At 36.0% G+C, this 72,089-nt stretch overlaps 2 protein-coding genes across 3 annotated transcripts; both read right to left on the reverse strand.

The window, feature by feature from the left end:
- Nucleotides 1-17,737: 17,737 nt before the first annotated feature.
- Nucleotides 17,738-28,600, reverse strand: LOC121992513 (probable NAD kinase 2, chloroplastic). 2 transcript variants are annotated; one of them, XR_006114927.1, is made up of 8 exons: nt 28,193-28,600; nt 25,420-27,351; nt 21,475-21,596; nt 21,265-21,414; nt 20,958-21,179; nt 20,519-20,593; nt 18,769-18,870; nt 17,738-18,245 (listed from the first exon to the last, which is right to left on the reverse strand). XR_006114927.1 is itself a non-coding variant. In XM_042546958.1 (8 exons), exons 1-8 carry the CDS (start codon nt 28,406-28,408, stop codon nt 18,042-18,044), a joined length of 3,015 nt encoding a protein of 1,004 aa, XP_042402892.1. In that variant the 5' UTR covers nt 28,409-28,600; the 3' UTR covers nt 17,738-18,041. The 2 variants fall into 2 exon arrangements, 1 of the variants encoding a protein (XP_042402892.1); XM_042546958.1 differs by having other exon boundaries at nt 21,265-21,406.
- A 3,458-nt stretch (nt 28,601-32,058) lies between these two features.
- On the reverse strand, nt 32,059-40,827 carry LOC121992515 (tetratricopeptide repeat protein 33-like). Its single transcript, XM_042546960.1, has 5 exons — nt 40,463-40,827; nt 39,642-39,780; nt 33,359-33,390; nt 32,592-32,678; nt 32,059-32,416 (listed from the first exon to the last, which is right to left on the reverse strand). The coding sequence occupies exons 1-5, from the start codon at nt 40,718-40,720 to the stop codon at nt 32,282-32,284; spliced, it is 651 nt and encodes a 216-aa protein (XP_042402894.1). The 5' UTR covers nt 40,721-40,827; the 3' UTR covers nt 32,059-32,281.
- Nucleotides 40,828-72,089: the final 31,262 nt, after the last annotated feature.

Raw genomic sequence — 72,089 nt, forward strand, 5'->3', positions numbered from 1 at the left:
AAGGTGAGTTGGGTTGTGTAGGATCTGTGATTTCCACTGATTGATCCTTTTTTTGATTAGTCTGATTTCAGCAGTGATCCCAGCTTTGAGGTGAAGTTTTATGCTGTGGTTGGACAGTCACTCCATACAGTGGCTATTGGTTCTTGTAACGACGGTGAATTTGAGGTAAGGTTTAGGATATTGAACTTCGAGTAGGTTGATTATGTTTATGTTTGGAATAGGTAGATTTGATTCGCTTTAGACTTTTAATCTAATGTTATGATTAGGGTTAAAGGAAATTAACCCTAGTTAATTGTTGGATTTAATTTAGGAAGGTCGAGATTATGGTTTAGGGTTTTTCCCTAAAACTGTTCTTAAGGATTTTTATTTAGTTATTCGTTTAATTTGTAGCTAAATAAAAATGTATGTTTGGTATCACAGGACTTTGACGCGAGACGAGTATCTCGGAGTCAGATTTGGACTATTTTATTGGAGGCGGGTACTTTTGACTTTTTGTCTTTGATATGCTTAGTAATGAAATTAACATGTTGCATTAATTGTGTTTCTTATCTGTTTCGGTTAATCACTACCCAAATCTTGGTACATGCTTGATTGATTGATTGGTTTGCATCTCATGTATATTTTACCTGTTTATACATGCTTATAGGGGGTAGTGATATACCATGCTTCACCATGTTCAGGACCTAGGTTTTTATACCTTCTGTGTACCTTTGATTCGATATGATTCTTTGACCTAGGGTGCACTTTTCTATATATATGGATTAGGTCAGGATGTTTATATGGTTATTGCCATGCATCATTTGCATGATTGCATGCTGTGCGATAGTCCGCTCCATTATTGTTGAGCACATCGCCAGTTACATGGATCTGCACACACCACCACTCATGGGTTAGTGGTCGATTCAGGCAAAGTGTGTTGCAACAGGGACTCTGTTAGGCACCGTTGGTCCGCTCATGGGTAGTGTGACACAACGTGTTATCCGGCAGGGATTCCTCCCCGTCATCGTGTACCGGGAGTTGAGAGCATTGCGCTCCCCCATCTATGATTTGGGGTAGGAGGATAGGTGTACTCCGACAGCATCCCGTCCACTCGGTCACTCATCAGGAGTAGTGACGACAGAGTGCACGGTTGTCACAGCCCTACCCACTCGGCCTCACTTTTGTATGAGATGATCGACTGGCGTCAGGGGTGACCAGGACGCATCATTAGCATCATATGCATGATGCATTTATTGCTTGTGTTTGTGTTTGCTGCATTTATATGCTGCATATTGTTTGGATACCTATGTTTGACATGCATACAGGATTTCCTTATCCCTCGAACTGTTTGATCTTGTACTTAGGACCTGGTTAGTACAGTATTCTTCTGTTTACTTCAGATGCATTTTTATCTTTCTTATCAGGAGACTGTACGCATGATTAGTGCTAGGTGTTGTTTCTTTACTTTGCATATCAACTGTACCTGCTGAGTGTTGGACTCACCCCGCCTCCATTGTTGTTATTTTCAGGTTGATGCTGTCAGGAGGGAGTTCCAGTCGCTAGTCCCCAAAGCACGTAGTGCTAGATCTCTGCAGACCTCGATGGTTTATATATCGTTTAGTTTTGTTTTGCATTTATCGATTATGTGTGGACTTGGTTTGTTTGGATACTTGGTTGTTGTATGGATTTTTGGTGATGATGATGATGGATTTTTATTCGATGTGTTTTTTTTTTTTACTACGTGCCTGCCTGGACGGCAGAAGAGGTGAGTTCGTCGGTTTTGAGCTTTACGAGTGTAGTTGAGTAGGGTGGTTTTTGAGTCAGAGTATTACTACTTTGTTTGATTATATATAACTGCGTGGTGATGTTTTATTTTGTTGTTATTATTCCAGCCGCCTGTGCCTGAGGTATTTGTGAGATGTAGAAAAGTTTCAGATTGTCCACCGTACAGGGGAGATGCTGTCGAAATTTTCTCGGACAGGGACTCCTCTGGGGCGTGACATTTGTTTTGTCTATTAAACTTTGCCTCCGGGAAATAATCTCGTCATCTAGTGATTCGGCTGAGTTAGTAGATGGAGTCTATAGCATGTTGATTGGAATTATGAGCATGTTTTGTATATAAAGATATTTTCCTAGGAACAAAGCATATATCAAATTCCTTGTCTATTTTCAACATTTGTCTACACAAGTTCTTGTCATTTTGTCAATCCTGCCTATAACTCAGCAAGTCCGCATCCTAAACCGATATTTGAATATCTGATTTGTTATGACCTCCTGCAGGCTCTAGATTTAGATGCATTTTTCGCAGGTTTAGATGTTTCTTATTTCCGCTACGAGTATCTTTTAAGAATGTTCTTAACTGATTATTTATAAATTCAATGGCAAGGTCAATGAAATTCATTGATCAAATAGACAGACACTGGCAGAGTATACTTATTCTGCGAATTTAAAGCTACATGCATAAGTTTCCCAATAGAAGTTACCAAGACAACTTTAAGTTGGTTAAATTACTTGTATTGCATAAGTTTTATTTCTTAGACTATAAGTTGGTTATATTGCTTGTATTTTATGTAGATTTATATGAATAAATCTAAATCTCTATCTTTGTTTGCATTCCTTGTGAACATGGTTTAAATGAGCGACTTGTCATGAGTAGCTGCCCATCCATTGGAATTTTGTTTAAAAAGGCTAGTAAATGCCTGAGGCATACATACTCTTTTAACTACATTTGGTTTTATGTAATTGAAGAAAGATGGTTGATTTTAATCATGACCTTATGGGTATATATCTGAGAGATTTTTTTCTTTTCCATTTTGCAGACATTGAGGGTTGTCCTGGAATTCTGGAAATCCTTCTCTCATGTCCAGATATTAGAGCTATGCGAAATATTTATTCTCTGATTACAGTTCATGCAGTACTTACTACAATTCTCATTTTTCTTATATTTTATATTTTTTTTTGATAAATTTTGTTTAATTTTTCTCTTACAGGTACGTAACTCGGGCAATTCGTGAGGCTTGAGATTTTTGATGTAAGGAGTGAGCTTTGTTAGGTTCTAAATTGCCTTTCTAATGTATACAAGCCATATGGAGAACAGTAATGGAAAACATGTGATTTATGGTTTGATACTACTAAGTTTGATGAGTATAACTCATTTTGTATATTTTAGCTGACATATTTTGGATTGAATGTAGTAAATATTTAGTTTTCTATTGGTGGTTTGCTTATATTAAAAAAATATTAGTTGTTTGTTATTATCATGTTACAACATGAACATTAAAGTCAACGATTAGAAACGTTGTAAAAAAGTATGTAACCACAATGAAATTTTTTTATGAAAAGTGATAAAAGACAACAGTTTTATCCGTTGTAAAACATATTAAAATTATATACCACAACAGTTTATAACTGTTGTTAAATTTAAAACGAGTAAATATTATCTACCACAACGGTTCATATCCATTGTAAAAAGAGTCTACTACAATGGTTTATATATGTTGTTGAAATTATTTATCACAACGGTTTTAAAATGTTGTCGTATAGGGTAAAAATATTTTTGAGCATATAAACAACAATGGATAAAAACCGTTGTCGAATGTCTACAAAGACAATGGATTCAAAACTATTGTCGTAGGGCAATGTATTTTACAACACTGTCAGTTATAATGATTTTTTGACCCTACGACAACGGATAATATCCGTTGTCACAGGCCATTTTTGTTGTAGTGCATGTTGGAAGCGCTTTCCACCAAGATGCGTGAGAGTGCCTCCAAGCACCTTGAGGGCGCCTTCTACCAGCCGGTTTGACCAATTAACTTGCAAAATGGTTAATTCTTCCTTGCTCTTCTTTGGGTGATACTTCGGTCGTCCGGAGTTGAGCTCACCTGTAAAATAAGGTACCCCAAATAAAGATTTAATAATAAGGTTTAATAGGCAAATAACCATAAGAAAATTTTTAGGAATTTTTCGGAGCTCGTATGATGAGTTTAAGGGGATGAATTATTGGGCTAGGGAAAAGCCTGTCTAGAATACCCAAAAGTGAGAGTTAATTGAGAAATTCAACCTAGGGTTTAATTAAAATACCTAAGGTAATAATATTTTCTTTATTTTTCTTATTTTCTTTCTTTTTCCTTCTTTTCTCTCCCGAGCCGATCCCTCTCCTCTCCACTCGCAGCGCTGAACCCTCCTCTTCCTTCTTCTCTCATCGCGACCGATCTCCTCTTCCCTCACGAGCCGCACATCACCATCCTTGCCAATCGCCACCCTCTCCCTTCTTTCTGTGTCACTTCTACCCTCCATCGCTGAATACCTCTCGATGTCGCGCTACCCGACGAACACCACCTGAGGCTGTGCCGCCCGACGGACGCCGCACCACCGCCGTTGATCGTTGCTATCGCCGATCTCTCCACCACCCTCTCGATCCCGACGTCGTTGCTGTGTCGGCACAGATTCTGCATTGCCGGGCAAATTCGACGTCGACATGCCCTAGCCCTGGCCGTTATCTCCTGCAGCGGCTACCTTGCTGTTTGCTGCCATCTTAGAGGTATTTTTTAGCCCTAGCAGATGTTTAAGTGATTCATCTATGACCAATGTTGATTTAGGGATTATTTGATGTGGAGGGCAGCACCCTTTTTACCTTGCTTCGATCGACACTGTGCATGGATGATCCATAGCTCCAGCCACAAATTTTTCCATCAACAAGATCTCTGGCAAATTAAAGTAAGTTGGATTTGGATATCAGATTTTCATAGCATGGATTTCATATCTGCATTGGATTGAGTTATAGATATGAATTAATGGAGGTCTTATCTGGATTTGGGTGAGTGGTTGACAATGGTCTATGTTAGTTTTAACTATTGGATTATGGCTTGGTCTGGCCATCAATTTCTTTGCTTTGATCGGCGGTTAGTCATTCTAAAATATCCTTGCTCTGATACTAATTGTTGGTCTCCTGGCGATCAGCAAGAGGAGGGTAAATTGCCTGAAATTGAAAATCAAAACTTTCTCTAACTTTGGACTAAGTTAGAAAAACATTTTTATTTAAATAGAAAGTGAATGCATAAAATAAAGACATAGGCAAGAAATGTTTATTTGGTTTGCAATAAGAAGATTACTAATTCAAGACAAATAAAGCTCACTAAGATCTCTTTTGGGAGGAGTAACCTCTTACAATGTTAACAACTCACAAAAGTAGTAGAACAGAAAGAGAATTCGTTTACAAGTATTGTGTTTTTACTACTGAGATCAAGGCTGCATTTATAACCAAATTTCGGGTGCCTGGAAGGGCACATGGCTCAGGGCTCCGGACACCTGACCATGGATAAAACTTTATCCACGTCGCAACGGATTGCAACAGCTCAATCCGAATAAACTTCTCTAGTACAAGCGCCTAGAACAGCTCCGGACGCATGGACCCTTGTTGACTTTTATCAGTAGCGAGGCTGAGTCGTGGCACCCCCGGGTTGTCTCGGGGGTCCGAGCCCTCGAACCCCATTCAACTTCGAGTTGTCTTTTATGTCTGAGATTCGGCTCCGTTTGTTTGGGTGATTTCTGTAATTCGAAATTGGGCTCACCCGAACCCATCTTCCGACCTTCTCCTCGAGCAATCTTCCACTCCGGCTTCTCGTCCCTCGAAAATGTAGCGTGCTCCCTTCTTGTCTGCCAGCGTACTCTTCCACAGCATCTCGTCCCTCAGACGCACCGAGCCCATCGACTCTCTCCTGTGTTGTTCTTCTCGTTAGTTGCGTCTTTCGCTCGACTTTCTATTTTCCTAAGTTCTTGCATACTTAGACACAATATATCAAAAGATAATAAAACCTAACTTGACTTGGTTGATCATATCAAAACCTCCACAAGGTACTTACAGTCTAGGACGCCTCCAAGAGGATAGTGTTTATCCTTTACATGATAGAGTTTTAATCCTCTCCTAATGGTAGCTTAATGATTGCTGGAGGCAACTCTAAGGGAGGTGCGAGGGCACCTCCAAGGGAGGCTCGAGGAGGCATCTCCATCAAGAGGCGTGAGGGTGCCTCCAAGAACCTTGAGGGTACCTTCTACCAATCAGCTCAACCACCTTCAAAAATGGTTAACTCTTCCTCGCTCTTCTTTGGGTAATGTTCTGGTCATCCGGAATTGAGCTCACCAAACCTAACTCTGACCTTCTCGAGTAGGCTTCCTCCTAGGCTTCTCATCCCTCGAACATCGTATGCGTCCTTCTCATCCACCGGTGTACTCTTCCACAGCACCTCATCTCATGGATACATCGAGCATGTCAACTCACTTCTCATGTTATCATTCTCGCTAACTGTGTCTTCCACTCAACTTCTTGTATTCCAAAGTTCCTGCACACTGCACAAGACATTAAAACCGTAGGATCTAACTTAACTCGGTTGACCACATCAAAACTAACTCAGGATACTTACAGTTTGTAACACATGTATTTACAATCAATCACTCAATCGTATCACTATCAAATATAGATTCCCATACCGATAATTGATGAGATGTTTGATATGTTACTTGGTGCACAAGTGTTCTCTAAACTTTATTTTCGCAGTGGTTTCCATCAAATTAGAATCAAACCTGAATGGAAAACAACATTCAAAACAAGGGATGACGTGTACGAATGGATCGTCATGCCTTTCAGGCTTTCTAATGCTCCAAGCACCTTCATAAGGTAATGTATTAGGTTCTTCAGCCTTTCATTGGAAAATATATTGTTGTTTACTTTAATGATATTCTTGTTTATAGCCAAAATGTGTGTGACCATATGGAGCATCTAAGAACTGTGTTGGCTATTTTGAGGTAGGCAGAACTGTGTGTAAAATTTACAAAGTGTAACTTTGTGATTAGCCGCCTAGTTTTTCTAGGCTGTCTTGACTCCTTCAAGTGTGATGGTTGATGACGAAAAGATTAAAGTTGTACCGGAGTGGTCTGTTCCTAAGAACCTGCATTAAGTGTTGTGATATGATTACGCTAACACAGTAATCTATAATTGCACCAATAAATGACAAGCATGCAATAAATGATAATAAGAGTAAGGTTAAGAATTTGTGTATTTCCGGTTGAAGCGTCGGGCTTGCCGACTGTCTTTAGAGAATTTATTGCCGCCCACGGTGCAGAGGCTCTCCGGCAAAATCCTCCCAAGATCCGAAACCGCTCGCGTCGTTCGTAGATGCAGTCCAAGATGAACGCCACACTCGGACTCAACCTCAGATCGCAGAACCAAGCCTTAGAACTTGGAAAGAAGAAGAAGAAGAAGAAGAAAGCAGAGGAATGCTTTGCTTTTTTCGGTGTGTTTTGAGAAGGAACAGAGAACAGAGGAAGTGTATTTATACACCCCGAAGCAGCGCACGCACCAAAGCGTACGTCGCTTCTCTTCCTCACGCGGACAGAACCGCGTGTTCACTTCCTTACGAGTCGCGTTGCTTCCTCACGCGGACAGCACCGTGTCGGTTCTGGGCCGCCTGCAAGTGCGAGGCCCACGAGCCGGGGATTTGCACCCCCCCCTGCGCGCGATAATCGCGTGCGTCACGCCGGGTTTATGGATTTCCGGTTCGAACCCTCCGAAACCACTTGATTTGGGCTTGGACCGCGCATGCGTGTAGGCCCCCTTCACATTGCTAAGCAAGGATGGAAGGGCTCCATATATAAGGTCTTCCAACCTTCTTTGCTTAGCAATGTGGGACTAAAATGCATGCACATATACATTGTCAAAACAACAAATAGTTTGAATTAAAACACCAAATTCGACATTAAGCACATAGTTTCCATGGATTGACTTCATTTTATCATCATTTCATAAGGAATTCCAATACCATTGTAGCACCATTATCAGGTTGTGATGCATCCCACGTGGGAATCAGAGTACTTAGTCAAGAGGGACATCCAGTAGCATTCTTTAGTGAAAACCTAAAGGAGACAAGGAGAATATTTTACTTATGATGTGGAACTCTATGTAATTGTTCAAGCACTTCAACATTGGCAACCTATCTCATTTAAAGGGAATTCATTCTTAATCATAAAGCTCTCAAACATTTAATAGCCAACTTGAATAGAAGACATGCTGGTTGGGTCTCATTCCTACAAGAATACAGTTTCATGTTGAGACGCGAGTGGAAAGCTTAACAAAGTGGTTGATCCACTTAGTCGAAGAATTGAATTGATTAATTCGATGATTGTGCTAGTAGAGGAGGTTGGTATCTTCAGAGATATGTATGAAAATGATATTGTTTTCTAGATCATACCAAAAGTGCAAGGAGGGAGTACACGAAGATTGCTTAGTATATAACTTTCTTTTTAAGGGAGCACATTTATGCATTCGTAAATATTCTCTCGGAGATCATATCATCAGATAACTTCATGGTGGAGGGTCCGATGAACATTTTGGACGAGATAAAACTTGGTTGCTAATTAAGGAGAAGTATTTTCAGCTGACACTTTATCGAGACATTGCAAAATTTGTGAAAAGGTGCCAAGCATGGTAAATTTCAAGGTGTTGGTGCGGTTAGCACTAACGATCTAACTCAGGTTTTGATGGATGATAAGTCACTGGAAGGGAGTGACTGTGAGGATGCGTTCCCGGGAAGGGAACATTAGGCGTCGATCCGGCTTAGATCCATTTCAGATATCTAAGTCGAGATCGTGACTAGATTCCGGTCTCGGAAAGACGAAATCTAAGTCATACTTTTTATATTGAACTTATAAACTGTGCTAATACTTTGTTTTGCAGGATATACATTATCTATTTGCCTCGGACTAACCTTGTCTTGCAGGAAGGATGTTCCCTGGAGAAAGGTGGTCCGGGCGCCCGGAGGTAAATTCTATCCTGATCGCGGCGTCGACACGTGGAGCTCGCTGGTTGGACCTGCTACGTCACACTAGGGCGCCCGGAAGGGATCCGGGGTGCCCCGAGCCTCATATCAACTCTGAATTGAAGAACTCACTCTCCTGTGCTCCTGCGACGCTGCAAAGCTCCGACAAACGCGCTGCTTCTCTTTTTAAGTCTCTTATTTTGTCGGTATTGCTTTAACTCTTTCATTAGCATTTTCTGTACTTAGTTTGTAATATCTTTCGAACTGCTAGTGAATTGCCCATCAAAAGCACCCTCGTGTGCGGGCATTCGAGTAGGAGTCGCCAAAGGCTCCGAACTAAGTAAAATTGGTTCCTGTGTTAGCATTGCATTGTTTTACTTTTTCGCTGCGCTTACTCTTATCGACGAATTTTTTATAATCGATATTCACCCCCTCTCTATCGAACGTCTACGATTCAACAAGTGGTATTAGAGCAGGTACCGCTCTGATTTGGTGCAACCACCAATCAGGCAAGGGGGTGATTTGTTTTTAAAATTTTTTTCTATTTTCGGATTTCAGTTTTTTGTAAAATTCCAAACTGGTACAATTATCTTTTTGGAAATCTCCTTCCGTCGTAATTACATCTAAATTGGTGCAACATCAATTTAGTTATTTTTATTTAATTCTTCCCGCACTACTAATCCAAGACCAAGTCTTGGAACCTCTCTATTTGTTTTTTTTTTGTGCAGATTAAAAATGTCGCAGATTGAGGGCTTCAGCACAGTGCGACCTCCCCTTTTCAACGGGGATGATTTCCCGTACTGGAAGAACCGAATGGAAGTATATCTCAAGACAAATTTCGACCAGTGGCTGAGCGTCACAAGAGCCTACAAAATACCAGTAGACAGTTCCGGGAATCTACTGGATCCTGAAGAATGGACAAAAGACTTAAAGAAGAAGGCACCAACAGAGAACAAGGAAATCAACACCTTACAGTGCGGATTAACTAGAGAAGAACTGAACCGGGTCGGACCACATAAAAACGCTAAAGAGCTGTGGGATAAACTAATCGAGCTGCACGAAGGAACGAGCGACGCTAAGGTAACAAAACGAGACCTGCTTCTAAATAGAATATTTAACATAAAAATGTAGGAAGGAGAAACGGTCAGCCAACTCCACGCAAGAATCAAAGATATTCTCAACGGACTCCATGCAATAGGACACCAAATGGAGAACCGGGACTTAATAAGGTATGCCTTAAACGCTTTTCCACGCAACAGCTTGTGGGCATCTATCGTAGATGCCTACAAGATCTCTAAAAATTTATCAAAATTAAAACTAGATGAGTTTTCCTGTGAATTAGAACTGCATGAGCAAACTAACGCCGGGGTCGAGAAAGGTGTAGCTTTATTTGCAGGTTCCTCAAAAGAAAAGAAGAACAAGTCTGAACCGGAAGAAGATTCTGACCAAAACTCTGAAGATGAAGAACACCTGGTGAACCTGGTAAGGAAGATGTTCACCAGGAGGAAAAGAAGCTTCAGCAAGAAGGACCTTCAAAAGATCAATTCTCCAACCGAATCGAGGAGTGTGACGTGCTTCAGATGCAACAAGAAGGGCCACTACAAGAACGAGTGCCCGAGATTGAAGATCAACAAACCGAAGCCGACCAAAAAGAAGACCCTCAAAGTGACGTGGGATGACTCCTCCTCCTCGAACGATTCAGAAGCAGAAGATCAGAAGCACCAGAGCCACCTCGCGCTGATGGCCTGCGAAGCAGAGTCAGAAGAAGAATCGGAAGACGGGTCCGAACCCGAATCGAGTCACGAGTCCATACTCGTTTCCGAAGGTTCTGAAGAGGAAACTAAGTGGATTTTAGATAGTGGTTGCTCCCAATATATGACTGGAGATCACACAAAATTCACTCAACTCACCTACAAAAGCCTAGGAACAGTTGTCTTTGGGAACAACGACAAACTCAAGGTAATTGGTATAGGTAATATCGAACTAAAAATTGACTTTATTATTACAAATATTTTACTTGTTAAAAATTTCAAGTATAATCTTTTAAGTATCAGTCAACTGTGTGATACTAGGTATAAGGTTAGGTTTTTATCTACAGAATGCTTAATCAAACACCTAGACAACCCTAACATAAGCCTAAAAGGGTTTAGAAAAGACAACATCTATGCAATCAACTTAACTACTTCTTCAATTAAGTGTCACTTAACACAAAAAGAAGAAACCTGGTTATGGCATAGAAGGATGTCACACACAAATTTTAGAAATATAAGCAAACTAAATGGATTAGTTAGAGGTCTACCAAAATTACCTAACTTAGATTCAACCATATGTAATGCCTGTCAACAAGGTAAACAGACAAAATCCACCCACAAACCAACTCAATATTAGACCTGTTACACTTAGACTTATTTGACTCACATGGAGTCAAATCAATAAATGGAAGTCTATACTGTCTAGTAATAATAGATGACTATTCTAGGTTCACTTGGGTAAAATTTTTAAAAAATAAGGATGAAACTTTTAAAATTTTACAAACTTTTGTAAACAAGTTGAAAATGAAAAGGACCTTAAAATTAAAAGAATTAGAAGTGATAATGGGGGAGAATTTAAAAATCATAACTTTAACAAATTCTGTCATGAAAATGACTACAATCATGAATTTTCGTGCCCTAAAACCCCCCAACAAAATGGGATTGTAGAAAGAAAAAATAGAACCTTACTTGAAGCCTCTAGAACAATGTTAAATGAATACAACTTACCTAAATATTTTTGGGCAGAACCTGTTAGTACAGCTTGCTATGTACAAAATAGAACAACACTAAATAAAACTCATAACAAAATATTTTTCGAAGTTTATTATAATAAAGAACCCAATATAAAATACTTTAAAGTATTTGGGTGCCCAGCTTTCATCTTAAACACAAGAGAACACTTAGGAAAATTCACCTCTAAAGTTGAAAATGGAATTTTCTTAGGCTACTCACTAAATAGTAGAGGCTACAGGGTTTATAATAAGGTTATCTTAAGAATTGAAGAAACTACTAATGTGAAATTTGAAGAATCCAAACAAAACCTAGAACAAACACAACTTCAACCAATTGAATTTGTTCAAGAAAATAATAACTCTGAAGGAACCAACCAAATTCTAAGTCATGAAGAAGGAGAACAACCTCAGGAGAGTCAACTCCCTAGAACTATAAGAGTCAACCCAAATCACCCAACTGATCAAATAATTGGTGACCCAGATCTTAGGGTTCAAACTAGATCATCCTTTAGAAATCTAAGTCAAATATCTTTAATCTCAAAAATTGAACCCAAAACCATAGCTAAATCACTACTTGACCCAGACTGGCTCATAGCTATGCAAGAAGAATTAGCTCAATTTGAGCGTAATGAAGTTTGGGACTTGGTACCACCACCCAAGAATAAGAAAATAATAGAAACAAAATGGGTATTTAGAACAAATTAAGTGAAACTGGAGAAATTACTAGAAATAAGGTCAGGCTAGTTGCTAAGGGGTTTAGTCAAGTAGAAGAACTTGACTATGATGAAACATATGCCCCAGTGGCTAGACTAGAGTCCATTAGGATGTTACTAAGTTATGCAGCACACAAAGGGTTTAGACTATACCAAATGGATGTTAAGTCAGCATTACTAAATGGACTAATAAAAGAAGAAGCCTACGTAGGACAACCACCTGGGTTTGAGAATCTAGATCACCCTGATTATGTCTATAAATTGAAGAAAGCCTTATATGGACTTAAGCAAGCACCAAGAGCATGGTATGAAAGACTAACCTCTTACCTAATCTCTAAAGGGTTTAACCAAGGTCAAATTGACCCAACCTTATTTGTCAAATTAATAAAAGAAGATATTTTTATAGCACAAATTTACGTAGATGATATAATCTTTGGTTCAACAAACTCAGAATTTTTAGATGAATTTACAAGTTTAATGGAACACGAGTTTGAAATGAGTCTGGTAGGCAAACTAACATATTTTTTAGGATTACAAATCAAACATACAAATGAAGGTAACTACATTTATCAACAAAAATATACTAAGGAATTACTTAAAAGATTTGGAATGGAAAACACCAAAGAGATAAAAACACCTATGGCAGTAAACACAATCCTAGATGATGACCCCAATGGAAAACCAATTGATTTAAAATACTATAGCAGTGTCATAGGTAGCCTACTATACTTAATTGCAAGTCGACCAGATATCTTATTTGCAGTTAGTATGTGTACTAGATATCAAACCTGTGCTAAAGAATCTCATTTGACTCAAGTCAAAAGAATCTTTAAATACCTTAAAGGAACAACAAATGTAGGTATTTGATATCCTAAGACTAATAATTTTGAATTAATAGGGTACTCTGACTCAGATCATGTTGGATGCAAATTAGACCGCAAAAGCACAAGTGGCGGATGTCAATTACTGGGTCCATCACTTGTCAGTTGGTTTAGTAGAAAGTAACCTTGTGTTGCCCTATCCACAACTGACTCAGAATATATAGCAATAGGAGAGTGCGTTGCACAATTATTATGGATGATGCACACCCTAAAAGATTTTAACTTGAACCTTACAAATGTCAAAGTCTTAATTGATAACATTAGCTCAATTAACCTAACAAAAAATCCAATGCATCATTCGAGAACTAAACACATTGAAATTAGGCATCACTTTATCAAGGATTATGTTACTAAAGGTGACATTGAACTCAAATACATTGAGTCCAAGTCCAATTTAGCTGACATATTCACAAAATCACTCCCTAAAAGTGAATTTAGTAATCTGCGTAGAAAATTAGGGATGTGTTTAATAGATTAGGATTTTCAAAATTCAAAACTGTTTTAAAATTAACTGTTTCAAATTCTAGGTTAAAATTGTTTTATTTTTTCAAAATTTTCCTACTTTTAGAATTTCAAAACAATTTTAGCCTTAGACTAGAAAAATCCCTTTAGAAATCATGTTCCCCTAGACTAGTATTTGAGCATCTCACCAACACTCTAGGCTTACTTTGCTTGTGATTGACAAACATAGAAAGGGGTGAGATGTATAGGCCAATTGTCTGGACTTAAGATGCTTATGTCAGTGCATCAATATAAGTCTGGGCGTTAAATACAAAACATACATTGATCAAGCTAAGTTATTCAGTTTAGTCAAACACTGACTGATTACAATGAATTTAACTTGACTAACCAAGTGAAAACTACTATCTTCTGATAGTTAGTAAGTACTCAATTGGTTAGACAGCTATTTTGAATGTCAGGTTTAGGGGGAGGATTAATTATTTTCATATTTATTTTTCCTTTACTAAAAATATTTTAAAATTAGTTTTTGAAAAATGTTTAAAAATAAATCTGATAGTTGGAAATCTAATTTGATAAATCCATTTTTGAAAATTAACTTTTTTCTTCAATTAGATTTTATAAACTAAGATTTTGAAAATTGAATCTTTGTAAACTTAGTTTTAACCAGTTTTGAAAAGTAAATATCTTTTAAAACTCAGCTTTGAAATTTTTTTGATTTTTCATGTTTGAAAAGTGTTTCAAAATTAAAACTTATGTTTGAAAATTTTCTTGATAAATCTAGTTTTGAAAACTTAACCTTAAAACTTTGATTTTGAAAACTTATGTTTGACAAATGTTTCAAAATTGAAACGTATTTTGAAAATTTAAAACTTGATCTTAAAATTTGAAACTTATACACTTATACTTGAAAATTAGCTTTTCAAATTTCTGATTGAAAAAATTCTTTCTAAGTTTGCAAATTCATTTTGAAAATTAATTTTGCAAAAATTATTTCAAAATGTCCTAACTCATTACTAAGCTAGTTTGCTACAATTAGCCACTTTTCAAAAACCTTAGTTATATTACAAAAGTTAAGTTACTATATAGTGAAATTAAAAAAACTCCCCCAAATTAGCTTGACATTTTTCTTACAACTTTTATTCTGCTTGAATCCTGTATTGGTTACTTGCTTATGTCCTTATTTGATAAATGTCAAAGGGGGAGGGATAGGTGGTTAAGTTAGAGTAACTAAATGCAAAATTGAGAAACTAACTTAAAACCTTAAAAAATCTCAAAAATCATGCTTGATTTTTTTCATATATTTTCACTAACTTAACTAGGTTGTCATTCCATCAAAAAGGGGGAGATTGTTGGTGCGGTTAGCACTAATGATCTAACTTAGGTTTTGATGAATGACAAATCAGGTTAAGTTAGGTTTGTCGTTATCTAACACTCTGATCGACTGTACAGGCTAAGTCCAGACAGGTCGACAGACTGACCGGATGTCTGACACGAAGTCCAAATGGGTCGAAGGGCTGACCGGACATTTGGCACGAAGTCCAGCTAGGTCGACGGGCTGACCGGATAGCTGGCGAGAAGTCCAGACGGGTCGAAGAGCTGACCGGACGTCTGGCAAGTGAGTAAAGGTAAGTCACTGGAAGGGAGTGACTGTGAGGACGCGTTCTCGGGAAGGGAACATTAGACGTCGATCCGGCTTAGATCCATTCGGATATCTAAGTCGAGATCATGACTAGATTCCGGTCTCGGAAAGACGGAATCTAAGTCATACTTTTTATATTGAACTTATAAACTGTGCTAACACTTTGTTTTGCAGGATATACATTATCTATTTGCCTCGGACTAACCTTGTCTTGCAAGAAGGATGTTCCCTGGATAAAGGTAGTCCGGGCGCCCGGAGGTTCGGGCGCTCGGAAGGGATCTGGGCGCCCGGAGGTGTATTCTATCCTGATCGCAGCATCGACACGTGGAGCTTGCTGGTTGGACCTGCTACGTCACACCAGGGCGCCCCAAGCCTCATATAAAAGAAGAGGCAGGGGTGGAGCCTCAACAACAACTCTGAATTGAAGAACTCGCTCTCCTGTGCTCCTGCGACGCTGCAAAGCTCTGACAAACGAGCTGCTTCTCTTTTTAAGTCTCTTATTTTGTCGGTATTGCTTTAATTCTTTCATTAACATTTTCTGTACTTAGTTTGTAATATCTTTCGAACTGCTAGTGAATTGCCCATCAAAAACACCCTCGTGTGCGGGCCTTGGAGTAGAAGTCGCCAAAGGCTCCGAACCAAGTAAAGTTGGTTCTTGTGTTAGCATTGCATTGTTTTACTTTTCCGCTACGCTTACTCTTATCGACGAATTTTTTATAATCGATATTCACCCCCCCTCCCCTCTATCGAACGTCTACTATCCAACACAAGGGACAAGGTCAAAACTCGAGCGCTTATACTTAGATCTCTTACCAAATACTATCTAGGAGGCTATTAGCATGGAATTTGTTGGTGGATTGCCAAAAACACAACAAGATATTTATTCTATCTTTGTGGTGGTGGATCACTTCTAAAAATGCCACATTTTATTTCTCGCAAAAATGCCATAGATGCTTCATATATTATTGATTTGTATTTTAAAGAAGTCATCAAATTTCATGGATTCCCCAAGACTATTACATTAGATCGCGACTCAAAATTCCTTAATAATTTTTGTGACAGAAATTGGGTAACTAAACTATTTTATAGTAACGCATACCACCCTAAAATGGATGGACAAACTGTGGTTGTCAATTGCACATTGGGAAACTTACATCGAAGCTTTGCTTCGAAAAGGAAGGAAGAGCAATGGGACATCCTCCTTTCTAGAGATGAATTTCCTTATAATTCTGATTGTGATTCGCTCTATGGGAAAAACTCCTTTTGAAGTAGTGTATGGGAGAAATCCTCATCACTTTGTTCTAGTTTCGACCCTTAGTAAGGCGGTTGAAGATTTTGCAACAACAATGGCAAGGGTCCAAGAGGAGGTTAAAAAGAAGCGGTAACAAAGTAATAAATCCTATGAAGAAGCTGCCCATGGATGAATTCAAATTTTCAATGAAAATGATTTTGTTTGGATTTCTTTGAAGAGAGAGAGATTTCCTATGAGAACGTACAACAAGCTCAAGGAAAAGAAGATTGGACCATGTCAGATTTTTAAGAAAATAAATAATAATGCCTTCAAGGTCAAGCTCCCATCACATATACATACTCATCCAACATTCAATGTTCATGATTTGACTCCTTACATGAAGAAAACAAGCTAAACACTGAGTCAACTTCTTTCTCGCCTATGGACGATGATGCAGGGTAGAACACCAAAGGCTAAGGGAGTTAGAGTCAAAGGTTGGAGAGTTGAAAGAGCTGCTAGTAAATTATAAAGGCTTGGGAGTTGAAGGCTTAGGAGTTGAAGTCAAAAGTTAGGGAATGAAAGGATTATAGATAAAGTTGTGCCAACATTTAGAAAAATTAAAGCATTTTATTATTACATTTAATTTAAATCTTTAAATAGTTTGTGAGCAATGGAATTGAGAAGGATTTTTGGATTAAGAATAATATTGAGAATAAAATTGTCTCTTTTTTTTTTGGGTAAGTCAAATTAGCATATCTCTAAAGTATCTTTCTATTTGTCTCACTTCCCCACCATATAACTCCACAATCAAATAGTAAACAAGATTATGATGTAAGCTTTAGACAGAGGTTTTTTTTTTTTTTTTAACTAATCCACATTATCTAGTTTGTTGAACTGACTAATCCTAAAGGTGACCAATTCGACCCCACAATAATTTCCCACATACCATCAAAATAAATTAGGAAATACAAATAAATCCTGACAGACGACTCAGCAGCACGAGTAGTTCGAGCACCACAGACGTTCAAAAATGTTCAATGTGAAAATCGAACACTCATTGCATCAGTATACCACCCTATCGCTATCTTTAGACAGTTTTGGATCAACATGTCTGGTATCAAGTTTTAACTTCTTCATGGTTTCTTTATTACATGGTCCTTTATTCTATCAGGGATCAAATTAAGAGAATTAATCAGTGTGTTAACCAAAAAAGTAAAGAATTATAAGCAATTATCAACTGACTCAAGAAAGATACCTTCTCCACTATGGAGTAGTACTTAGTTGGCTTCGTATTTGGTATCATCTTCCCAGACATCGAGTTCCACCAATAACTGCTTTAGAAATTGAACAAAGTCTTCTGGTGTCCTCAACTTTGAGCATTACACTCTTTAAGCAACACCCTATCGTTGAAAGGTATGGAACAGCGAGATTTATGTATCATAATGGCATTGAAAGCAGTCATGGATGTCTTGGAGAGCTTCCTCGAGTTTGTAACTGAGGTATGGTATGTACGGATACGTAAAACTACTTGGGGTTAAATAGGGGATGAGCTCTGGATGTCATAGTGCCTTCTGATCCTTCCGTTCATTCCAGTTCAAGCATCGAATCAAACTACGGAACCAATCCCCAGTCTGATCAGATTTATTTACAGTTGGAAGTGGGTGTTGGCTCATTGCTATACGAACAGAATCTCCTCTAGAGAGCTGCTGTCGTCTTTTGCCATCAAAGGAAACCCATGCGTTGTTTCTTGCATCATCAGGAATCTGGTTAGACATCACAGGTTAGTAGGCTAAAGATTGAATCACTAAAAGCATAAAATCTTCATCCGGATGATATTCGATGGAATTTTATCAATGCAAATAATGCAATAGGCAAATTTAGGGTTTAATTTTAGGGTGAGTTTTAATTCCATGTTTCAATTGCTTAGTTATTTTTAAGTTTTAAAAAGTTTGTTATATTTTTATTTAAGTAAATTAGATCTAGTTTTTAGAAGATTTACTTAAAAGAAGCTCAGTCATTGTTCCACACAATGTTTTAAACCTCCCCTTGTAAGTCATCTTTCAGTATAATGATTCTCTTCATGAGTTTTTCCTCCATGTTGAGATTCAGCAAATTTTGTTCTTAACATAACAGACAAAAAGTAGGTGGAATATTATCATAAAGAAGGTAGTAGTATATATGACTATAGTGCATAATTTTGCTAAATTAACCAATTTTGCCTCTTATGTCAAAGCTGAAAGACTTCACAAGGTAACACAAGGAGAATATTAAGACAAAAAGTCTCACCTTCATCTCAAGCTGTGCAGAATCCGGAAGTATGACAGGCCTAAATGAAAGAGAATGTGGGCAAATCGGAGTAAATAGCATGCATGGAACATTTGGGTGAACCTGCAAATTGAAATAGCGATCTCATATAACATGAAATTCAAATAGAAATGAAAATCAAACAAACCACTGCAAACACCATTGACAGCTAACAATGAATTCAAGTTAGAATGATTGCAATAAGAATATGCAATGTGTTCGAACTATCGATTTAAAACCAATAAAAGCTTTGAACCACAGACAGCCTACATTTTTTACCTTATTTTGCCATCCTAATTATAATGACATGAAGTATTTTTGAATGCCTAGAGACAGTAAGTTTTATCTTGGCATTATGCAATAGGAATAGAATCAGATAATAATGGAGAAGAATTACAGCAAAATCCAGAATGGATTATAAACATAAAGCAAAAGTAAACTGGACCTTACAGACAATCTAACTTTGACCAACTGTAAAAGAAAGAACTGAAGTTAAAAGCTGTCCTAATTGACTGACTTTGTTACTATCCAGTAAACCAACTTTTTTTCCTCTTTAACTACAAGGCATCTGCATACTAAGAGGTTAAATCCCTCCCAATGCAGTTATACATTAAAACCACCTTTGGCAGGATGCCGTCTAGATCTAGCTCATTTACGACTACATCAAGCAACTATATAGATATATATATTGTACTTTGAACCTAAAACACATACATACAATCTGTTGCTCAAACCAGACATGGGAGTAACCTGAATATCACGGATACAATGATCCAATCCCTTCATTGAACAAATCATATCTTTTAATGTGAACTACATTCTAGAATTTAGGATTTTTTTTTTTAACTGAATAGATATGTATTGTTCAAAAAGAGTGTTAGAGATATTTATTCTTAAAATTACAGCTAAGTAAAGAATTTTGTTAACGCAGAAGGACAGAAACATCACTGTTATCTCTAGTCTTGTTATGTTACATATAAAATTTGTTAGAACCTACAATTATCAAATTGATTAACTTAGTTTACAAATATGAAACTTGATGGTCCAAACTTAAATTTCTTTATATTTTGTGTTTTGGAACATGATAATTTTTCTTCGTATCTCCTGCCATCGATTCTAAATAGTATTTTCTTAGTGTCTATTTGGCAGCTAGAGTGTCACATTTATGCAGCACTACATAGCCTATGTGACATTATACTAGGTGATGACATGCAGTGTTAGTACCATACCCACATGAGCTATATTTGCCATATAGGAACTGAGATCAGGGGGGTAGGAGATGTGATTGGTTTTGTTCTTATTGCAGAACTGGATTAGTATTAGAGTTGGAAATTATAAAAAAATAAAAATAAAAATAAAAACAAGAAAAAGGATCGTAATAATGCCTGAATGTTTCTGCCTAACATTACAATTATACACTTTTTTTGTATAGAATGTATATGTTAAAATAATTTAACCTCTTAAAACGTAACTTTATTTAATCAGGTCAACACAAACTATGCTACCTCATCCTAGTTATACATAATTTCTGAACACCAAACAAAACTTACTTTAAAAGTTCAGACAACTACCTCTAATATCCATCGTTGTCATTATCGCTTCCCAACTAGTTGGGTTGGGCCAAACAACTCAAATATTGAAAATAATAAAAAAAAGGAAAATATAAAAACTATGATGAAAATATGACAATGAAGTAAATCAATTATTCATCAAAAAGAATAAAGTTGCTAACCATGGATCCCCCAGCAGCTGTTGAGTATGCTGTGCTCCCAGTGGGTGTGGCTACTATGACCCCATCACCTTGTACCTATGAGAAATCAGACAAAAGTTAAACTAGTTTTCTGATACAACAGGGTGAAATTCGAAAAATAAGTCCAAAACATCTTAAAGATGCATCGGCAGATATTAGCATATCAGAAGAACCCAACCTTATCTTTATTAAGAAAAAACAACTAACAAGATTGCTGTTTCTTAATAGGCAAAAGCACTTATCATGAAATAATACGCAATAAGTTGTTGACAAAAAAACTATTTTCAGAACAATTAAGGTAAGGAAGAGTAAGCATGCCAGAAGGATCCTACTAGAAGAGATAATTATAATAGTAAAGTAATTGTTCATTGAGCCAAGATCTAATACATATAAAATCAACTATGCATAAAAGGTATGGTACTTTGGTTATAAGACGATCATGCTCATAGCACTCGACTTTGCAGAGGTATGGGTTAGAACCACGATCAACTACTACTTCATTTAGAACATCAAACACTTTCCCAGGAACTGCCTTTCCACTGCGAAATATTTCACATCGCAAACGCATCCGAAGAGTAATATAGACTCCTAGTGTGTTGTTCCCATGGATAACTGCCCTTAGGTCCTTTTTGTGCTCTTCAAACTGTAAGGAAAAAAAAACGATCTAATACCATCACAAGGGGGCATTGTAGGGAGAAAATACAATAAACATGTGGAGGCAAACATACAGGATGTGATGTGAGGAATCCAAGAGACCCCAAATTAAACGAGACCACAGGGGGAACTGCACCTCTAAACAAGTTTGAAGCATGTAAGATGAGACCGTCACCTCCCAAACATACCACGAAATCAACTCTCTCATGAAGGTCACTGCATGGCTGCAAAATATGTGAGAACAATTATACATCTGGTAATATGTTTGGAAATACGTTCATTACCTGGTATTTTGATTGTAGAAGGTTTGTACAAAGCCAAAACCAGGTATCCTAGCAAATATATCATGCACATCAGGCTCTACAAGAACATTCATTTTCTCTTGGTGGTAAAGAAAGGAAGCAACCTGCACCAAAGCAGAAAATTAAAATATTAATAAATTTGTTCATAGAACAGTCTAAACTTGAAAGATACAGCTCCAAGTCAAGTTCTTAAGAAACATAGATTGCACAATCAAAAATTAGTATTATGCAAGAAAGCAAGTTGAAATAGAAGCTTCAGAGGGAAGAGTAATGCCCCCAGGGCGTAGCACAGATGGTGGGCGCATGACATCTCTGGCGTAATGACCAAGGGTTGATTCTCATGAACTGACGACCTGGGGTTTACCCCACCATGCATCTGACGCCTGTGTACCTGCATGTACCTCCCTCCATATCTGTGGGACCGGCACTAAGGGGACCGTTAATGTAGCGGATCTACATTTAAGAGGGAAGAGTAATAAACTCATTCACCAGATTTTTGCATATATGTTAAGTGTGCAGTTGGTAACATGGAAAACAGAGGGCTTGAAATGGAATAACGGAATCCCATTGTTGTCATCAAAGAAACATAATGGTTCCAATTAATTGTTTAGTCAAAGCTCATCTTATTCTCATTCTTACTATGATGTGAAACAAGGAGCCAATGTCAGTCCCAACTACTTGAAGTCAGCTACATTGATCTTGTCCGAAAATTTTAACTCTCAAGCTGTGTTAGCCCCAACTCTTGGAATCACCTACATAGATCTTATCCCTTAAGATCTATACACATACTGTCAAGGCCTAACCCAACCCTCAATCTTTTCTCATCTTCGCTGGAGACTATATTGATCTATATGCAACATTAATCACCTGTTAATTATGAAGTTAAATGGTTCACTAAAATACAACTCCTAAACAAGAATCATCTTAAAAGCCAATCTAGGAACTAATAGTGATATAATTTCATGAATTTTATATCGAACATCAAGTCATGCAACTTCTAGAGTAGAACCTATCAAGGACTTTATATAATGCTATAGAACAAGCCAACATTCCCAACTATTTCAGGTCAGCTATATGGATCTAATTTCTCCTGTAATACCATATTTTCCATGGTTGCTAGAGTTGGGATCCTATACAAGTGAAGGGTTTATTGGTTTAGAGGATATGATTGCAAAATCCTATAATTTAACAAATGTTTTTGGATTTATGTTTTTTGTTTATAATGACATCTATATTAACTTTCACCCTCATCATCACTAAGTTGTGTTTGTCCCAATTCTTTGGTGTAGGGTCAAGTATATGAATTTATCCCCTCATTGAGCCCTATGTAAGGAAATATCAATGATAATATTCAAAATAATTAAGTCATGTTATATCACATTGATTCATATTTTCTTGGATCTCTATCTACCCCTTAGACCTTCCACGCTAACAAATTCAACTATTTTAACTGTAGAATGTTAAATACCAAATTTTCATCCAAACATCTACAAGTTTTTTTTTTAAACAAATTTAAATGACAAAACAAGTCGAATATAATTGTTAATATAGAATTTAGATGTTGAACTGAAATCGAATTGAGTTCCAATTGTCCCATTAGGTAGACATAGTGTTAAGAACCATGTGAATTTGATCCGGGTTCAATTTGAATTTGTTTTGACCAATTTAAAACCGAACCAATGTTTTAAATAGAAATTACCTAGTTCAGTCGAGTTGAGACAAGTTGGAATTTTTTTTAAAGAGCTGGGGATTAAAATTCTCTCTCATCTTCTCTCCCCCTCTCATGCGTTTCTCTCCACGTGTTCTCACCCGAAAGCCATCTTCTCTTTTCCCTCATCAGACACCTCTCTCCCTCTTCTTCTTTCCTATGCAATGCCAACCACTAGCTGAATGCCCTCCTCCCTTGGCCGTTGCTCCTCCTGTGCAACATAATGTTGGTCTTTCCTGTTGACCATCCTTTTCGACTCCTCTTTCCCTCTCTCCCTCCCACTGTCCATCTCTTGGCTTCACTCTCTCTTTCTTTTTCATTCTCTCATTCAATCACTATGACCGCTACACTTGTCAACACTATTTGAGAAAGGTGGATAACAGCTATTGCCCTTCCAGTTCCCTCCGAATCTGCTCTTTTCTCTCCTCTCTTGCTTGTCATTGTTGCTCATCGTTGGAGCCAAAAGGGCCCACCATTGGTATCCTTATGCATGACTAATGTATAAAATGGATTATATACTTTTGTAACTATTTTAAAAAAGGATTAAAATGATAATTAAAATAGTGAAATGAATTTTAAAATAAATTAAAATATTTAGGGGTTAAATAATTGATTTTCTTTTCATGTTGTGCATATGTGGAGATTAATATAAGAAGGGTTTGTTTTAAAAAAATTTAAATGAATACTCTCATTACTCTTTAGTTGATATCCTTGTTGATTTAAATGTTGATACTTATATTTTTCTATTGATACTTATATTTTTATGTTGTATACCTTAAACCCTATATACCCTGAGACAACATGCTAATATATCGAAAATTAGTGTGATTTATATTAAAAAATTGATTTAGGTTAGTCACTCTAGTAAGATGTAAGTCCACAGTAGAATAATTGTAATGTAACAATTTAAAGTGAAATAGTAATAATTTTAAATAGAGAAAACAAAAACTAAAAATATAAACTATGAGCCTAATTTTATACAAGAGTATTTGACTCTCACCACCCACATAAGGTTATGGTAGCGAGCAGTCGCATGCGGTCAATATTTATTTGAGTGAGAGCACTACATTGTTGCGTATCACTGATGAGGTTTTTGGTTCATACGTCAAATGACATTATTATACTTTGAGCATATTGGATCTAGCGATTCATTTCTTAATAAATTTATTGGTGACAAATTTATTAGAGATATATTATTAGTGACACATTATTATACTTTCTGTTTGCCTTGGACTCTAGTTTTGCAGGCAAAGGTGACCTTTTGAAATTATAGTTAGTTTCAACTAGTACTTATAGTTGTTTAGAGATTCTCAATCTACTAACTACATGTTTATTTGTATTTTGTTGTATTATGTTATTTTGTTCATGTCTTTTGAGACTTAGATTTTTTGTTAAAAAAAAAGAGAGAGTATATATATCTAGTTAGTTGAACCTCTTGGTTATCAAAGTTATCTTGAGTTAGTAATTGTTTGAAATTTGCATGCTCTTGGTTCCCTAGTATCATATTGTCACTAAGAAGGGTGCCTCTTGATAAGTGGACACTATACCCTTGGGCATGACATAAAATCTATTGTTCATCTTTGAACATTTATCAAATATTATCATAAACATTCCAAATTTTGCAACTTCTCAAAACATATCATAAAACATAACAAAAATAGAAATATGTGAAAATATAATTGTTAATGTGTTACATTTTCATATAGAAAATAGAAAATTCTATGCAAAGAAAGATGTGATATTAAGTCAAAAGAGTTCGGCTTACAACTTAAGCTATTCTCATGTAATCCAAAGTCTCCATAGATGGCATGGTATGAAAAAAAAAATCTGCTTTCAATGATGTTAAGCTTTAAAATCTATAGGTAAATACAAGCATATTCCAGTAAGTTAAAATCTTTGGAAATCCTATCTATGAATAGAAAAAGTTTAAGAATCTGACTATGTTCATAAGGAACCTCGATTGGAAGGATGGAGATATTCTAGTCATTGGCACCTATAATAAGAAGAAACAAGAATAATAACGCTACCCCGCCAATTCTACTGCAAAATCAGAATCCAGAAAACATACTTCAACTTCACAAGTGCCACTGAACCTTATCCCTAAAATATTTTTAGTTTCTTATAATATTTCTAGCTTTATCCATTTAAAAAGTCAATTTGAGACAATATTAGTCTACAAGATAACAACGAAACAAAAACAAAATTAGCTGCATCAGTACCTCTTTGGCTTCTTCCATAAGTGCCTTGCCTAACTTCTTCAACAGTAGCACAGTCTTGGGAGGAGACTTCCACATGAGCATTTGTTGTTGGGTGCTTGGATGTGTGAAAGCCAAAGACGATTCTGTTACCTTTTCTCTGGTGCAAGAAAACCCATCCGTACGAACCAGAAACATCTCTGCTTTTCTTCTTGATTGAAGCCTAACTACACCAGTAGCTGAAGCACACATATCTCCATCAAGAGCCAAAGTAGCATTGTCTGTCTCCACAGAATTTTTAGCATCCTTTCTTTTTCCTTCTCTTGTGGTGATACTTAAAACTTGCTCAACTTCCCTATTGTTCAAATTTCTTAAAGATTTAGGTTCTATAGTCGTAGTGCCTGTACATTTAGGATAGACATTCATATTTGCATCAGTTTCAGTATTGATAGGTTTTCCATGTATGCCATTATTGATACTGATGTTAAAACCAAGATTACCATCAGCATTTTCTTCTTTCCGAATTGGAGATTCTACTTGAACTAACTTCAGACCCTCCAAGGGTCCATTAGCTTCATCCCCTAATTGAGATGAAGCACTTGTAACTGGTCCAGTGTCAGATTTCTTCTGCGGATTATTTATAACAGTTTTAAGAGAAACCTTTCTACTTCTGAAAAAAGTGATGATTTCTTTCCTTGAGAAAATGTTGCATGTAGGAAATTGTGACCTCAGAGGATCACTGCATATAGAGAAGTCGGAGCATTGGCCTGCCCTAGTATCACCATTTTGTTGTTCTGAAAATGAGTTATCTATCACCATCTTTTTATGCTGGTTTTCAACTGCTGAAGCTGGAATATTTTGATTTTTGTTACCAATAAACACATCAGATGAAGAAGGTGAAATGATGTCGTCTCTTGAAGATATGTTTCCTTTAGACAATGGTAAGATAGGAGCATGTGGGTTTAGGCTTTCTTCTTCTTCTGCTGTATTTTTACATGCATTTCCATTAAGGTTAAATTGGAGTGGTGAAACTGAGAGTGTAGAGGACCGTGTTATATACTGCCTCCATCTTGAAATCATGGCAGAAGTTCTCCCAACACCTTCCCTGCTATGCAGATAAATAGGCCTTTGATTTAGATCTTCAACCAACATAGCAAACTGCTCAACCTGTTTCACTGAAGGAGCAGTCCCAACTTCAACTGGCAAATTTACTAACTCTATCTTTCCATGTGAAACAGCTTTTTGGAGAACTGCTAGATAGTATTTATCATTGGACGCCTCTTCCCTCAAATCTACAATTGTTTTAAATCCATTTTCCAATAACCATGTCAAACCTTCAACTGTTACTTGGCCACCCCGCCAAAATGCTATCTCAGAATCTTCCAGCATATTGCCCTCTTTCCTAGTGGAAAAGTATACAGGACCCCAGTTGGCGAATATTGTTGGACAAGGATAGCCATCTGCACGTGGAAATCCAGCATCATAGCAAACGTTCTTCAACCTTTGCAGTCGTCTCCAGATATAAGTGTTGTGATCGTCAGTGGGTGTAAAATAACTTGCAAGTGCAACCTGCAAGCTCTCACAGCACTTTTTCATTTCACTCCTGAAAGCAGCAAGTGGCGGAACCTTACAATCAAAAGTAGTAATGTCTGAGACCTGGAATGAATTCATGATAGATGACCTCCCTGACAAGACATCTTCTCTAGCTCTATTCAGCAACGCTAACATGCAACCAAGTATTGCAACTATCTTGTCTTCAAGCATAGGCATATCCTCAGAAGGGATATCATAAGGAACAGCACACTCTCCAGTTTCTTCATTGCATAAAGCATCCATTATCGAAGAATGCAATTGTTCAGCAGCCCGGAAGATTCTACAGTATGCTTCCACTTCAGCAATATCACCAGGTACAGGACCAATCCACAGAAGTTGAGATACATCTTGAGTTTGGAAAGTCTACAGTTTAAAAGTAAGGTTATTTAGCCACAAATGATCAAGAAGAAATCAGATCCATCATGAAGGTAAAGTTTCTAAACAGAAGAATCTATGGCTGTTCCTGAACAAATTTTCTAAACAGAAGAGTCTATGGCTGTTCCTGAACAAAGTTAATAAAATTTAAGAATGTATGGCTGCTCCTGAACATATTACAGATGTCTAATCACCTCCAGTATTTAAGCTAACAAAAAGAAAAGAAAGAAAGAAACTAACCATATTGGTGGCATAAGTGATAAAAAAATGAAGATATGATTAAAGAAATGATCTTGACCAATAAAAGAACTGATCTTGACCAAGAACTAAGAAATGAGAAAAAGAGATATGATTAAAGATATTTTAAAAAAAAAACAATGAAAGAAATAAAAGCAAACAAGATTCAACAGCTACCCCAAATAGAGATTTACAACCTTTCATCTTATCGATGAGCGCAACCAGCCACAACACCCGTCCAAGAAAGGAAGTAGTTCATGAAGCACACATGCATCTATTATATTTTTATTTATTTTTCACAAATATGTACCAAAAATTATGGAGAAAAATAATTTTCTTGGCTACCACTGATTTCATCATTCAAAGTTTTACTGCAAGAACTTCCTTTTCTAGATAGACACCACAAGAACGAACCCAATTCAATAAGAAAATAATGATCAACTCCAAATGCAAATGTCACTGCGCCCTCTAGATGTAAAAGTAATATCAAGACCAGTAAGGAGAAGTATGTAGAGCTCCACCAGCATCACAATAAAATAGGAAGCAGACCGAATACCAAGACACGACCCTCACGGGAGAAATCAAATCAAACCTGCGAATCCAAACCGATTGGGAAAGAGAAGAAATGAGAGAGCCGAGCTCGAGCGGCGACCACCAAGCGATGAGGAGCCTCATCGCGACTGACACGTCGCCACCATCCGTCCTTCGCTGGAAAGCCTCCGATACAGCCTCCATGTACGCTGCTGCTCCTCTCGCCAGGAATAAGGCAGAGGTTGACGGGGCCCCTGGCCACGCAGTTCAACAGCATCCAGTCCACAGGAGAAACCCTTCCGATCAGGTCAATTCGACGGCGCCTCGGTGGGAATCGCAGCGAGATTGATCGCCACCATTGGAGGAGGAGAGGCGGCGGGATGGGCACGGAGAGATTTGGATTGTTGCGGAATGGGGTGGCGGAGACTGCCGTTTGCGATGTCCACAAAAAAGAGGTGCCTCCGGAAAGAAATAGCGACTCGGGTATTTATTTATTATCCATTTGATTTGAGTAGTATATAAAAGCCAAGGAGATGTGAAGGAAGGAAGACATCAATTTTTGACATGTACTTGTTTGTGAATAATGCCGTTGGAATTTTAATTTTTCTGATGTTTTTTTTTCTTATATAGAAATTCACAAAAATAAATACATATACGCTGCCATTATCTTGGATGAATTATCAGAGCCGTCTCTTCTAGTAGTTCAGTTCTTATATCCTCATTTCTCTATATCCCTATGTTTCATTATTGTCAATCGAATGTATCAAATTAAATCTTAAGATATCATGATATCTTTAAAATATGTACAGTATCCTCGTATTATGTAAAATATCCTTGAAAAAAAATTTGATTCATCCGATCGACAATGAGACACGGGGATAGAGAAAAATAAGAACAGAGGATCTGATCTGCTCTGCTAGTGATTAGGTGTTAGCCCCTTGAACTTGTTAATGTTAAGGCATAAGGATTGAATCTAGTCTATTTAGTTGATGGCTGACTATAAATTAATTTTATAATTTAATCTTTTTTCTATAATTTGAGAACGGATAATCATTTTTTTTTTTATAATATGTGCAAAACACGCCAAACAGCAATAAAACTTATGATAAAATACAGTACAAACACAAATCTAACCGAAGCAGATTTAAATTGTGACTAAATAATTTTGTACATGTGAAAAAGATAATTGGCAAAACTGCCATGTAATCACCAAGCCAAGCATCGCCTATGTATTATAAATAGGAACAGCCTAGTATTAATAAATAGGCAAGGTTGAAGTGACAAATGGAGGGAGAGAATTTGTCATATTCTATTTTGTAATCCTTTATTATTGTAGTATTTTTACTTCATCATGTTTCTAGATTTCTTATTTCGCGTTTTCATGATATCAAAATTAAGCAACGCATTCCTATTTACCGGTTCTCTTTCTTTCTGTTTAAAAATTTAATATTTTTAATTTACACAGTTAAATATGAAGGTATAGGTACATTAAAAATGCTTTCATAAGTATAATAATTTTGATTCAAATAATTTAGAGTTTTTTTAGATTCATCAATTAATTTTATAGAAATTGACTATGGACTTAAGAACTTAAAATAATAAAAGTTTAATATTTTTGAATCATGAAAATTCTAAGAGTCTATTGGGTGTGTTGGTTAGTGAGTATTATTATTATTATATAGACTTTATAATAACTTTGTAACAAATTTCATCAAACTTTTACCATGCATTATTAGTAGATTGAATCAAGTACAAATTTGACATGATACTAGGGACTATATTAATTTATATAATGTTGATAAAAGATGAATACATTCATGCTCAATATTCCCATTAACCCATCCTAGGGTCAACATGAAAGAGGTAAATCACGGACGGTTACCAGCCTTTAGAATAATGACTAACACATAAGGAAAGTATTATCTCGAATATACCGAAATTCAAACTCCAGATCTCAAAAAAGGTAGATCCGCTACCTTAGCGGCCCCCCTAGTGCCGGCCCCACGGATATGGAGGGAGGTTCATGCAGGTACACAGGCCATAGGCACATAGCGGGATAAACCCCAGATCATCAGTTCTTAAGAATCGATCCCTGACCATTACGCTCAAACTCCATACCTCAAGAATTGACAAAAGCGTGTGCGCAGGGAGATTTGAAAATTTTCCATATCATCCATCGTACTTTAAGAATAATCAAAGGAGATTTGGAAAATTTTCATATCACTTTAAGAGTAATCAAGGTTACATTGATTTGGATAACCTTCCCATTCTACCCTCCTACTAACACTAACTTTTTAAATTCTTTCCTCTCTTTTTCATATACAACTTTCCTATCTTCTATTTCTTCCGATTAAACTTTTCTTTTCACTCTCTCATTTGTCATGCAACAATAACTACGACGCTGGTTTTAAAAATCAGGATCACAACTTAATTATGCTAGTACCGTGATGATGGTGATGTCTAAAAAATAACATTACCAAGACCAACTTAGTTCTTGTCTCTTTCAGATCAGGCTCAACATAATCCCATGATCTCTAGAAGATCAGACTCAAGCATTCTAATTAAAAATTAAAATAATACTGGAGCATTTCTGGGAAGTCTGAAATAAATAATAGGGGACATCTTTGAACTTCTTATCACTTCAAAAATTCATAAGATTTAAAATAAATATAATCTTAACTCTTTATATCAATTTATGAATTTTAACCAAAATTCATTGAAAAATATAAGCTATTTGAATTTATGTAAACTTACGTCCGTCCGTCCGTCCATCCATCCATCCAGTAGAATGGAGTGAGATAAAGTTAAATATGAAATTAAACATGGGTTCTAATCAAGAAAAATTATGGAGCCTAGTGTGGACAGACTAGGAGCATATCAGGACCAAATCAGATCAGGCCCCACTGGATTCTAGTCTCTAGAAGACAAGTCCACTTCGAGCCTGATCTAAAACCAGACCAGGCCCAAGGCCTGATCTGAGACCAGACGTGTCGCCTTTGCAGCTCCTTGCCGTTTAGTCATCATGGTGTTTCTGCTTAAATGGATGGAACGAAAATTTGTAAATTAATTAATCTGTTGTCAAAGCAGTTACTGGTTCTGAAACTGAAACAAAAAAAGAGGTGTTGGTTGGTATAAGTAAAGTGATTTGGCATCTAAAATTAAGGATCAAGTTGGCTTATCTATCCTCAAATCGGTCCAAAATGATCTTGATATTCACCCGTGTTGACCTAGAGACGGGCCACGTGAAACTAAAACAAAAAGCCAAGGAGACAGGACCTTTGTCTGGACTCCTATCAAGTCCAAAGTGAATTTGGCCTCTTAAAAATAAGGATAAGTTGGGCTTATCTATCCTCAAATCGGTCCAAAATGATGTTAATATTTCAATACTAAGTTCATAATTTTCCTTTCATATTATATTTACCTTCCTCTTACTCAATTTTACTAAATAAGTATAAATTTATATAAATCTAAATAAATCTAGCAATAAATTTCTATTAAAACTTACTAATCGATATAGAAAATTGAGATTATATTTATTTTTGATCCGGTAAATTAAAAATACTCTATTATTATGTTAACTTTCAGTTCAAGACGGGATCTAAGACGGGATCTCCTAAAGATCAACCATGTTAGACCTGATCCTCTACCGACCACGTTGGCCTGATATGAAGGTAGATCAAGACCAACTCTGGTCTCCCCACCACCACGGTTCTGGTTTTTAAAAACCAGAAACATCCATGCAAATAAGAAAAAAAAATAATTAGATAAAAAGGAAGAGAGGAAAGCTATGTGCAAAAGAAAGACGGAAAAGAAACTAAAAAATCAACTTTGTAGGAGTAGAACGAAAAACCATCCAAATCAGTATGCACTTTAATTATTCTCAAAATATGACGCGTCGTTTGAGAAATTCTCAAATATGTAAGCAAATGCGAGGAATTGCTAAATTTTCTCCGTGTAATAAATAAGGTTGCCATTAGGAAGATAAACAAAATCATCAACATATAAATCACATAAAAAAAAAATGGCAGGAAGATGCTGTTTCCTATGCTACAAAATCCCGTTTGCATTAGTAACAAGATTACAACTACCACTTTATGCGATAGATTACAACTACCACTTTATGCTGTATCGCGATCTATTAACTTGGAGATCATACTGATTCAACCTTATCTGTGACCTTATATCTATTGTCAGCAACATCCAAGCCTGAGGCCTGAAGTAGCTTTCGCTTCTTCACTAAACGAATTGCGGTGTTCCTGTCGGTGAGAGCCTCTTCGTGATTTGGCTGCAGACAACCTTTGTTAGAACCTTAGAATCAAGCCATTAACAAAAATGAAAACAGAACTGAGCTTCTTCACGACAGTCATGTTGAGAAGATTGGTGGGAATCACAATGAAGCATACTAATGAAATTTGATATTGCAAGTTAAGGTGAATGAACCAGTAGAGAGTTGCGCTCACCTTGATTTCAAGCGCCCTATCAAAACTTTCAATTGCTGAATCTGGCTCTCCGAAGTTTAGTTGTGCTCGGCCAAGGGTGATCCATGCCTACAAGAATAAATACTTGATTATATTAAAACCATTGATATTTTGATAGAACTATGAAATTTGAAATAAAACCATCCAGTTATATCAGATAGTTGATCTGTATTGAGTCCAAATATGAAATAACAGAGTAAAAATATGTTTTGACAAGGTTTTGAGTCTGAAATCCAACATTAGAAATGGAGTTGTGGGCTTCCATATATGTTATCTGAAAAAATTACCTCAAAACAAGCTTCAAAATCAGATATTCAGTAAAATATATGTACTTTTAAAACTAATTCTGTGAGTAAAGAAGGCATTGATTTAATCTTTGTTTCTAGGTAGGCCGCCTATTTTGGTTTCAATATTTTTTGGTTTATTTGAAACTATTTCCCAACCAACCTCACTAGCTTCAGTGTTGAAACTAGGTTTTGTTCATCAACAGCCCAATTAAATCAAAATGTTTGACCGAGCAACAAATATTTCAAGAAATGTTTTCTCTGTTTACTAGGGTGGAACCAGAATGCATAGATAAAAAAAAATTCAAAGCAGCAAGGAGCTCAAAGGCTACAAGAATAGAACTAGTATGAATGACAAGGCAACTTACCATTATGCCACTCAAAACTTTCTAGGTTCAAACAGCATGCCTAATTATTACTATGAACACCAAAAACAAAAGAAACTTCTTATGCTGAGTCACATACCTCACACCATAAAGGTTCCAACTCTGTAGCTTCTGTAAACAATCACAAATAGGATAATTTAAAATTGTAGAGCTGAAAAGTGCATCCATTAAATACTTCAAGCATGAACTAAATGCAAAAAACAAAAAGGCACCCTAACAAAAAGAGCAATGGGAAAAATGACATGAATATTACAGTCTCTCTATTAAGTATACACTTATAGCTTTGCATAAAGCTTGATGGAGAGATAAGATTTATTAGCCTACAAATACATTTTTCATAAGCAACTTCTGAAAGAAATTCACAAAACCAACACAACTACAGTTGCATGTTCAAACAACTAAGCAATATGCAGTTTTCACTTTCTTATAACTATATGATATTTAATAAATGGCTTAATAAGCTACATGTCAGTTAATGTTAATATGAGATGCCTTTGGTAATTTTGATCAAAAGTTAATCATTTAAGCGTCCTTTCTAATCTTAATACACAAATTTACACAAACAATTTTACATGTCAGTTAATATGCATGTCTTTTGATGGGATACCTTTTAAGATTCCACTCTCTAACCCCAATACACACAAATTTTCACAAACAGGATGCTCCAATTTAAATCATCAAGGGATCAAAAGACAGAAACTGTCTCTTCAATTTCTATCCTTTATTCGCAGATCATTTTTTATCTTTTCTTAGAAAATTAAGTGCAGATCAAGGTATATGCTCTTTTCCATATTATGTGAAATATCATGAAGTTATAATATTTCTGGGTATGATTTTTTATTGTTATGCTTATTGATTTTGCACAACTTCTAACTTCCTTGTGGTAGCCATGTTTAACAACTCATGTTGTTGCATTTAAATTTATATTGTAATCTGGATTCATTGTCGATTACAACAATATGCTGGAGTATCATTCTTGATGGTTCTGAAATCAATTTCTCTGATTGATAAGTGCACTTTGCGATGAATTTGGTTTTGACATTTATTATGAGATTAGCACCATGTATCATCCACCAACTATTCATTCAAAAACACCACTCACAAATTGCTGTATTAATTAAATCAAGTCAAAGATAAAGATAGAATAGATCCGTATTTAATGGATAGACTTTGAATAAATGAATAAGGGGGCAGCTCGGTGCACGAATCTTCCGCTATGCGGGGTCCCAGGAAAGGATCCATTGTACGCAGCCTTACCCTGCTTTGCAAGAGGCTGTTTCCAGAATTCGAACCGTGACCTTTTGGTCACAAAACAACAACTTTACCGTTGCGCCAAGGCTCGCCTTCACTTTGAATAAATGAATGGTTGGGTTAAATCTAGAAGCATTATTTTAGGATCGGTAGCATTATTTTAGGATCGGTTTTCATTCCTACTGCTATATAAAGACATGTATAACATATGGTTTTTATCAAGTTTGGTACATCATCAATAAAGAGTACATTTGTTTTCCACTACTATATTTTGCCCCTTCTTCAATTGAGTTATTGCTATCAGAGTGGTATCAGAGCCGGAAACCTTCTAGCTTGAATTATTTTTCAAGTAGTAAAATATGACAAACAATTTTAATGTTGTTTGGTCCGGTCCCAAATTAGATGGGAAGCTCGATTATAATTATTGGCAGATAATGATGTCTACACATTTGAAAGCTCAAAATCTTTGGAGTTCTATTGATCCAGGTCTTTTAGAAGGAGCCGATGCAAATTCTCAACGTCGAGATCAACTCACTCTGGGACAAATTCATCAAGGAGTAGATTAATCAATTTTTGGCATGATAGCAAATGCCAATACAGCAAAGGAGGCGTGGGATATCTTAAAATTGTCATACAAAGGAGTTGATCGAGCACAAAAATGAGATAACCTCTACAAAAATAGTTGAGCAATATTTTGCACATCTTACTGATCTTGTTAATAAAATGAGATTATATAGAGATAAAATTGGAGATGACGCAGTAGTTGATAAAGTTCTTTGAACCATACCATTGAAGTATGATCATGTGGTGGCCTCAATTCAAGAATCACATGATATTTAACTGCGACAATTGCAGAATTAAAAGGTATGATAGAAAGTCATATTGACAGGATCAAAGCAAAGACGGAAATACCCACAAATGAAGAAGCTTTAAAGAGTCAGGTTACTCTTAACACGACTGACTCTAGTCAAAGAGGAGGAGCATTCAATAGAGGTCGTGGAAGATGAAGAGAAGGATATAAAGGAAGAGGTAATTACTCAAATCAAGGAAGAGGTGGAGATAATGTTAAGCAAGATAAGTTTCCGTTTCACTGCTATAATTGTAGAAAATATGGGCACAAGATTGCAGATACAAGAAATTCAACAATTGTGGCAATCAAGCAGACATTGCTGGAAATTATTGTGAGAACTCTAATGAGACTGAAACTTTACTTTTGGCTAGTAACGTTTTACCTGCAGATGAGAACGTATGGTTTTTAGATACTGGATGTAATGACCATGTGTGTGGAAGAAAAGAGTTATTCTCGAAGATAGATGAATCAGTTTAATCAGAGGTTACTTTTGGAAATAAGACAAAAGTACCAATTTATATTCAGTTGAAAGATGGTTCCCAAAATTTTATATATGATGTCTTTTATATTCCTGAACTTCACCAAAACTTATTATTATTAAGTATGGAACAATTATCAGAAAAGGTTCTAAAATATGCATTACTCAAGGGTTGTACCATCACAGAGGGAAAAGGAAAGTTGAAAGCAAAGGTAAAGATGTCTCAAAATCGATTATTTCCTTTGAAACGTCACCATAAATTTCTTTCTTGCTTTAATTCTAAGATTTTGGATGATAATTGGTTATGGCATATGTGTTTTGGCCACTTTCATTTTTCGGGGTTAAATTATTTAGCAAGAAAGAAGCTTGTTTTTTAGTTGCCTGATATTGTGAAACCTAATCATGCTTGTGAGACTTGATTAATTGGGAAGAAGCATAGAGAACCTTTTCGTGTAGGAAAGTCATGGAGAGCCATGAAGCCGTTAGAACTTGTTCATTCAGATTTGTGCATAGTGGAAATTCCATCACTTGGAGGTAATAAGTATTTTATTACTTTTGTTAATGAGTTGAGTTGAAAAACTTGGGTTTATCTTCTACATCAAAAGTCAGAAGCATGTGATATTTTCAAGCAGTTTAAGCCATTTGTTGAAAAACAAAGTGGGCTTGAAATCAAAATCTTAAGAACTGACATAGGTACAAAATATATTGTTTGTGTTATTTTTTAAAGAAGCATGATATTCAACATCAAATGATAGCTAGATACACTCCACGACAAAATGAGATGGCTAAGAGAAAAAATAGAATTGTTATGGACATGGTAAGATGTATGTTGAAATCAAAAAATCGGCCTAAGCATTTCTGGCCAGAAGCTATATCTTGTGCTATTTATGTGCTGAATTGGTGTCCACCAAGAAGTGTTCTAGATAAGACACCCGAGGAAGCTTGGAGTGGAAGAAAGTCGTCTATCAACTATCTCAAGATCTTTGGTTGTTTGCCATATGCACATGTACCAGATCAGTTGAGGAAGAAACTTGACGATAAAGGTGAGAAGTGCATTTTTATTGGTTACAGTGATACATCAAAGGCTTATAAGCTATATAATCCTGAAACTAAGAAAGTTATTATAAGTCATAATGTGATTTTTGATGAACATGGTAGTTGGAGTTGGTCTATTGAAAAAGGAAAGTCAATTGTTGTTCTTGGTATTCCCAATGACCTTTTGGATGAGCAGCCTACTCAAGATAATGTTCAGGCTTCTGCACAATCTGAATCATCAACTAGGAGATCACAATGTGAGTGTCAATTATCAGTTCGCTTGCAAGATTATGTATTAAGTAATGATAATGACTTATCTGATGAAGAAATTATTCAGTTTGCTCTTTTTGCAAATTGTGATCATATCTCTTTTGAGGATGCTACTACAAAAACTTCATTGGCTGAGGGCAATGGATGAGGAAATTCATGCCATTGAAACAAATGGAACTTGGGAATTGACTGAATTACCTCCAAGAAAAGAACTAGTTGGAGTAAAGTGAGTTTACATGACAAAGTATAAGTCAAATGGTGAAATTGATCATTTTAAAGTGACAAGCAAAAAGCAGGTATTGATTATTTTGAAGTTTTTGCTCCTGTAAGTAGACTTGATAAAGTGTGCATGCTTATTTCACTTACGGCTCAAAATATTTAGAAACTGTATCAAATGGGTGTGAAGTCTGCTTTTCTAAATGACTTCTAGGAAGAAGAAATATATGTTGAACAACCTATAAAATATGTTAAGAAAGGGAAAGAGAATAAGATTTATAAATTGAATAAAGCTCTATATGGTTTAAAACAAGCACCGAGAGCATGGTACAGTTCTTACTTTGTTGAAAATGGTTTTTTGAGATGTCCTTATGAACATGCTTTGTATGTTAAATATACTATCCGGTGATACACTAATAGTATGTCTTTATTTGATGATCTAATTTTCACCGGAAATAACTTAAAGTTAACCACAAAATTCCGGATGGCTTTGGTTAGTAAATTTGAAATGGCAGATATGGGCCTAATGAGTTATTTCCTAGGACTTGAAGTTATTCAAATGGATGATGAGATTTTTGTCTCACAAAAAAAATATGCTTTTGATATTTTGAAAAGATTTAGAATGAAGTGCTCCAAGCCATTTTTACTCCCGTGATTGAGAAGATGAAGTTGTCCAAAGATGAAATTGGAAAGAGTATGGATGTTACAGCTTATAAAAGCTTGATCAGGAGTCTAAGATATTTGGTTGCTACGAGACCAGGTATTTCTTTTGGAGTTGGAGTACTTAGCAGGTTTATGGAGAAACCAAAGGAGTCATATTGGGTTGCAACAACGCGAATTCTAAGATATGTCAAAGGTACATTTAATGATGAAATTTTTTATTTTACTAAAAAAACTGAAACTTGTTGGATATACAGATAGTGATTGGGCTAGAGATGTTGAGAGTAGAAAGAGTACGTCAAGATATGCTTTCCATCTAGGTTCAACTATATTTTTTTGGTCTTCTAAAAAACAGCAGGTGGTAGCACTTTCAACAACAAAGGCAGAATATATTGCGGCAAAAATTGTGCTACACAAGCAATTTGGCTAAGAAATTTTTTTGAGTTTCTACAACACAAACAAGATGACCCTACAACAATTTTCTGTGATAACAAGTCAACAATTGCATTATCAAAGAATTCAGTCTTCCATGGTCGCATCAATCATATGGATATCAAGTATCACAAAATCAAAGAGTGGGTTGCTGAAAAACAAATCAACATCGAGTATTGCCCCAGTGAATGCCAAGTTGCAGATATCTTTACAAAACCAATGAAGACAGAGACTTTTCTCAAGCTAAAGAAGGCGATTGGGATGGCTAACCTTTGTGACTTGGTTTAAGGGAGACTATGGTATTAATTAAATCAAGTCAAAGATTAAGATAGAATAGATCCATATTTAATGGATAGACTTTGAATAAATGAATGGCTGGGGTTAAATGTAGAAGCATTATTTTAGGATCGATTTTCATTCCTATTGCTATATAAAGATATGTATAACATATGGTTTTTATCAAGTTTGGTATATCATCAATAAAGAGTACATTTGTTTTCCACTACTATATTTTGTCCCTTCTTCAATTGAGTTACTGCTATCACAAAGGTTACAGAGTATGTTGTAATGTTTAAGACAATTATTTATGACAACCTAATGGTAATTGCGATGGCAATGACCCAATCAATATTCTTTTGAAGTTTAAAGAATAAATATCAAAAAATGGTTGAAGCCAAGGCCTCAACAATTAATAGCAGGTGCTAGTAGAATGCTGTAATCCTGAAATGAAAAATGTGGAAACAATACTGCATGTTGTAGATTGGAATTAAGAAAATTTTCAAACTGAACAAAATTGTTACTTAAACAATGATAATTTTTAGTTGTAAAGTAGTAAGCAAATTGATTGCCTCGTATTCAGTTTTAAGTGGTAAACTATTCTAAGCTAAGAGAAAACCAAAATTCGGGTTGGTTGAGTGCAAAACAAGTATCTTGTGATTTCTTGATGCATTTCTCCTCTTATTTCACATAAAAATAGCATTATGAATGACAAATATTAGGGAGTAGCATTAAACATCCACTGAAGAGGCAAAAACCTAAAAGGCTTGGTTATATGCACAATACATTCAGAGAAAAAGATAATGATGACTTGGACCAACACTCAAATAACACAGTGAAATGCAGCACATACTTCAGTTTCAAGGCTAGCGAATAAGAAGATTTGGAACATACGTGTGGCTGCTTTTATAGCATTCCATGAATCACCTATTTCAAGTAAAATTTGTGCCTTCTGTTCGTGTAATACTGCATTTTTTGGTTCCAAGGACACTCCAGCCTCCCACTTTCCTAGAGCTTCATGGTATTTTCCATCCTAGAGTCAAAAATTTAACAAGCTAGAAATTTAACCACATTTAATCCCCTCAAAAAAAAATAAAGCAAATTGCAGTAACCATTGATTTCCTACAGTCATAGCTTGATTTACTTTCTTTGTAGAAAAGTACAAGAAGAAAGCTCTCTTGTGAAAGAATATTCTTAATTAAGCCCTGCATTTCTGCTTTCCCAAACTTCCTTTTTCTTCATGAAACCTTGAGATTAGTTTTGCATTAGTAAGCCTCAGACTTAGCCTCTTGCACTAGGGACATTGAAAAATTAAATAAAGCCTAAAAGAGGCTATTTACTTCCAAATTTCTGTTATTGTGGAATAAAGAAATACAGAATCCTACAAGTAACCAAGAGTTTGAAAAGGAGTACAAAAGTTAAGAGAGGAAGTCCAGCAACGAAACTACTTCTATTAGTTAAATTAACAGAGAAAGAAGAAAATATGCGCTAAAAAACTAGAGGCCCAACAAACAATTTTCTTCCCCGATGAGACAGGGCCATATTGGTATCAGGCATCCCCGAGTGGCCGAGCACACAATATAACAAAATTAGAGCATAAAAAATAACCTCCAAAGGATGTTTGTTTCAAACAAACAACATGATGATCAACAAGAGAAATAATTCTTTCATTTAGTAAACTGAGAAAAAAGAGGCGGAATTTGAGGATAAGCTACCTCCGCGAGCTGATTCCCCTGCGAACGGAAGCATTCAACGAGATTCCTGATGCGATCTTCATTGGTTAGGGCTTCTTGTCCGTCGTTGAGGTTTTTACTGTCAGCTTCGCCTCCTGCAGCGGTGCTGGCCTCGTCTTCTCCCTTATCGAATGGAAGATCTGGATTGAGGGTTATTGGCAGCGGGCGAGACCGCTTCTTCCCGCCTATTCCGCCGCTGACGCCGCCCGCCTTCGCCTTGTTCTTCCAGACTATCTTCATGCTTTTCAGTTTCGTCTCACTCGCTGTGGTGGCAAAAGGTCAAGCCGCCATAGCGGCCCCTCCCATTCTCAAAACATTCTGACGGAGGATAAATTACGGGATTTATTCAATTTTAGTTGAGCGGCGTTTCGTACTAAATAGCACCTATCAAAAATCAAAACATCCCTTTTGATTACAAATTGTGGGAAAAAAAAAAAACGAAACGCATGCCCCAGCGCCCTGCCCTACATGATCTAAGGTCATTACAGGAGAGATAAATCATAACATTCTAGCGGATATAATACGAGAATAAAAAATTTATTCCCCAACTATCCGAAGAATCGATCCTACCGTCTCATTGTGACAAGTTCATATACCAACCTTTTGATTACAAAATTCTCTGCTACAAGGAGGATTTGTAATCAAAAGGGAGTATTTGTGTTAAAACCTCTCCCAAATATTTTCTAAGAGTATTCATAATAATATTAAATATTTCTTTTAAATATTTATAATTTTCTTTTTATATCATCAATTAAATATCTCATTCTTTAAATATTATAAATTTAATAATTAAATATTTCACTCTCAAATATCTTAAATTTCATACTATTAGTGTTATTGCACATTGATCATAAATTAATTGCTGCCTTATTCTCTATTACAGAAACTAGGAAGAGAAACATCAGAATATATTACAGAAACTTTCATTGATACTCTTCATTTAAAATCAAATTTCATCTTCTCCTCAAATTTGTTCAAGTCTTTTCCTGATTAGTTTTTGTTTCATTTTTTAATAAACAAGAAAAGATAGATCTGCTGGAATATTGCACTGAATTTATTTTTCATTTATGTTAGTTACATTAGTACTCTTTTGATGCATTGTCAAAGCTACATAATAGTAGAGCAATTGATCAAGAACCCAGTGACTCCAATATTTGAGATCTTGAGCTACTTTATGCTAACGATATGATCTACTCAAAGACCTAATTTTTCTTTGCGCTTAATAGGTGCAAAATTCCATGACAAAGTTCCATCACGATCGAATAATAGTCTACTATACTTCTCAACTAAGTGTGGATGTGATCATGGTGAATTAGAATTTTGATGGATTGAGGTGCCTTTGCTTGTCATGTATGCCTTTTTGTTCCAATTTTGGAGTATTCTTTGAACTAAAACAATCACCGTAAGGCTGTCAATTCATCGGCCTGTTCAATGATGTCGAGCAATGAGAATCCATGTCGTCGTACTTATCATCTTTTTGATCGCAATGCCATTCATCTTGAAGACCACTGACCTGTTAGGCAAAGCCCCTAAAGATGCTTCCTCTACTTTTTTTTTTTTTTTTTTTTAAGTATGCTTGCTAAGTCAGCTCCTCTTTTGGTCATGGCTGAGTACTAAAGTGAAGATTTTGCAATCTAAAATTCTGAACCATCTTTGTGTTTACAGTTTCTAATATAGTTAAAAAACCGAAACCGACAAATCAAAGTGAACCAAGTTATTCTTCGAGTTGGTTCCCTTTATAGGACCAGTTCAACGATCATATATAGGCTTTTAAAACTATACATAGTGGGTTATGATATATAAATCATGAGACAATAGAAGACCACCACTCACATCGTTTCAAACAACTCTTTCTTCTTCCTTTAACCTTTAGAAAAGATGAACACTTCAACTCCACTAAGCATACAATCATTAGGAACCAAAGTATTTACTGTATGGGGTTAACGTCTCCGTCATGCACTTTCCACCTGTGTACCTATATTTACCTCTCTCCATATCCGTGGGACCGACTCTAGGGGAATCACTAATGTGGCGGTTCCACATTAGGAACCAAAGTATTGTCCCCAGGGCGTAGCACAGATGGGGAGTGCATGGTTCTGTGGCTGAAAGATCCAGGGGTCGATCCCCGGGGTGTCATTGCCTGGGGTTAACGTCTCCACCATGCACTTTCCATCTGTATACCTGCATTTACCTCCCTCCATATCCGTGGGACCGGCTCTAGGGGGATCACTGATGTAGCACAGATGGGGAGTGCATGGTTCTGTGGCTGAAAGATCCAGGGGTCGATCCCCGGGGTGTCACTGCCTGGGGTTAACGTCTCCGCCATGCACTTTCCATCTGTGTACCTGCATTTACCTCCCTCCATATCCGTGGGACCGGCTCTAGGGGGGCCGTTGATGTGACGGTTCCACATTTTTTTATTAGGAACCAAAGTATTTTTTTTATTTTTTATTTTTACCCCAAGGCGTAGCACAGCTGGGGGCACATGGTTTCGTGGTCGAAAGGTCTAGGGTTCGATCCTCGGGGTGTCCTTGCTTGGGGTTAGCGTCTCGACCATGTGCTTTCAGCTGTGTACCTGTATTTATCTTCCTTTATATTCGTGGGACTGACTTTAAGGGGATCGCTGATGTGACGATTCAATATTTTTTTTTCTTATTAGGAACCAAAGTTTTGAATCGTTTTTTAATGTCCAGTCATAGATATGGAATTCTTGCTTCATTAATGTTCTAAAAAGAAATCTCAAAAGGAGGCTCCATTTATTCCCTTTTTACGCTGCAAAAGGTTGGAACCGCCAACCTGGCGGCCCCCTCAACCCGGCCCCACAAATATGAGAGGGAGTAAATCACGGTGAATACGGGCCCAGCTATGACATGGTGGTCTCAGGTGTTTAGCACGGACAGATATTGATGTTATCGCATTTGCTGCCGCAGACCCTCGACCTCTCGACTCATGCTGCAAGAATCCATGTCATAACCAGTTGATCCCGCCCGTGGGGGCCACATTTATTCCCTTTTTACGATTGATCACGAGGAGGATTTTTTTTTTTTTTTTTTTGTTTGCAGTTCACAATTCTAAAGAGACACTAATCAAATAAGGAAGATGCCACCAAATGATTATCTAAGATAGAGAAAAAAAGATTTTTCAAAAATATTTTCTATCGGCGATTTACCAAAGAGCATAGGCAATTTTACTTTTTCTCCAAATCATGTAGGCATTTTGGAAATGTCCAAATCGCGTAGTCAGCCATGTGTAAAATTTCCATTTTACCCTTTCAAAGCAAAAAAAAAAAAAAAGGAGTATTCCTAACCATGAAGGTGCCTTTCTAAAAAAACAATGACCTGCATACGAAGCAAAAGCAATCAATAGCGAACAACGAAGGCAAATTTCCGGCGAACGGTGTACGTAATTTTTTCAATGAACGGTTAACCTCTGTCGTGTGAAAAAGTCTAACAGGGACGAGGCGACAAATCATCACTCAAGTTCTTGTCATAGAAAACGTGCAATGTTGCATAGGTAAAAATCATCACTCAAGTTTAGTATCCTAAAACTTTTTGGAAACTTTGCAGGTTATTGTACATGGAAAAGAAAAGATGATCGGAGAAAACCTAACAAATGTAGCTCCGGTGCAAGTTCTTCTTCGACAGACAGTAAGTGTATAGCTCCGACGGTCTCAATGAGGTAGTTGCTCTCGACCACATAATTCCCTCATAACCATGAAGTTAAAAGCGACGAAACTTACCTCCAAGCAGTGGCTTTATTTACTAGTTGTCTATTATTGGATTTGAGAACGATTGAAGGGCGGTGGTATAAGCAAGTGTAACGTGAAGTTCAAAAAATTGAAGTAGTTGTAAAATACTTTGAACCAGCCTTCCAGAGATGTTGTAAACTTGGTTAGGCGATGATGATACCTGTTTTAAAAGGATGGATATATTGATCTAGAAGAAAGTTTGTTTAGAATATCTCTTAAGTGCAAGTTGATTGATTTAATTAAATCTAAGGTTTATTTCATTAACCTAGGTATATAAATCTAAACCTAAGTTTTAATCCTTTCAATTTTGCCCTATTTCCCCGATCTCCCCTTCATCGCCGATCCCTTTTCTTCCTCTCGAAGCCTCTGCATCTCCGATCCACCACTGCCCCCTTCTCTGCATGAGGCTAGATCGGTGATGCCACAACCACCGTCGATCCCTCATCCTCTCCTTCTTGCGCTTGTGTTGTCTGATTCACCCAACGCTACCAACCTCATCGCACTGGCTGCCACAGGCCAACTGTCGATGTTGTGTGTCCTTCCCGCCACGGGTCTAGGCCGGACGCTGCCTCCTACTCACAAGCAACTGAAGCTGGACACCGGTCCTCTCTTTAGTCGACGGTTGATGGGGATTGAAGTCGGACTCCACCGCGGACAACGTCGTAGTTGCTCTTGCCATTTTCGTTACTGTGGTCATTGCCGGAGAGTTGAGCCACCACTTTCCACCTCCCTTGCACCGACCAGTGTAGTCATGACTACCACCTCCCTTGACTATAGTCGCAGCCACCACAGTAGGCCACGGGTCCTTGAAGCTGTGAGTTCTGTCGGCAATCAAATTCACTATTGCTGGTCATTGCTTTGAAGGTAGTCACCACCGCTGGATCTCCGAACGTGAGCCACCATCAGCAATCATCGATAGGGTAAACCCTAACTAAACTCAACTTCCTTGCTTCAATTGATAGAGTGAAATGCATAATTAGCAGTAAGGTTAGTTGAATTTGATTACTATTTGTGGGATCTAATTATTAGGATGGATTAGATTAGGGTTAATGATGGATTAGAGCAATTTGATCAAAGAATTGGGATCGTTTGAAGTAGATCATTAATTAAAGTTAATTAATTATCATTTTAATTAGGATTTTCCCTAATTAGTTGGGATATAGTTTAGCTAGTTGTGGCGTATGTGATTAGTTAAACTATACATTATATAATTGTAGGACTTTGATTTGAGACGAGCATATTGACGTGCGATTAGTTCATCATGATCTACAGATAAAGGCAGGTATATCTTCCTTGACCTTAGTAGTTCATTTACCTTAGTGCATGGATTTAATTGACGGACTAGGTTGTTTTACCTTGATTCTATTCATATTTTATTTGAATTTGATACTTATATGCTTGATCTTAGAGATGATCTATTTTTATCATACAGTCTTGTCTTTAGATATTCATATTCTATAGAGAACATACGCGTGTACTGTAGGAGTTATCATGTTGATTAAACATATATTGTGTGTGCACACATATCCAGTATGTACTATTGGAGATATCATATTAATTATACCTATATTGTGTGTGCACACGTATTTGGTGTATACTATTGGGGGTATCATGTTGATTATACCTATGTTGTGTGCTCACATGTATCTGATATATATTATTAAAGGTATCATGTTGATTATATCTATGTTATGTGTGCACACGTATCTAGTGAATATTATTAGAGGTACCATGTTGATTATACCGATGTTATGTGCTCACACATATCTAATATGTATTATTGGAGGTATTATATTGATTATACCTATGCTGTGTGCGCACACATGTCTAGTGTGTATTATTGGAGGTACCATATTGATTATGCCTATTTTATGTGTGTACACATATCTAGTGTTTATTATTAGAGGTATTATATTGATTATACCTATATTGTTGTGTGTTCACACGTGTCTGGTGTGTACTATTGGAGACATCATGTTGATTATACCTATGTTGTAGTGTGAACACATATCTAATGTCTACTATAGGTATTGTTACTTACTGTATATGTTGTCTGGTAGATAACTGTTGGATCTTTTCATTCATATATATATATATATATATATATATATATGTGATTGATAGATCATGTTGATAGAACCTATGTCTATCATCCTAGGTATGATAGTGTACCATCGTATAGAGTTCATATACTCCTGTTGATATAGTTGGTTACTAGGTAAAGTAACACTACACTATGTCATCGTTATGTATATCTTGTTAATTAAGTCTCCTACAAATGTTGACGGTTATGTCTCCACTATGATATTGAGAGAGTTGACAGTGATTGTGATATGTAGATCTTATCAATTAAGTCTCCTACAAGTGGTTGATGATTATGTCCCCACTATGATGTTGAGAGAGTTGACAGTGATTGTGATATGTATATCTTGTAAATTAAGTCTCCTATGAGTGGTTGATGATTATGTCCCCACTACGATGCTGAGAGAGTTGACAGTGACCATTATATCTTGTCAACTAGGTCTCCTACGAGTGGTTGACTATATGTCCCTACTACAATGTTGAGAGAGTTGACAGTGATTATGATATGTTTACTGCATTGTTATCTTTGGGTTGTTATTCTCTAGGCTGCCCATAGGGTATCCATGGTAGAGTATGTTGGAATGTATACTAAAAGTCTAGCTTTTTGTGTAAACAATTATTTTGAAATAAGAATCACATTGGTCAAATATCTATATTTATGCTAAGTGTAGTTGTCCATTTAATTTATATTGTAGATAACATGGTGTGAGGAAACACACAACAGTTCATGTTATCAGTTCCTTATAAATTATAAATAGTTGCTCACGACCAAGATGGAATGGGACAAACCATTGGAGTGGTTGTAGTGTAATTAGGTATTAGTTTATCTTTACTAATAAATTATACTAGTACACTATGAGTGTATTGAGCAGGACCATTTGAGGTAGTTTCTTTTTATACTGACTATATAAAAGAACAATACCTCTGTTATTATGGAAGTGTGCACTCTTAATCATGATATAATAACAAGCACATATACTTAATATTTATTTCTTTAATTTATCAAAGAGTGTGATTTAGCTCATTAAATCAATAGGCCCGATAAGTTGGGAAATGATATTATTTATATGGTGTGTTGTTGATTATAGAATGAAACTGTGTCCTAGTAATCTAGGTTGATGATGTCCCCTTGAGGAGCTCATAAGGATTGTCATGTAAACTCTACAGGTGGACTTAGTCCGACATGATGATAAGGTTGAGTGGTACTACTCTTGGAGCTAGATATTAATTAAGTGAGTTGTCAGTAACTTATTTAATTAGTGGGCATTCAATATCTTAAACACAGGGAGACTAACACACTCATGATAAGAAGGAACCCATATAGTAATATGGGATTGGTGCGGTAGTGCAATAATAACTCTTTATTGGAATGAGATATTATTGATGAACTTGAGTTGGGTGTTCGGGGCGAACACGGGAAGCTCAAGCTCATCGGAGACCAAAACCAATTCCTCCTCTTGGTCCCTATTGTAGCCTCTTATTTATAAAGTCTTATATCCACCAAAAACCTAACTTCTTACCCACTTCTTGGTGGCCGGCCAAGCCTAGCTTGGAGCCCAAGCTAGGGCTAGCCAAACCAAACCAAGATGTGAGCCAAGTTGTGGCCGGCCCTAGCTTGGAGTCCAAGCAAGGGTGGCCGACCACATATAGATTAAAAGGAGATTTTAAATTTTAAATCTTTCCTTATGTGGAAGCCGTGGTTTTAAAAAGAGTTTTAAGAATTTTAAATCTTTACTTTTATAGCCTTCTACAAAGGATTAAGAGAAAGGTTTGATATTTTTCTTTATTTGTAGTTAAAGGGAAGATTTTAATTTTTGATAAAACTTTCCTTTTTAGCAACCATCCACATGTTTTAAAATAAAAATTTTAATTTATATAATTTTCCTTTTACAACCAACAAGGGATTTAAAGAAAGAAATTTTTTAATTAAAATTTCTTACCGGAAACAAATAAGAAAGTTTTAATTTCATATTTAAAACTTTCCTTGTTTGGAATTTAAGGGGTGACCTGCCATGACAAGAAGAAAAGGAAGTTTTAAAATTTTGTTTTAAAACTTTCCTTTTTAGTTATTGGCAAGAATATAAGGAAGTTTTAATTATGTTTAAAACTTTCCTTATTTGCCAAGACCAAGGAATATAAAAGAGGAGGGGGTGCCTCACCCAACAACACATCTGCTATTCCTCTCATCTCTTCCTTGGTGGTGGCCGACCCTTTGCTCTTCCTCTTCTCTTCATCTTTGTGGCCGGCGGCATCATGACTTGAAGGTTGGATTGGTGGCCAGTTCATGCTTGGAGAAGAAGGAGAAGAAGGAGGCATTGTTTCCTAGCATCCCTTGGAGCTTGGTTGGTGGCCGAACTTCATCATCTCTTGGAGAAAGTTGGTGGCCGAAACTTGGAATGAAGAAGAAGGCTTGGGTGGATTCTCGTCTTGGTAGATCGTCGCCCACACGATGTCCGAGATAAGAAGAGGAATACAATAGAAGATCAAGATGTCTATAAGTTACAAGAGGTATAACTAGTTATTAGTTTCCGCATCATAACTAGTTCATCTTTTATATAGATCTTGTAAAACCAAACACAAGAGGTTATCGGTTTTAGTTATTATTTTTATTATCGATTTTCGTTTCGATTTCATGTTTTGATATTGTACTTCTATTGAGGTCTCTATAGTTAAACCTAGTTTACTGTAAGAAGTTAAATATTCAATTTCTCTGTGAGGCTTTGTCTAGGAAGTGGTGGATGATCCCATACCCAAGAAGGCATAGTGCCTCACCATGTTTAACTTGGAAGCCGATCTTAGAAATAGATATTTGATAAATTTTGTAATATGGTTTAACTTAGGAAGATCTCATCGGTTGAACTTGAAGTAAGAATGTTAAGTTTCGTTCCCAATCCAAGTTTAACATCTAAAAGGAAAATTTGTATTAATAATGTTAAGCATCGTTTGCAATCTAAATTTAACTTTAGTAGAGCACATGGGTAGCTAGGATAGTTCTATGCTTGTACAAATTTTTATACAGGGGAACTAGGACGGTATTCCGAGTAACAACCAACAATTGGTATCAGAGCTAGGTTTTAACTTCTGTGTGTTTGATTTTAGTTTGATTATGCACATGTCATACATATTTTAGGTAGAATAAGAGTAGGATGTGCAAATAAATTAACTCTGTGGTTGCAGGCTCCAACTATTATGGCCTATTGTGATTATGTGTGATTGGACCCTCGGACATATCGAGGGTATTTTATGTGTGTACATGATTGTACTTATTAAATACAGCAGGAGTTGTATTAGTTTTAGAATTTTACATTATTGTTCGATCTAGACTCTATGTACATTACTTTGTGGAATATAGGATCGATATATGTAAAATTTTATTTTTATCGCGGATCGTATCCTTGCGAGGCGTGGTACTATTTGAGGACCAGAGGCGCAACGGAAAAAGAAGCAAGATAGATGCGACAACTAGACCCGATGGCGATGGCTAAAGATGGCAGCAGCTAGGGTTGGCAGCACACGGAGGACAGTGATGGAAAAAGGCCATAATAGTTGGAAAATTATTTTTTTATATTTATTGCTTTTATTTGCTGTGATGTGTGTGTGCATGATAAAATCCTCATCTTAAATAACTAAGTGGGAGAGGGATTTATAAATAAATTTCAAGGTCTCCATTACTGGTTTGTAAGTGATGCAACAAACTTGCGCGTTGGCTCTGAGTGCCTCCCTCCACATCGGATGAGTTTGTTTGCGGATCACTATATCAAACTTCCTTTATGGATGCTTGGGAGAATGTGCACATATTCTCGGGATCAAAGTAATAATGGATCACAAGAAAAGAATGTTGTGTTTATCCTAAGCTTCATATATCGATACGATCCTAGCTCGTTTTAGCATGCAAGACTCCAAGAAAGGTTTTCTACCTTTTAGGCATGGAGTATCTTTATCTAAAGAGATATCTCCGAAAACATCAAAAGAGATAGAAGAAATGAAGACAGTTCCTTATGCTTCAACTGTAGGAAGCCTAATGTATGCTATGTTGTGCACGAGATCGGATATCTATTTTGTCGTGGGCATGGTTAGTAGATATCAAAGTAATCCAGGACAGGGACATTGGATTGCCGTAAGGCAGATAATTTGCTCCCTGTGAGTTACACGGATTGGGAATGATAGCTACAATAGTAAGTTGACCTCGGGGTTTGTGTTTACTTTAGGAGGTAGAGCCATAACAATGAAGGAGTGTTAAGCAGAGATGTTTTTTCAGACTCCACCATAGAAGCTGAGTATGAGGCAGTCTATGAGGCGGTCATAGAAGCTGTATGACTCAGAAACTTCATGATGACTTAGATGTGATTCCTAGTTTGCCCAAATTTATTACAATTTATTGTGATAATAATGGTGCAGTAGCAAACTTGAAGGAACCACGAGCCCATAAGGCGAGTAAACACATTGAGCGCAAGTGCCACCTAATACGAGACATCATATAAACGAGGAGAAGTTGTTGTCGCCTAGATTGCATCAGATGATAACCTGGAAGATCCTTTTACTAAGGCCCTTAAGGCAAGAGCTTTTGATGGGCATGTTGAGGGGTTGGGAATCAGATGTATGTCAGGGTATATGTCAACATAGTCTTTTAGTATAAGTGGGAGATTGTTGGAATGTATACTAAAAGCTTAGCTTTTTGTGTAAATAATTATTTTGAAATAAGAATCACATTGGTCAAATGTCTACATTTATGCTAAGTGTAGTTGTCCGTTTAATTTATATTGTAGATAACATGGTGTGAGGAGACACACAGAAGTTCATGTTATCAGTTCCTTATAAATTATAAATAGTTACTCACGACTAAGATGGAATGGGGCAAACCATTGGAGTGGTTGTAGTGTAATTAGATATTAGTTTATCTTGACTAATAAATTACACTAGTACACTATGAGTGTATTGAGCAGGACCATTTGATGTAGTTTCTTTTTATATTGACTATATAAAAGAACAATACCTCTGTTATTATGGAAGTGTGTACTCTTAATCATGATATAATAACAAGCACATATACTTAATATTTATTTCTTTAATTTATCAAAGGGTGTGATTTAGCTCGTTAAATCAATAGGCCCGATAAGTTGGGAAATGATATTATTTATATGGTGTGTTGTTGATTATAGAATGAAACTGTGTCCTAGTAATCTAGGTTGATGATGCCCCCTTGAGGAGCTCATAAGGATTATCATGTAAACCCTACAGGTGGACTTAGTCCGACATGACGATAAGGTTAAGTGGTACTACTCTTGGAGCTAGATATTAATTAAGTGAGTTGTCAGTAACTCATTTAATTAGTGGACATTCAATATCTTAAACACAGGGAGACTAACATACTCATGATAAGAAGGAGCCCATATAGTAATATGAGATTGGTGTGGTAGTGCAATAATAACTCTTTAGTGGAATGAGATATTATTGATAAACTTGAGTTGGGTGTTCGGGGCGAATACGAGAAGCTCAAGCTCATCGGAGACCAAAACTAATTCCTCCTCTCGGTTTCTATTGTAGCCTCTTATTTATAAAGTCTTATATCCACCAAAAACCCAACTTTTTACCCACTTCTTGGTGGCCGACCAAGCCTAGCTTTCTTACCCATCTTACGAACTCACAAAGTGGAGAAGAAAACCAACCAAGGTTGTGCTAGCTACCACAAGGAAGGTTTCGGCCAAGATTAAGAAGAGAAGAGGAGGAAGAAGATGATAAGTTTCATATCTAAAATACATTGACAAAAAATCCTTTTATATTCATCCAATGAATACCACTGGGTTTTTCCCTTTGGTCTTCCACTTATTAATGCATGATTAATCCAATTAACCATCATTATCTTTTTGATCTTCTTTCTTTAATGAATGGATTCAATTGAGTATAACTCAACGAGTCTAACTCGAATTTGACTCAATCTAACCCAATGAGTCTAGCCTAATAATCTTAAGGCCCATAATAATTTAGTAAAACTAAATTAAAACTATCTCTAAATCAACATGTTCTTTGTGTGTGACCTAATAGCCTCTCGTAATATTGCAATGTATCTAAAATTATTTTAGATATATAAACAATGAGTGACATATAGTAAGACATCATTACTACCCAAGTGACGAGAATGTCGAGATTTGACTTGCCCTTTCCGTGTCTATTATCTTATATGACTCAATCCTTCTATCCTTGATATCTAGATTAATTAATGAGGTATAGACTGTGTCATCCTCTTATCAATCTTTGTGTTTCTTGATCTCTAAGTAGACACACTCAATCAAATAAGCTCAATATCACATATTGACTCATTTAAGTATGGTTATGCATTCTTGTGTCCTACTAATTAAGGAGCCCACAGATATCGTTAACGTCATATGGAAGGGATATATCTCATCTACATCACTCACATCCCTCTGCATAACTTATTGCATACCCAGCAATCGACTTTATAGTCCACCTTGTTATAGGTGACATTTGCCGATGCCAAAATACACAACTCCTTATGTAGGGAACAGAAGTGACTTCAGGTCTAATGACTATTCATATCAATAGTCACATGAAAATATTTATGATACTCATATAACGATCCATAAAATATCTCATGGCGGGTCAATTCAGTATATATTCTCTAATATATACTCATGTGTCAACATGATATCTCATATTTTTGACTTATGAGATTAAGTAATCAATTAACCTATATACTAGTCTCAATGAATTAATATTATCCTTGCATATTAATGCTTGACTAGGAATAGTTAAGAGTATTGTCTATATATATCTACATACTCTTACTATCAATTCAACCAATTGATATATTGTAGACTAGAACCTACTATCCTAGGACATTATTATACTTATTCATTCGACACTGAACTGAAATAAATATAATAACCAACTTTACCTTTTATTAATTAATGAAATATGATTAAAAAAGTACCCTTATCAATCATCTCATAATTGATACTAGGGTTAATTCTAGCACCATTTTACTATTTTCTTTTCCCCAAGGAGCAGGTAGAGGATTTATGGAGTTGTTTGGATGTCCTGTTCACCAGTCCCAAGTCACCTCAGGAGTTTGCCACTTTATTATTATTGGGTTTACTTGCATTTTAACATTTGGACTTGTTTATATAATTATTGGTCTTGTGGTGTATTTTTGGTCTTGGTTATGCTACTTGTTGTGTTTAAGCCGTGCCAGCACGCAGTCTGGCATTTTTGGTTTAGGTGACCTATCTTATGTCTTTTGTTGTATTTTTATTTCAGCCATGTGGGTTGCTTATTATCCTGCATGGTTATGTATATTTCCAGTCATATGGGCCATAGTTATTATACTTGTATAGTAATGTAGTTATATATCCATGTCCCATATGTTGTCATTAAGGGGGAGATGTTGTCTGTTTGTCGGGTAGAGACTCCATCCGGACATGACAAACATCTAAAATTTCCCTTACCATTGTTATAGGCTAGGAAATATTCATTATATTTGTCTAATAATTATTTTTGTTATTATAGAAAAACCAATCATAGTAGGAGTGATAGTTGATATCATAGTGTGGATTAAGTTTTATTCTCTAATCAATCTTGTGGAGAACATATAAGTGTTATTCCGCTAATGTGTAAATCAATTAATATGATGTGTAGATTTGCATTGTATGTGGCAAAAAGGTGATTTTCTCGCCCTAAGTGCCCCCACCAACCAGTTTCTAGACTAACACAGAGGAGGTAAATCATAGGTGCCTACTAGTTATTAGTGCAGTGGCAAAGGCATTGGGAATGCATACTTGGGCATGCTAAGTTTCGACCCCATGACTTAATGTGGCATCACCCCATACCTTAACCACCGCCCTGCCCCGAGGGGACGTAGATTTGCATTATATGGAACCTTAGCAATGTGGTTTAGTAAATTGGTGATTATCTTGCGATCTTAATGTTATGCTTTTGGAATTTAATATCTTCCCTTATACTCTTGAGAGTTCAATTCAGAATACCCTAAATCTATTGGTGTTGGTGCAACCAGCTAGAGCGGAGGTGAATAGCCTACGATTAAAGTTAGAATAAAAATAATCTCTTACTTTTCGAACTTAGCAAGGATGCACAATTAGAGTAAGAAGCAATAAATAATTAACATTAAAGAAATAAGATCAACTTAAAAGAAAAGAGACACAATAGTTACTTGATTACAACCTAGGTGATTGTTAATCTAAGGTGGTTGAAAACTCAATAAAAATCTCCTTCATTGAAGGAGGAGAAGCCTCTTACACTCTTTGAAAGCTCAGAAATAAACTAGGAATTGAATACTCAAGTTGTTTTCAAATTCCTACGTCTAGAGGCCTTTTTATAGATCTTGAAAAAAGTTACCTGTAACTTGAAGGCGCCTTCAAGATGGTCCAAGGTGCATTCAATAGGACAACTTTTATGTGCCAAAGATAAAACTTTATCTTTAGCTAACGACTATTGAAGGTGCCTCCAACAAGCTAGAAGGTTCTTTCGATACTGTTCATGGAAGGGGTCTTCCAAGCCATTGAAGGCGACTTCCCTGAGGCAAATTGGCTCCTTAGCTGATCTTCTTCACATGGGTGATGCTTCGGTTAATCGGAGTTGAGCTCACCCAGACCCAACTCTGACCTTCTCCTCGAGCAAGCTTTCTTCCTAGCTTCTCATCCCTCGAACGTCGTACATGTCCTTCTCGCCCACCAGTGTACTTTTCTGTAGCTTCTCATCCCTCAAATACACCGAGTCCATCAGCTCATTTCCCGTGCCATCATTCTCATATGTTGCATCTTCCGCTCGATTTCTTATTCTCCTAAGTTCCTAACACTTAGACACAAGACATCAAACATAAACAATACCTAACTTAACTTGGTTGACCACATCAAAACTATCACGGAGTACTTACAATCTCTCTCTTTTTGAAATGAGTAATCCAAGTTAAGTTTAGGTAAAACAAATAAAAAATAGTAAAATAATTGCAATTAATAATCATGCTATGCAATTAATAAGTATGCAAAAATTAAAATATTTAATATGCAAAGTAAAATGTACCTCCCCCTAAACTTATTCTATAGTTTTTCCTTTTTAATTACATTAAAAATAAAGGTAAAACTTCTAAGAGTTACACAAAAAGTGACCAACAAAAAAAAAATTCTAGGAATTATTTTTCGAAAAACTGATTTTTTGTGATTTAAAAGTCAGTTTTAAAAAAAGTAATTTTAAAATAATTTTAAATTATTGAAAATTTTTGAAAATTTTGTAACGGTTAAACATACTTATCCAAAATAGTAATAAAATTTTCATGAAAGAATAAAATTAATATAAACAGTAATAAATTATTATTTTCAAAGAGATGCATTTTGAAAAAAAAATCTTAACAAATAGATTTTGAGCTAAAAAATTCTTGCAACTTTTTCTCAATATGTAATTATATGTTTAGAAAAATTAATTTTTGAAGATTGACTTTTTGAGAATTTTTAATATTAAAAATTAATAGTTTGGTAAAAAATTTATAGAAAATTAATTAACAGTGAAAATTTTTAATTTTTTTCTACAGATAAGTAATAAAATCTTTTTTCTTAGAAAAATAAAGATCTAATTAATTTTGAATAAAAAAGATACAAAACAATTTATATAAAAAAGTTAGATAATTTTAAGTAAAAAAATATTAAAGTAAATTAAAATTAAAACATGCATAAAGATTTAATCTAGGCATGATTTTGAAATCTAATATAGGTTCTTATCCACTGGATTAATCAGAACTTTTTTTTGAATGTATTTTTTTGTTACTTTTTTATTTGACCCTTATGGATCTATAATACCAATTTAGCCCTTGATAATTTTTTAAATTTGAAGTAGCAAAATTTGAACATGTAAAATTTTTTAAATTTTATATTTGTTCTTTCAACTTAGCATTTTCAATGTTTAATTTATCGAAATCCTCTAATAAACATGATTTTACTAAGAATATTTTTATTTCTTGATTTTCCTTTTTCAATTTTTATTTTTTGTTTACAATTTACACATAAACTTAGACATAGACTTTATTCTAAAATATAATTGATAATGAGATAAGAGACATACCTCACTTACTATGTCGGATTTGAAATTAGATTCTCCCCCTGCATCATTGTATTCTTCTGATGTGGCTCCCCCTTCATCGATGCTCACTTTTGAGTTGTTTGGTTCTTCGTGATTAGACATTAGTGCTAGTCCAACGTAGGCTACAATTTCAAACTCGAATGACGAACTTTCATCCCAAGTGGCCTTGAGATTCTTGTGCTTGGTTCATCTTAACCCTTTGTTTTTCTCATTTTTGAGCTCTGGACAATCCTCCTTTATATGTCCTTCTTTTTGGCAATGGTATCATCGAATCTATCTATTATTTCTTGGATTTTTTATGATCTATATTTCTTTAAACTTGTTAGATTTAAAATTTTTTAAACTTCCTTACCATATGAGCTTCTTGGCCTGCATCAATATCCGAGTCTGACTCGGGTTTATCCTTCTTGGTGGCTCTTAGTGCTAGGTTCTATCTTGACTCTTTACTTGTCCATACACATATGGATTCATGTAATTCTAAAGTTGAAAAAAGTTCTTCTAAGGTACTTACCTCCAAGTCCTTAGAGATATAGTAGCCATTTGTGATCAAGGTCCATTCTAGAATTCTAGGAAAGGCGTTGAGCGCGTAGCGGATGAGTCCCGATTGTTATCATTTTGTTGAGGTTGATCAATCCGGTGATCAGCTCTTTGATCTTCACATGTAGTCGAGCCACCATCTCACCTTTTTCTAAGCAGAGGTTTGTTAGCTTACTCCAAATAATATCCCGTCGTGCAAGCTTTGCTTTGGATTTGTCTTCATGGAGCTCCAGGAATTTCTCCTGGAGTTCTTTGGCCTAGGTGTAGCTTCTGACGTGGTTGACTTCTTGAGGCGCTAATACACTTAGAAAGTGGTATTCCACTCTGTTGTTGGCTACGAAGTCACTTTGTTCCTTCTTTGTCCATTTATTTCTTCTTTTTCTTCTCCTTGTTGATCCTTAGGAACTACAATACTATACTTTATTATTAAAAGAATTTCAAAATCTATTTTTAGAAATACCTCCATTCTGCATTTCTAGTGTGCGAACTCCCCTTCGAACTTTGGCAGGTTGAGGCTTGGTCCAGCCATCGATTTTTTTGCTTCGGTCGGTAGTTAGTCCTTCTGAAGCATCCTTGCTATAATACCACTTGTTGGTCCTGGTGTGGCTGTCTAGAGGGGGGATGAATAGGTTACGATCAAAGTTAGAATAAAAACAATTTCTTGCTTTTCGAACTTAGCAAGGATGCACAATTAGATTAAGTAGCAATAGATAATTAACATTAAAGAAAGTAGATCAACTTAAAAGAAAAGAGGTGCAATATTTACTTGGTTACAACCTAGGTGGTTGTTAATCTAAGGCGGTTGAAAGCTCAATAAAAATTTCTTTCGTTAAAGTCAGAGAAGCCTCTTACACTCTTTGAACTCAGAAATAAACTACGGATTAAATACTCAAGTTGTTGTCAAATTCTTAGGTCTAGGGGCCTTTTTATAGCTCCTGAAAAATGTTATCTGAGCTTGAAGGTGCCTTCAAGATAGTCCAAGGCACCTTCAATATGATAGGCTTTATCCGCTAAAGATAAAACTTTATCTTCGGCTAATGACCATTGAAGGCACCTCTAACAGGCTGGAAGGAACCTTCGACACTATTTATGGAAGGTGCCTTCCAAGCCATTGAAGACATCTTCCCTAAGGTAGATAAGCTCTTTAGCTAATCTTCTTCACTTGGGTGATGCTCTGGTTAACCGGAGTTGAGCTCACCCGAACACAATTCTGACCTTCTCCTTGAGTAGGCTTCTTTCTCAACTTCTCATCCCTCGAATGTCATGCACATCATTCTCATCCACCTGTATACTCTTCCATAGCTCCTCGTTCCTCAGATGCACCGAGCATGTCAGCTCATTTCCCGTGGCATCCTTCTTATCCGCTGCATCTTCCGCTCTACTTCTTGTGCTCCTAAGTTCCTACAACTTAGACATAAGACATCAAACACAAACAGAACTTAACTTAACTTGGTTGATCATATCAAAACTACCATGGGATACTTATAGAATCAATATATAAAAAGTGTGGTTATGAGATTAAAGTTTCTTGTATGTTAAATTTTAAAATTGATAACTAGAAATTAGGACATGTGATGATCTATTGTCTTCCTTCACTTGACTAGTGTGTTATAGAAATATTTGCGTATTAATATAAGTGATTGTTATTTACGGTTGCATCAATGCAGTGATACATTTGCTGATGAAGTTTTGTCACATAAGATAGAATCGATTGACTCAAAAAATGAAGACCGACTCGGTGATGGTACACTAAACATAAACATACTGGTGGTAGTAAGATGGCATCTTCCACTTTTGCTAATGTTGTGGTGAATACTGGAGAGAGTATGAATTGTATATACTATTTGAGAGAAGCTATTAGTATTCAATGTTGTAGGCCAGAGTTGTTTGGCAGGATTGTTTGAAGATACGTGCACTCAACAAGAAAAATATGACATTAGAATAGTAATAGAAATTGGAAGAGATGTCTACAGGGATGACTTTATAGGGAATGATATTGACAATCCAATAGATATAGCAGTTATAATGATTCAGTATACTAACCTTGAAGATGCATGTCCATTAGCTTAAAATGGGTATGTAATGAGCTCAAAAATGACTGAGTTGCAAATGCAAGAACCATATAGGCACTACAACAAAATCCCTCATAGACATCAGTGGAACAACAACGGTTTTAGGCTAAAACAGATGTCTTTGAGTATTTTACACCGGTTTTTCTAAAAACCGGTGTCTATGAGCGCAGATTTTCGCTCATAGACATCGGTTTTTTAGGCGATGTCTATGAGCGCTCTTTTTTTCGTTAATAGACATCGATTTTAACATAGGTTTTTAAAATCCGATGTTAATGAACCAAAATAAAATATTTTAATTTCCCCACAAGCCAAAATCTGCACACTGTGACGTTCCCTCCAAACTTAAATCTTTATCCGGCCTGTTCCTCCGCGCGACATCTCTCGCGTAAACCTAAACCGAGACATCTCTCTCAGCCTAAACCTAAACCTCCGACCATCCGACCATCTCTCTCAGCCTAAACCTAAACCTCCGACCATCTCTCTCAACCTCATCTCCCTCTTCCTCCTTCCTAGATCCTCTCCCGATCAGGATCAAGACACGACGAACTTGCTTCTCCGTCCAACCACACCGCATCTCCTCCAACTCCTCCATTTGGTTGAGAAGAGGAGGCCTTCTTCGCATTCCAGTAGTTTTTGCTTCATCCATCTCCGGTCCAGCATTCACTGCCACCGCTCGAGTCCTTCTTCACATTCTGGTAATTTTTCCTTTATACATCATCGCTACTGAATTTCTTCCTCATCTTCGACAGTTGCATCTTCTTGATCTCTTGTTTGCAAGTATTAATTGATTGATGCATGCAATGTGTTTGATGAATTTCCTCAAACACTACCTTGAGTTGATTTTATCATTTTTGTTTGATAGATTGAGGAGTTGTTAGTTCCTGTTGCTAAGTTGGTTTTATGTAATCCTTGAACTATCAAGTTTCTTTTATGTCTAGGCTAATTGTTTTCACTGAAATGTCATGGTTTCTGGTTTAGAAATTTATTGGTATAATGATGAAGTAGTTGGTTTCTGGTTTAAAATTTATTGGTATAATGATGAAGTAGTTGGTTTCTGGTTTATGAAATTTATTCGTATCCTTTTCTTGGTAAGCGTAGTTGGTTTCTTGGAGGACCCACATAGTTAATTTATTTGTATAATGATGGATTAAGAATTTTGGCTCATTGTTGTAATTGTCTTGATATTTTTGATTGATTTTAGATTCATTAGTACAACAAAATGGACAAGGCATGGATGGCAAAGGATAGATTATCACATGAGTTTGAACTTGGACTAGAATCTTTCTTGCAATTTGCGCTGCAACATGCTACTAATCCTACTAGTATACCTTGTCCTTGTACGAAATGTGGCAATCTATGGAACACTAATATTAACAGCATAAGGGCACATGTGTACTGTAATGGTATAGACTTAACATACAAAAAATGGATATGGCATGGGGAAGAATCTGTATTAGGAGATTTAAAGAAAGAGAATGATGCAGCTGGAGAAAGTGAAAACTATTTTGCTGATAAACCTATATATATGGTACACGCTGCATATGAAAGTTCAGAGAATCCAGATCAATTTATAAAATTACTTGAGGATGCTGAGAAACCCCTGTATGTTGGGTGTACTAAATTTACAAAGTTATCTGCAATTGTGCAATTATATAACTTGAAAGCGAAATACGGAGTGATAATAGTTTAACTGAACTACTTGTCTTGTTTGGAGAAATGCTTCCCATTGACAATGAATTGCCTTTATCTTTATATGATGCAAAGAAAAGCTTATGTGCAATGGGGATGACTTATAAGAAACTACATGCTTGCCCTAATGATTGTGTCTTATACTGGAAGGAGTATGAGGATTTTACCGATTGTCCTACTTGTGGGTTGTCAAGGTGGAAGTTGGCCAAGAATTCTAGGATAATTGAAGGAGTCCCTGCAAAAATTTTATGGTACTTTCCTCCTATTCCTAGATTTCAAAGAATGTTTCGGAGCAAGGAAATATCTAAGGAGTTAATTTGGCATGCTAATAAAAGAGTATGTGATGCCTATATGCGACATCCAACTGATGCACCTTGTTGGAGACTTGTGGATCATAATTGGCCAAAATTTGCTTCTGAGACAAGAAATCTAAGGTTGGCCATAGCAGCTGATGGAATCAATCCTCATAGTTTGATGAGTTCTACATATAGTTGTTGGCCAGTTATAATGATCACCTATAACCTTCCTCCATGGTTGTGTATGAAGAGAAAATATGTGATGCTCACGTTGTTGATTTCTGGTCCTAAACAGCGGGGAAATGACATTGATGTGTACTTGGCGCCTTTGATTGACGATTTAAAAGAATTATGAGAAGTTGGTGTTGAAGCATATGATGCACACCGAGAAGAAAGATTCTTTCTTAGAGCTGTCCTATTGTGGACAATTAATGATTTTCCGGCATATGGAAACCTGGCAGGATGCACTGTAAAAGGATATCAAGCATGCCCTATCTGTGGTGAGGAAACTTGTGTAAAAAGGTTGAAGCATAGTAAAAAAATGTCATTTACAGGTCATAGACGGTTTCTTCGTAGAGATCATCCTTATCGAAGGCAGAAGAAGGCATTTGATGGGACACAAGACTTTACTATGGCCCCAAAACCACTAAGCGGTGATGAAGTTTTAAAAAAAGTAGAAGGAATTACATGCCGATGGGGAAAAATTAGAGCAAATTTTCAATCAAAGGAAAATGATGGTAAGTCCTGCTGGAAAAAAAATTGATATTCTTTGAACTTGAGTATTGGAAAGATCTGCATGTTCGACATGTTCTTGATGTGATGCACATAGAGAAAAATGTTTGCGAAAGTTTGATTGGTACATTACTTGATATGCCAGGAAAGACAAAAGATGGAATTGCAGCAAGAAACGACCTAGTGGATATGAAAATTAGGGGAGAATTAGCACCACAAAAAGGGGAGAAAAGGACATTTTTGCCCTCAGCATGTTATACATTAAGCAAGGATGAGAAAAGAAGACTTTGTAATTCATTGTTTGGAATTAAGGTTCTCACAGGTTACTCCTCCAACATCAAAAACTTTGTCTCAATGAAGGACCTAAAACTGGTTGGTCTTAAATCACATGACTGCCACACCTTAATGCAATATTTGCTTCCAATTGCCATCCGTGGTGTTCTACCCAAGCATGTCAGAAATGCTATCACAAGGTTTTGTTTCTTATTTAATGTGTTATGTAACAAAGTAATAGATACCTCAAAGTTGGATAAAGTACAAATAGAAATTGTGACGACGTTGTGTCTGTTTGAAAAGTATTTTCCACCTTCATTTTTTGATATAATGGTTCACTTAACAGTTCATCTCGTGCGTGAGGTCAAGTTGTGTGGACCAGTTTGGTATAGATGGATGTTTCCATTTGAAATATATATGAAAACATTGAAAGGTTATGTGCGGAATAGAAATCGACCAGAAGGATGCATGGCTGAATGTTATATTGCTGAAGAAACTATAGAGTTTTGCTCAGAATTTCTATCTAATATGAACACGATAGGGATTCCATCAAAGCATCGTGAAACAATACTCACTAAGTCCTTGTCAGGTGCCAAGGTGCACTTCTGTTGTCACGATGAGTGGGAACAAGCACATTGGTATGTATTGGAAAATGAAGCTGAGGTTGATCCTTACATTGTGTAAGCCCTCTAATTCAGTAATAATCTCCTGAAATTGTTTAAAAAAATATCTGATTAATCTCTTCAAAATTTTTTGATTAGGGAACATATGACACACTTGAAGCAAAAATTTCCTATTAAAGGTGCAAAGTGGTTACAAGATAAACACCACAGAAGTTTTATTTCTTGGTTCCATGAACATGTAAGTACCATAAATATTAGCATGTTTATTATTGAACACAAGAACTTTAAGACTTTTAATAATTAAACCCCCTTATGATGAATTGTAGGTTACAAATACAACAACATCTTCCTCCAATCAATTATCAGAAAAAGTGAAGATGTTGGCAAATGGACCTAGCAAGCAAGTGCTAAAATACTCTAGTTATATGATCGATGGGGTCACTTATTACACGAAAGAACGTGATAATGTTACAGTTGTTCAAAACTCGAGTGTAAGCTTGCTCGCACAAACAATGCAAGTTGCAAGTTCAAAGGATAAGAATCCAATTATATCAGACATGATGTATTATGGTGTGATACAAGAAATATGGGAACTCAATTACCATGATTTTCGAGTTCCAATGTTTAAGTGTGATTGGGTAGAGAATAACACTGATATTAGAGTAGATGATAATGGTTTCACCTTGGTAAATCTTAAGAGAATGGGATTCAAATCTGACCCATTTATCTTGGGCACTCAAGCGAAGCAAGTATTTTATGTAGAAGACCCTCAAGATCCCACATGGTCTATTGTACTTTCAACTACAAATAGAGAGTATTTTGAATACATCACTGATGATAAGTTGGGAGATCCTTCAATCCACTACCAATGCTTCACAAAAGGGATGCCATCAATGGATATTGACGAAACTGATGACAATGAACCATCCTATATTCATGGAGATTGTGATGGGATTTGGGTTGACAATGAGAATTTTTAGTTTGGTAACTTTATTTATGGTTTATATATGTGACTATTAACTTTATTTTGGTAACTTTGGTTAATTGTTTGGTAGTAGTTTTTTTTTTTAAAATATACGAATGTTTATTTTGTTGTGATTTTGAATGATATGCTCTGCTCTATTTCAAATTCTCACTGTTATGATTAGGTTTTCGACACAATGAACACTAGAAAAAAGGCCAATTTAGCACATGATGATAAGTATTCACACACAAATGCAAAAGACAAAGAACAAGATCAAAAAGAGGGTGCTGAGGATAGCCAGGACATAGGATCAGATGGGACGACCCAAACAGCAAGATCAACAAGAGGTCGTACACAAATGAATAAGCTTGTTGTTCAAAGGATTCAGGGAGTCAAACAAAGTGTCAAATTTAATGAGTATGGATAGCCAGTTGGCCAAAAGGCTTCTGAATTGCAAAGTTTTATTGGTGTGCTTGCTCGGGAAAAAGTTAATATTAATTACAACTCTTGGAAGCAAGTGCCGAATGAAGTTAAGAACATGATATGGGAATCTGTCAATGTAAGTTACATGAAACTTTCTTATGTGAAGCATTTTTTTCTGCTCTTTTATTTATATACTTAAGATATTTGTTTGTGTAGTTGACATACCAACTGGACCCAAAATGGAGGAATGGGTGTTTGATCTCTGCAAACACCAAGTGGCGTCAGTATAAAACTCACCTCACCAGGACATTCATCCAGCCAAATAGAAATAATCCGAAGCTTCTCAATAAGGTACCTCAAGGGCATTGCATTTCACGTGAAGATTGGAGTAGTTTTGTGATTAATCGGATGTCTGAAGACTTTATAGTAAGTTGTTTAAGGTGGTCTTTTTAAATTCTAGTTGATATATGTGGTTATAATTCATCTATCACTATGTAGAGGAAAAGTGAATTACAAAGTCAAAGAAGCAAGGCAAACTTATACCCTCATCGTCTTTCTCGAAAAGGATATGCGGGTTTGTCTGAAGAAATAGTAAGTATTTAGTTAACATTAATAAATTCCTACTTATGGTTGTCATAGTTGGTGTTGAGTACGTTGACTTCATGTGGTTTTTGGTATCAGTCCAGTGTTTTATATGATGACGAAGAGATAAACAGAGCCATCCTCTGGAAGAAAGGGCGGCTTAACAAAGCTGGGGAATTTGTTGGCGATGAGTTGAAGCAAACAGTGAATAAGATTGTAAGCAAAAGTATACATAAATTGCTTATTTTGTACATATATGATATATGCATATATTTAAAGTTATTGTATTTGGATGCATGACAAGATGATTATATTGTCCAAAAGAAGGATGGTAAGATGCCCTTTACCAAACCATTTGAGGATATTCTCACGAAGGCCTTGAATTCTAACGAACATGGTGGACGTGTGAGAGGCATAAGAGCAAATGTCACTCCATCATCCTTCTTCAAGCTTGCTAGAGGGAAGGTGCAAATTGATAAGGCTGCCTATGAAAGGCAACAGAAAGAGTTTAAGGAGGCAAAAGCTATGCTTTCTGATCAAGGTGACAGAATAGAAAAATTGGAAGCAATGGTGTTGAAACTTTCTGGTCGAGAATTTGAGAGTGAGGAGAAGGGTAGCTGCTCAGTTAAACCACAATGCCTCCTCGATATAAAACCTGAAGTTGAACGTCATAGGCGCCTCTCAAATGAAGGCCTAGAAGAACATGATGATGATGATGTGAAAGTTATTGAGAAGGATTCGGCTTTACAGGTTAAATATATATTTCATGTTGATATTATTATCCCATCGTTAGTATCTAATGAATCTTGTAAAGCACTATCTGTTGAAGATTCATAAATTGTTTGTCTTATAGGGAAAAGCAGTGATGTTGTTATTGCAGCCTAACGACAAGACTGTTGCATATGGGACAATTGTCTCTGTTAATGGACCTGGCAACTTTATTGATGATGTTCCATTACCCATGAATTGCATGAGGATTGCCATTGATAAAGCAATTGATCAATCAGCACCACTGCCTGTTGCAATCCCGTCTGCATGTCAGAGCATTGGGGATGCTGTAGGTGGCCATGTGGCTTGGCCTGTGCACTTAATCAGCATGCGAGATGAGGTAAATGTGATAAAGTGTTGTCTAAATTTTGTGTACATTTAAAGTATGTCACATATCTAATATATATATGGTTGCATCTACATATGTAGAAGACCAGGAAGAAACAAGTTGACAACAGACAAGAGAAGAAGTTACAATCGTCCAATGTGCCAAGACCCTTACACATCTTATATAGTTATTTTCAGCGTCTTGATGAAACAGAGAATGTGATTTTAGATTTAGTTCCTGATGTATTTGGCATGGAGCGCACAGTCCATGTTAATTGCGATGACATATTTCCCTTTTGTGAATTGAAGCCAATCACAGACACTTGCATAGTTGTGTATATGTGGTAAGCTTTCAATTGAATTGGACTTTATTTATATGTTTCATTAATTTAGATTTCATCATTTTTTTGGGATATTTTCCAATTTTAGGCATCTATATAGAAAGATGCAGGAAAAGATGTTGCTGCAGGATTTCAGATTGGTGGATCCAGTGCCTGTGGAATATGTACCATCAAGAAATCAGAATAGAGATTTCATCCAAGAACAGTTGAATAAAAGGGCTTGTTACTTAAGCAGTAGGCTAATTGGTACCTCATCTGGTCAATTGGTTGTTGTGCCATGCAACGTTGGGTGAGTAAGAATAACATTATATATCACTCTCACTTGCATATTTTGAGAACTTGCAAGATGCATATATACACTAATTATATTTCTTTGTGTAGTTTTCACTGGATTTTGACTATCATCAATGTTGAGAAGGAGATTATTTTTTTTTTGGATCCTCTTAGTCACCGCATTCGTGATCAAGATTGGAAATATGTTGTCAACATGTAAGTTTTTTGGCTTCTTTTCTTACCTTTGTTGAAACATGTAAGTATTTTGATATGGGAATACAATTCCCACGGGTTATATGCATGTAGGGCCTTGAAAATGTATAATGCGGAGGCTGGAAGGAAAGGGAAAAAACAACCAACATGGGTAGCTGTCAAGGTATGTCCTTTTGATTAGCAACTGTTTCACTATCCTTGAAGGAGTTATTCCAATATTTCTTTTCTAACATAGGCTCCTCAACAACCGGATGCGGAGCAATGTGGTTTTTATATCATGCGATATATGAAAGATATAATTGAAAATTTTGGAGTTGACCACAAGGATTCACTTCCAGCAATGGTAATAATACAATATTTACCCCTGGTGATTTTGATAATTTCGATTTAGTTCCCCTGGTGCTTGCTATGATTTTTTGATACAAACCGGATGCTATGCTTTTGTTACAATGATTTTTTTTATACAAACCGAATGCTATGCTTTTGTTACAAACTAGATACTAGTTGGAGACTAAATGATTGCCTAAGAAGAAAGGAATTAGAGATTAGGAGATGCAGTGAGTAGAGTGGCTGGATAAGCTATCTTAAATGGGGGCCTTATGATTAAAGGATTGATTACATTTTTTGAACCTGCTCAACTTCCTCTAAATATCTAACACATTGATACTCGAATTTAACCTAACCTATTAAGATAAATGGGTAATCAATACTAATCCTTATTTTGATTGTTTAAATGTTGGGCTCCTGTTTCATAGCAAAAGGTTCATTTTGTGACTCTAAACTAAGTTTTTTTTTTATTGTTTAAGTGTATTTTCTAAATTTTGAGAACCAATTTTTTTTTGTACATCTACCATCAAGTATGACCCTACTTTATTAGATGCTATCATGTTTCTTTTTTTGCTTCAATTGACAATCTGGTGGTTCACAGAATCTGGAGTGTGGACAATCTGTTAAGGTTGTCTTTAATCAGATTTCGATTGTGCTACTAGAGATTCATAAATGAATATTTGTCAATCTAATCAGCTGGTTTGGCTTAAGAATAAGATCAGTAATAGCCAACCAAAGTCTAGTAAAAATGCCCTCAAAAGTAACTAGAGTGGCCGAAAAGAGGGAATTAGAATTGGAGAAAGAGATGGAGATTATTAAGGATATCAATGTATATATTAGTTTCTTTCTCTCTTTCCTAACAACTTAGCTTTTAGGATAAATAGTCAGCCAATCAAATTTGAGAGAAAAAGAGAGGAGAACCTTCACTAGTGCAATTGGCGACCATGCACCACTCTTGTTGTCCGCTGTGCTGTAAGGCAGAGTTGACGGATGTAAGTGTGATATGTTAGGATCTTTATGTTCTTGAATTTGGGATCGTTTCCAAGGTTTTTCTGAAGTAAAATTGCTGCTTAGGATCTCAGCGTCCTATCATAATCGATGTTTCTGAGTTTTGTGACCTTGTGCCCTATGATTACAGTAATTGGCTAGTTTGCATCAAGAAAATTCCCTGCTCTTGATAAGAAAGAAGACCATTAAATAGCTTCCTGATTGTGAATACTTCATTACTTGTAAATTAACCAGATATACACTTTTCAGTTGATCTGTTACAGTAAAAACCAATAATAGAAACTACTTAACCAGATATACACTTTTAGACCCCCCTCTTCATGCACATGGCTAACTGTACTGATGATGCAACATAGAAACAGGTAATTTGCTGCAGTTCCACTTAATTAACACTTTCACTGCATATCAACCCACCTTGTGTTTGCCTGCTTCATTGATTGCGTGGTGATGGTGAATTTTAAAGCTTTTGCTCCTTATTGTATTATGTCTATTAGCCATGTCTATACAAAGGGCACAGTTGCATTCTTGCTTATGAGATTTGGAAGATGGCATCAGAGGTAGTACAATAAATAGTATATCTCTTCATTTGCTTGTTAACTATGAACATTTTCTTTGGTCTTCTATGCTTCCTTCACTGTTATATTCGTTATCTTCCACAGCAACCTTTAAAAACTCAGTATTCTATTTTATTTGATACATGTACACATTTGTTTTAGTTATTTGACATATGGTGGATTTATGTGTTTTTACAGTTTACAAATCTCAAGTACTCCAGAGTTGAAATTGATGAAGTGCGGTTCGAGTGGGCTGAATGCATGCTAGATTACATTTGAGACAGTTGTACCTTGATGTGTTAAAAGAATGTTATACTTTGATTTTGATATCTATTAGCTAGCTTTTGATGTAAAAAGAATGTTTGGGTATTTTATGGATATTGTTGTAAGAAGATTATTTATATAATTTGTGAATATTTGTGTATTTTATGGATATTATTGAATGAAGAATATTTGTACAATTTGTGAATATTTGTGTATTTGTTTTTGTTATTATCGGTTTTAAAATCAAATCTGTGCTGTTAAAAAATATACATATTACATCGGTTTTCCACCGATGTAAAACCGGTGTTATAAACTAATATTACATCGGTCATTTACCGCTGCCAAAACTGGTGTTATTAACATACAATATTACATCGGTTTTACACCGTTGATGAAACGGTGTCGTTAAGTGATACTACACCGGTTAATAACCGATTCGAAGACCGGTGTCGTTAAGTGATACTACACTGGTTTTAACCCGATGTCTAAAATGGCAGACTTTTAACATCGGCTTCATAGACATCGGTCGAAAATCAAATAGACACCGGTGGAAAACCAATGTCTATGAAGGTTTTTGTTGTAGTGAGGAGAGAAGATTTTTATGTTAGTAAGGTAATGTAAAGTTTTAATAATTTACCAAACAACTTAGGTGAATATATGTTTTCCCCAGTCACGTATATGGTTTTAGAAATGTCCAAACAACATAGTCATTTTCTTCATTTATACATGTCTCTCTTTCTTTTTACTGTTCATTTAAAAAAATGTTGAACCACATTTTTTTACTGTGTTTCTGATTTTAAAAAATTAACAACAAAATGTTGCAGCTTCCGAAATCAGCAACATAATATTATTGCTGATTTTCAATAAACCAGTAACATTGCATTACTGATTTTCATCAACACAATGTTGTTGATTTATGAAATTAGTAACACATTGTTGTTGATTTTCAGAAATCATTAACTCAATCTTGTTGATTTTTGAACGTGTTGCTATTTTTTGAACATGAGCAACAACTTTGTTGTTGAGTTTAACTTTCATATTCCTCACTACACTCAATGGGAGTATAAGTAACTAAAAAAAGTTTTGATTCTTGTGTAGATATTACTAACCAAAAATAATTTAAAGATGCACTTTCTGAGTAAGATTTAACCATGGGATACAAAATACATCAAATTGAAGATCTTTGAATGAGTTTCAATTTGATATATTATGCATCCTGTACTTCAAATTGAATTAAAAGTTATGGCCCCTCAACAGATTATAACTTATAATTGTAGCAACTACGAAATTATAGCTACTACAAAGTGTTGCTGGTCTTTTGATGACCAACAATACATTGTAACAGCTACGATTTTGTAGCTACTAAAATGTATTGTTGATCTTCAAAATACTAGCAACACGTTATAGCGGCTAACAAATCATAGCTGCTACAATATATTAGTAATCTTTAAATTTAATATGTATTAAGAAACTTATTATTTAAATTTCAAACACTAGTGTAGATATATTTTTTTGACCATTTATAATATAATTGGTACTCATTCGAATTAGATGTATTATTCTTTAAGTTTCATAGTATTAGTAACTAAAAAAACTTTTAATTCTTGTGTAGATATTCCCAACCCAAAAACAATTTAAAGATGTACTTGCCGAGTAAGATTTAACTATGAGACGCAAAATATATCAAATCAAAGATCTTTGAACGAGCTTTGATTTGATATATTATGCATCCTGTACTTCAAATCAAATCAAAAGTTATGGCCCCTCAACACGTTATAACTTATAGTTGTAGCAGCTATGAAATCGTAGATGCTACAACATTTTGCTGGTCTTCAAATTTAATATGTAATAAGCAACTTATTATTTAAATTTCAAACACTAGTGTAGATATATTTTTTTGACCCTTCATAATATAATGCGTACTCATTTGAATTAGATGTATTATTCTTTAACTTTCATATTCCTCACAACACTCAACGATAGTATTAGTAAAAAAACTTTTGATTCTTGTGTAGATATTCCCAACTCAAAAAAAATTTAAAGGTGCACTTTCTGAGTATGCTCTGAAGAAGTAGTTTATTTACAAAATAAAGGACTCTAGGAAAACAAGAGTTAAAGCAATACGTGTTGGAGTAAACTGCACATGGGCAATAATTGAAAGGAGAGAAATAGAGTTGATTGCTACAAAATATTTAGAAGAACAAAAGTACGGTCTTTGCTTAGAAAAGATTGATCATCCTACATGCACTGCTTCTTTTATAGCTTCTTAGATTGAAAGTCAGTTTGTGTCTGTAGATTTGTATAAACTTAGAAATATTCAATGAGATATGAGGAAGAGTTATAGTAGATAAATCATATCAGAAGACATACAATGCACGTAAAAAACTCTAACAGAGGTGATAAGTGGTTTTGAAAAGGATTATGGTGACCTCCCTAGGCTTTTATGAGAGCTAAAATATAGAAACCCACCTAGAAACAGATGTTGCATTGAAAACAAGCTTTGATAAAAAGTTTGAACGTTGTTTCTAGGCCTTTGGTGCATCTGGGAGAGTTTTTCGAACATACTTTTGTAAAATAATTGGAATTGATGCAATATACTTGAGTGACAAATACCCAGCTATTTTATTAATATCCACAGTAGTAGAGCAGTAGATATTAATGGAAACCTTATGACACTTGGCTTTGCAATTGCTGAGGTTCAGTGTGGGCAATCTTGGGAGTGGTTTCTATATCACTTAAAGGCATTTCTTGCAATTGATTCATCAACAATGACAATAATATCCGACAAACATCGTGAAATATTATCTGCAATGATTAAAGTTTATCCTACTACTCATCGTGGATTTTGTTGCTATCACTTGTCTTGTAATATGGTAATAGAGACTAGGGATAGACATGCGTTAGGATTGCTTTGGGCTGTAGCTAGAGCAAATACAATTTTTGAGTATGATCAAATCATTCAGAGGATGTTAGAGAAACATAGGGACACTTATTGTAATGCCCAAAAATTCTCAAATAAAATTTTAGAAATATTCTATTATTTTTCTGGAATTTTAGAATATTTTTATGGAATTTTTGGAGTAGCAGAAGTAGCAAAATTAAATAAAAATGTAAAATAGCCTAAGCGAGAATTGAACCCGAGACCTATTAGACCCTACGATTTATAGATGACCTTAGTAACCAGGGGGCCCCAGCAGGGGTGTGCTAAAAGAAGAGGAGAGAAATTATATTTATAATTGAGTGGGGTCGTATAAATAGAGAATTTGAGTGAGGGTTTATTATTTTGGATCGGCAACTTTCCTCACCCTCACCCTCACACGCCGCCCTCTCTCTTCTCCCACACCTTCTCGGCACACCAACCTCAAGAGATCTAGGGTTCCATCCCTAGGGTCGTAGGAGTACCTTCCTG

Source organism: Zingiber officinale, chromosome 6B (genome assembly GCF_018446385.1).
Source record: "Zingiber officinale cultivar Zhangliang chromosome 6B, Zo_v1.1, whole genome shotgun sequence".
Classification (NCBI taxonomy): domain Eukaryota; kingdom Viridiplantae; phylum Streptophyta; class Magnoliopsida; order Zingiberales; family Zingiberaceae; genus Zingiber; species Zingiber officinale.

Bases quoted from the DNA above. Each gene is read 5' to 3' on its own strand.
- LOC121992513 (XM_042546958.1), bottom strand. From the start codon at position 28,408: ATGCTGTTGAACTGCGTGGCCAGGGGCCCCGTCAACCTCTGCCTTATT. The intron at 27,352-28,192 runs GTTTGATTTGAT...TTTAAACTGTAG, and splicing joins CAATCGGTTTGGATTCGCAG to ACTTTCCAAACTCAAGATGT. The intron at 18,246-18,768 runs GTGAGACTTTTT...ATGTCTAACCAG, and splicing joins CTGCACAGCTTGAGATGAAG to ATTCCTGATGATGCAAGAAA.
- LOC121992515 (XM_042546960.1), bottom strand. From the start codon at position 40,720: ATGAAGATAGTCTGGAAGAACAAGGCGAAGGCGGGCGGCGTCAGCGGC. The intron at 39,781-40,462 runs GTAGCTTATCCT...TTTTGACTCTAG, and splicing joins AGGGGAATCAGCTCGCGGAG to GATGGAAAATACCATGAAGC. The intron at 33,391-39,641 runs GTATGTTCCAAA...GATTGTTTACAG, and splicing joins TGCTATAAAAGCAGCCACAC to AAGCTACAGAGTTGGAACCT.